The following is a 60,948-nucleotide window of genomic DNA, read 5'->3' as shown; positions in this document are numbered from 1 at the left end:
AAACAAATTTTGCATAGGATGCTCCTTACACCAATTGGCAGTGCGCACACATTGCTCCGAGGACGACGTCAATTTGAATCTTCAAAATGTCATTACACCTCTTTAAAGTTGCCTATTTCAGCAAAATTTTGATTTGAAAGTTTTGTTTTCTTCTTTTAATATATGTGTATATATAAACTTGGTCCTTATTGCAACATATAATCGGAAGCCCTCTTCACAGCTCATGAGTAGAAAGTCAATAGTGAAGCCCCTTTTTCAACAACAAAAACTTCGATACAAAAACACTACTATAAGCTCCCACGCAAGGGGAGTGCAATTTCGACATTACTTCTGTAATTTCCTCCAGCGGGGCAGTCGTAACAACAATAATAAAAAGAAGCCGTTAGTACAAATTGTAGGTACCAGATTCTGTATGCCTCTTCTCCCCACAACATTTGAGTAATTTGCACTTGCCGAATACCAGCTTTTCAGTCTCCCAGGCCAAAGGTCCACTGGATCTTCTACCTGAAAGCATAGCATGCTGGAGGGAATTAGTGTCCTTGATTTCACAACAAATTGCTCAAGAACACTTCATCCAGAGAATGGGAGACAGAGAAATACATGTATCAGCCGAACCAACCTTGCATGGGTGCATTAAATTAATCTTCTGTCCCATGCTTCAGGTCTGACCCTTTTGGTCGTGCACTTTTTAATCCGATCCTGTATATGTAGAATAATAGCATCACACCGCTGCACAAAAGAACCAAATTATCAGACAATCGAACTTCAATTGATGGAAAACGAGAAGATTATAAAATTGGAGCTTGTGTAGGAAAGAAATCACAAAGCAGAAGCTTATGCACAATAATTATAAATTATGCATGTCAAGTGTGCCAAAATTCATCACAAAGGTGAGACAACAGATGAAAACCAACCATACATCTCTCTCTCTCTCTCTCTCTCTCTCTCTCTCTCACACACACACACACACAACAGACACACCACACCACACCACACACGCACAGATAGAGGGGGAGAGAACCATAGATAAATACTAATGAAGATTTTGGATTGGGGATTCTTTGGGGACTTTCTCCTTAAAAAGTATTTCTTTATTCATCTAATAATCTTTTTACCCCAATCCTTCCCATTTGAAGCTGTTTGGATAGCAAAAGTCCCTTTCAAAATCCGGGCTTTCAAGACTCTTGTTCTCAATATGATTAATACAAATGGCTTGGTATAGATAAGGAGACCTCATAAAGCTAGAAGTCCAGATGTTTGTAGACTAATGATCATCTTTCCCTTCATTAACAAGTACCAAGGTATCTGAGGAACACTTTGCTTGTTTTGGTGAGGATTGGGAGGCTTCGCAGAATTTATTTATGGTGATTTTGTAATGTAGGGCAAAAGACACTCATCTCTCCTGAGGTTTGACAAAAAGGCAAGGACCTCCCCTGAGGTTTTTCCATTGACCTTCCTTGAGATTTCAAAAATATCACAGACCTTCCCTGAGATTTGCCAAAAAGACACAAGCCTCCCCTCAACATAAGGCAAGGTTTGTGTTTTTCTGGCAAACCTCAAAGGAGGTCCCTAGGATTCTTGAAACCTCAAGGGAGGTCTCTGGAAATTTTAAAACCTCAGAGGAGGTCACTGCCTTCTTGCCAAACCTCAGGGAAGGTCAGTGTCTTTTGCCCAAGAATGTAAGAGGGAAGATCTTTTGGAATTGCATAGTATTCACTACTTTGTGTTTTCGTTGGCTCAAAAGGAAGGCAATAATAATTAAAGATAACAAGACTTGTCTGATTTTGCTCTGAGAGAATTGCTTTTTTGCCTCTTTTTAGGCACATCACTTTGGGATTTTGAGGGCCCAACATCTTCAAAGGGATTGGAAGCAGCACTGATGTGATACCGTCTTTTTGCCCCCATTTATGGAGAATGTCTTATCATTCTTCTTGAAATTATTCATTTTGTTAATGGATTGATTTTTGCTTATACAAAAATAAATGAGATATTCAAAATTGTAATAACTATCGTAGAATTAAAGTCATACGATGAAACTATGGGAAAGGGTAATTGAACAAAGATTAAGGTTAGAAACGAAGGTTTCAGAAAATCAATTTGGTTTTATACCTGGGAGATCTACCACAGAAGCTATTTAAGAAGATTAATGGAAAAGTTTAGGAAAAAGAAGAGACTTGCATATGATATTTATTGACCTTGAGAAAGCATATGATAGGATATCTAGGGAAGTTCTATGGTGGTCTTAGAAAAAAAGGGTGTATGTAGTAGGTATACCGATGTCATTAAGGATATGTATGATGGTGTAATGACTAGTGTAAGGACTATAGATGGAGAAACTAGAAAATTTCCAATCACCATAGGTGTACATCAAGGATTTACTTTGAGTCCTTAACATTTTGCTTTAGTGAGGGACCATTGACTAAGAGTATTCAAAAGGAGGTTCTATAGTGTATGTTGTTTGCATATGATATTGTATTAATTGACAAAACTAGGGACGGAGTAGAGGCTAAGTTAGAATTATGGAGAGAAGCTTTGGAATTTAGAGGCTTTAGGATAAGTAGAAATAAGACAGAATATATAAAATGTAATTTTAGTAATGATAGGAGGAATATTGGAGACAAAGTTAAACTTGATGATGAAGAAATAAATAGCACTTGTAGATTTCGATACCATGAATCTATTATGCAAGCTGAAAGAGAAATTGAAGATGATATAATGCATAGAGTTAAAGCAGGTTGGGTAAAATGGAGAAGTGCTTCAAGTGCGCTCTGTGATCGTAGATTACTCTTAAAATTGAAAGGGGAGTTTTATAGGACAGCTATAAGACCAGCTATGCTATATAGATCGGAATATTGAGCGACGAAGAACATAATATCTAAAAAGTAAAAGTTTCCGAAATGAGAATGCTTAGATGGATGAGTGGTATTAATATTGAAAGATAAATTAAGGAACAAACATATTCGTGGTAAGTTAGGTGTAGCTCCTATAAAAGATAAGATAAGGGAGGGACGACTCAGATGGTATGGACACTTGTAAAGTAGGCCACATAGTGCACCTGTGAGGAAGAGTGACTTAGTTACTGTGGACGGCAATAGAAAGGGTAGGGGTAGACCTAAAATAACTTGGGAGGAGATAGTGAGTAAGGATTTAATATCCTTGAATCTATCAATAGAAATGGTCCATGATCGCATAAATTGGCGGAAAAGGATTCATATAGCTGACCCCACCTAGTGGGACTAAGGCTTGGTTTTGTTGTTGTTGTTGTATTGATTTTATGAAAATAAAAAAATTCAATAAATACTGATACTGAGTTCTTTTCATTTTTGTAAACCACGCTTGTCAAAAAAAGTTTTATTCTGTGAAGCTGTAATAATCTGGCATTATCTTTTTGTTCTCCTCAAGGTTTCATTAGCTTAGTTTTAATGATAACAAACTCATTTAGGGTTAATGGATTTGTTTTAAAGTTGTAATTTTAGATGGATGAGTGGTATAACATTGAAAGATAAATTAAAACATATTTATGGTAAGTTAGGTAAAGCTCCTATAGAAGATAAGATAAGGGAGAGACGACTCAGATAGTATGGACACTTGCAACATAGGTCACATAGTGCACCTATGAGGAAGAGTGGCTTAGTTACTATTGGGGGCAGTAGAAGGGGTAGGGATACACCTAAAATAAATTGAGAGGAGATAGTAAGTAAGGATTTAATATCCTTGAATCTATTAATAGAAATGGTCTATGATTGCATAAATTGGTGGAAAAAGATTCATATAGCCGACCTCATCTAGTGGGACTAAGGTTTGGTTTTGTTGTTGTTGTTGTTGTTGTTTTGTTGTATTGATTTTGCTAAAATAAAAAAAAAAAACCACGCTGGTCAAAAAAAGTTATATTTTTTGAAGTTGTAATAATCTGGCATTATCTTTTTGTTCTCCTCAAGGTTTCATTAGCTTAGTTTTAATGATAACAAACTCATTTAGGGTCAATGGATTTGTTTTAAAGTTGTAATTTTATAGGATTTTAAGCCATGAGATGGAAGAATAAGAGAGCTTTAGATCTTTTGTATTGTTCTTGTACTCATGCTCTTTCAATTTGCAATTTGTTGTGCTTAAACTCCATGTTTTTTATCACCTTAAGACACGAAGAAACCTCATTTCAAAACTCAAATAGTAAAATTTATTGAAAAATTATTTACATTTAAAAATGAAAAATTATTTACCTTTAAAAGAAATTCAAAATGAGATTAGAAAAGGTTATTTCATGCAAAGTGTTGAGGGATAAGTCGACCGGTCCTAGGGATAGGTCCTGACCTGGCAGAAAGCTTGAGCGGTTACGTCTGGCTATGTAACAACTAGTGATAGGTCGATAGACCAAAAGAGATAAGTCAACTGGACTGCCTGCATAATCTAATGAACAAAAATGACATTTGACCCCCCCCCCCCCCTTCTAAGCCCAAAGAACATATTAGAGAATATTGCAATTACTATTATATTTTCCAATTTTATTATTTTCAATCTCTCTCAATAATTTATTCATCTCCCTTTAAAGACGAAAAAAAAAAACTCAAGACCTCTTCAGTATAACTTGACACTCTTTTCTTGAGTCTTTGTATCCGTAATTGATCTTTCAATTGTAAGTCAATGAGGATATTTTCTTTGGTATTCAATGCATTAGTGCCCTTGTCTCCATCAAAGTATGTTGAAGTAGGTGTTTCAGTTGTCCTTGCCTCCACCAGAGCAATGGGACTGTAAATTTTACTCGGTGATAGTGGAACATGTGGTTGATGCCTACAAAAGAATTTGGACCTCTTCCCTACTCTCTTTACTTGCTTATTTTGTGTTCTATTGGTCGGGTTTATTTGATGTGATTTAACTTATGAAGCATGATATTTTTAGTTAGACCTAATTCACAAACAACTGCCCCTCTTTGGGTAGCATTTGGGTAACACTTTGTGTTACAATGAGCGATCTCTTCAAGGTATACCACTTAGGAAGATCCCTAGTTTGCTCAATACAAAACTAGTTTTTGGGAGGTGAACAAGGTGATTGGGGCTAAATATTGGGATTTCGGAGAATTAGGGTGGTTGGATGAGGGGGAGAGCACGAATCTGCATGAGGTAGGTTTTTCAAAACAAATTAGGAATTGATGAAAGGATCTTCTATTATTTTTTCCCTTTTGATTAGAAAATTAGATTTCATTAATAGGGAAAGAATTTGCAAAGAGAATGAGACATCTCCCAAGAAAATTCTGGAACAAACCAGAAGTAATGAACTAAAAACAACAAAGAGAAAAGAAGCATCAAGCCAGCATGTTGATCCAATCTCTTTGTAAATCCAGAAAGCTAGCAGCCCAGAAAAGTCCAAACCCGACACACCACAAAGAGGCCATATACTGAATCTTATCCCACACCAATACCCAATTTAACTTTTTCCCAGAAAATATCTGTGAATAGGCTCCAACTATAATCCCCACCCACAATGGTGCCCTATCCTTCCTCCTTCCAAACCTGTGAAAGACGTAGATAACAAATCTTCCACCAAATTAGGAGACCAAACTCTTACCCATAATACCAAATAGCTTATTCTGAATCCTCCAAGCAAATTCAGCAAGAAAATTCAGTGGAAAAGAAGATGATAAGCTGTCTCAGAGGACGGAAAGGTTTTTTCTTAGGTTTAACTTTTTTGAAATTGGATACGAGACACATTTTCCTGGAAGGGTATCTAGCGTGGCACAACCCCTCTAAAAATCAGTTCCCAAGATCGTTTTAGCAGCCAACTAACAAGGAAGAATTAGTTTGCCAATTTCTTGGGAGAAAAAAGGGAGCAAGCTAGTTGGGGTCTATACCTTGTAAGAATTGGGCTGAGAGAAAAATGTAGGAGCCTAACGAAGGTTCTCGTGAGAAGAGATTAAAAGGAGGGCCTATGGCAGGTGCTTATGGGTCCATCTGAATACCGGTAGGTGTTCAGTTACTTCTGTAGAGTCATTTTATTCTTCAGACATCCCTTGGAATGCTATTTGGAAATCCAAAACTCCAAAGTTGCTTTTATCACTCAAGGAGCTACTTTGGAAAGATTCATACCAGATGCTTCTCATGCAAGGAACAAGGACAAACAGTCAACCACCCACTTTCATATTGCAGATGGATGAGTGTATGACGAAGTATAATTTATGAAACCTTGGATATCAAATGGGTTATACCTGAAAGTTTGATATCAGATTTGAGAGGCCTAGCGGGGATCCAAGTGCCAAAACATCATACAAATTCTTCGGACACAGTCCATTTTGTTTCGGGTCTTAGGGAGAAGAGAATGTTGGAGCATTTTAAAGGAGTAAGTGCGGCCTTGTAAAAGTGAAAGAAAAGTGGTCTTTTGTTTAAGTACTTGGGAGACTTTTTGGAGTCCTTATACTAATATTTACCCCTTATACAAATATAATAAAAATAAATAAATGAATAAATAATTTTCTAGTCTTTGTTCACTTCCTTTCATAGTTTCAAAATACTACTTGTATGTCATATATATTAACAACTCCATTTGTTTCAATGTCCTAATCTTTTCCCACACAGCCTGTCCCAAGCCCAGGTAAAGGAGGAGGGTTGCATTAGGTAGCTAACAGTTAGTGTAAGACTTGTCAAATTTTTATGATATAAATCCTGAAGAATTATTTTTCGGGGCATGCCCTACAAGTAAGCATTGCACTTATACCACCCAAGTGTAGCAAAAAATGAGCAAGGGTGGGTTAGGTCATCACCTTGAAGCGATGCGATGTGTCAACACCCCAGTATGGTGTCAAATAAGCAAAGGTTCCCACATCACTCTGGATGTGGTCCAATAAGATTAGTTTAGGACATTAGGGTTAGATTAGCAACTTGGAATATAGGGATGCTTACAGATAAAAATATGGAAATTGTGGGTACAATCATTAAAAAAAAATTAATGTAATTTGCCTTGAAGAAATTAAGGTGGGTAGGGAAAAAAGCTAGAGAAATTGAAAAATCAGGGTTGGAACTTTGGTACATTAGAAAAGAAAAACATAAGAATGGGGTAGGATTGTAGGAATCATTGTAGACAAAGACTTGAAAGATAAGTGTCATAGATATTAAAAGAGTGGGGGATAGAATCATAAAAATCAAGATAGTCTTATGCCAAAAGATAATAAATGTCATTCGTGTTTATACCCCCCAAATAGGCCTAGTAGAAAACCTTAAAAAGACAATTTTGGGAAAATATGGATAGAATCATACAATTAAAAGAAATATTTTTACGGATAGTATTAGAGACTAAGAAAATATTCATAGGAGCTTATTTGAATGGAAACACTAGAAAGGATAATAAAGGTTACGAGAGGTTACATGAAGGACATGGATATGGAGATAAAAATGAGTTTGGGGATATGAAGTTAGACTTCGGTCATTTCGCCATGTCATATGATATTATTGCAATGAATACTTGCTTTAAGAAAAGTTAACACTTAATAACCTTCAAGAGTAGAAAAAATAAAAGTTAGTTTTATTTTTTCCTTAACTAGGAGGGTGGATTGTTTATCATGTAAGGATCGTAAAGCTATCTCAGGTGAAAAATAGACTACACAACATAGAGTTTTAGTGTTAGATATATGTATTAAAAAATTGAAAGGATAATATAAATTAGTGCAAGAGAACTAAAAGATGGAACCTAGAGGGAGAAAATATAATAAAATTTAAAGAAAAAATAATCAAATGTGGTGGTTTGACAATAGGGGATAGTAGAGACGTAAACACTCTTTGGAGTAAGATAGCTAGCTCCATTAAAAAGATAACAAAAGAGATTTTAGGTGATCAAGAGAAAAATTCTAGGATAGTAAAGAGAGTTGGTGGTGGGATTAAGGTGCCCAAAAATTCATAAAGACAAAATTTGTATAAAACATCGCAAAAACGTAGAAACATGGAGAACTTTGAAAAGTATAATAGGCAAGAAAAGATGCAAAAAAAGGTCTACTGAGGCTAAACATAGATCATAAAATAATTTGTATGCTAGATTAGATATAAATAAAACGGAAAGAGGCATATTTAAAATTGCTAGGGCTAGAGAATGAAAGACCAAGGACTTACGTAATGTAAAATGTATAAAAAGTGAAGATGATAATGTCTTGATTAAGGAAGAAGACATAAAAGAAAGATGGCGAAGTTACTTTAATAAGCTATTTAATGAAAACCAAGTAGAAAGCTTCAAATTAGAATTGAGAAATGAAGAAAAGGCCAAAATATGAGATGTATTCGCAAAGTTAAGAGTCAACGAGGTTAAGTATGCATTAAAAAAAGATGAAAAATGGAAAAGCCATAGGACTGGATAACATCCCAATTGAAGTTTGAAAATGTCGAGGTGAAAATGGAATTATATGGTCAACTAATTTATTTAATTAAATTATAAAACTAAGAAAATGCCACAGGGAATAGGGAGAAAAGAATTTTAGTACTATACCTAAAAGTGAAAAAGATGTTGTAATAACTATCGTGGATTTAAATTCATGAATCATACAATGAAACTGCAGGAAAACGTAATTGAACAAAGATTAAGGTAAGAAACGAAGGTCTTAGAAAATCAATTTAGTTTCATGTTTGGGAGATCTACTACAAGAGCTATATATCTTTTAAGAAGATTAATGAAAAAGTTTAGGGAGAAGAAAAGGGATTTGCATATGATTTTTATTGACTTAAAGAAAGCATATGATAGGGTACCTATGAAAATTCTATGGTGAGTTTTCAAAAAGAAAAGGGTGCATGTAAGAGGTGCATAATATCATTAAGAAAATGTACGATGAAGTAATGACTGGTGTTAGGACTACAAGTGGAAAGTCTAGGAAATTTCCAATCATAATAGGTGTACATGAAGGATATACTTTGTTTGCACTAGTGATGGATGAACTTACTACTAGTATCCAAAATGAGGTTTCATGGTGTATGTTGTTTGCTGATGATATTGTCTTGATTGATGGAAACATGGGAAGGAGTAGAATCTAAGTTAGAATTATGGAGTGAACTAAGAAGCTTTAGAATCTAGATGTTTTAGGATAAGTACAAACAAGACAAAATATATGAAATGTAATTTCAAATAATAATAGGAAGAATTTGGGAGAAAAGATTAAACTTGATGCTAAAGAGTAGATTTCCAAAATGAGGTTCCATGGTGTACGTTGTTTGCAAATGATAATGTCCCGACTGATGGAAACTAGGGCTGGAGTAGAATCTAAGTTTGAATTATGGAGAGAACTAAGAAGCTTCATAATCTAGATGTTTTAGGTTAAGTAGAAACAAGACATAATATATGAAATGTAATTTTAGTCATAATCGGAGGAAGGAGAAAAGATCAAACTTGATGAGGAAAATTGGTTCCCATACCTTGAATCTATTATGTAAGTTGAAGAAGAGTTGCAGTAAGTTGGGTAAAATGAAGAAGTGTCTCAAGTGTACCGTGTGATCGTAGAATACCCATAAAATTAAAAGGAAAGTTCTGAGGATAGCTGTACGGCCAACAATGCTTTATGGATCAAAATGTTGGGCAACCAAGAAATGACATATCCAAAAAGAAATAGTAGTCGAATGAGAATGCTAAGGTGGATGGATGGTATAACATTAAAATATACCCATGGATTCGCTGTTTGCTTACTGGCTTCATATAATTTAGAAAATACCCCATTTTCCATATATTTTCATGTATACATTTTCTTTTCTTACATAAATTGAGAAATGAACAAATTCGCAGTAAGTTAAGTGTAGCTCCTGTAGAAGATAAGAGGCAGCCTAAATGGTTTGAGCATCTACAACGTAAGCCAAATACTGCACCAGTGAGAAGTGAGCTAGTTACTATGAGCGGCAATAGGAAAAGTAGGGATAGACTTAAAATAACTTCAATGAGATAGTGAATAAAGGTTTAATAGTCCTAAATTTGCCAGAGGAAATTGCCCACAATTGCATAAATTGGTGGAAAAGAATTCATGTAGCCGACCTTACCTAGTGGAACTTAAGGCTTGGTTTGTTATTGTTGTTTGCATCGTGCATATTAATAGATGGTGCAGTTACAAATAACACCTCACTAACCTCAGTCCACGCATTCACACATTTGTGCAAATACAGATTTTGCTCCATCTGGGCTGTTTTTTTTATTATTAAGGAAAAAAAAAAAAAGACCATCTACTAAACATTCTTAAGTTAATAGCTAGGGCAAGATGCACTAATGAGCAGATTTGAAGGTGCATTGTTGTTCCCCTATATCCTATGCACTGATGAACTAGATGATACAATTGATGGAATCCATGAACAGCACTGACACAACATACCTTCAAGACTTGTTTGATTTCATAAATCAGTACTACACTCAAGCAGCAGAAACAAAGCCAGGAAAGCACATGTACAGTTTCCAGATATTGGCAAGAGTATAATGTAAGAGAAACCTTTTATTAGTAGTGTGTAAATATCTGGGAAGAGAAACAGACCACTGACCCCCTGATAGTTCTAGCAATATAAGAAGGATAACTGTCATCCCAATGTTGACCCATACCAAGTGGTTCAGTCATTCGCAACTGAAACACGCTTACACACTTCCACTCAGCAAATTCCAAATCTTAGAACGAATAATCCTCCAAAAGTAACCTATGATGTTTGTGCTGCCACACTAACTAGGAGCTTGTTGGAATACCATAAAAGGGAAAGACATGTTTTATGTTAGTTCTCCTTGACATAAAAAAGAATCACTGCTTAGTAAAACAATATTAAAAATTTCCTATTCATACCTAGCAGCAAAAAATATTCGTAAAATCTGACATGTTCTGTCGCTATGCTCTAGTGTGCGTAAAACACAAAGAGGCATTCATAAGTGTGTATTGACTATTCATGCATTTTCAACCATGCCATTTTGTATTATCAGAAGTAAAATACATATATATATTATAAATTAATACATGTGTATATGACAACATAAATTTAGGCAAAATTTGATTTAGCACCTGATTAAGGTCGCCAAATAACTGGAAAATGATGGTTTCTGCAAGAAACAAAGTAAACATCACAGGCTTCTTCATTGCGTCAATTTTCATCAGGTATAATAAGAGATTAGGACAAATGGATGAACCTCTTACCTGAGACAGCAATCGTATCTCCCTCAGGAATAGTATACCAGCTATTGCTGCAGATCCAGCAATGCAGATAATACAAAATTATAAGTATATCATTTAATATAGAATAAATAGCTCCAAGCGATAGGCAGTAAACAAACTGCCATTTCAGATACAATTTTTAATTCACACAGCAAAGCAAAATGGAATTGAACAATCAAGTACCAAATAGACATAGACTTCATTCACAAACATGTAACATGCAATTACAAAATAACACTAACTACCATGTATTATTTTGTGAACCTTCACATTCAGGTAAGAACATAAACAAGTTCCAAGCAGACATGAGATAAACTTAATCGCAGATATTAGTTTGTAAACCTTCATGTAAAGCTATAAAGAAGATATAATAAATCCAGACTCCAGAGATTATCAGCTGGATTTACAATTAAAACCAAGAAGTAGCATTCCTGGTCAGTTATTGTTCACATCCTAAATGCAGTACCAGCACTGCCAGGATACAGGTGGATGGGCTCAACCAACCAGGGCTTAGTTTGGCCTCCTTGTAGCTTTTTAAGAAGAACCATTTAAAAGGAGCTGTTAGAAAGGAAAGGAAAATTTTGAATGTTCGTAAAAAATTTGTATGGTGCATATTTAAAATGACAAAAATGGATACATATTTTAAGGCAATGTAATTAAGGCATTGATAACTTTGTAATATTTGGAAAAACAAATCAAGGAGAACAATGGAATAAAATCAATAGATTGGAAAAAAGCTAACGTTTAGCTCTAAAAAGCTTCAAATCCATAACTTCTAAAAATTCCCCACAAAAGGTAAAAGCTGGCTTTTTAAAAGCTGAAAATGTTCATCTAATGCATCATGCCAAGATTTTACTTTTAAAAAGGAGAAATTGAACCAAAAAGGGGAGGCCAAACTCACCCTAGCTTCAAAGAATTCGAATGAACGAAGTCTTATCAATCAGCTGGATTTACTACTAAAACCGCAGTAGTAGAGACTGTTTTCTCACTTATCATTCATGTCCTAAGCACAATACCAAAATTGCCACAATAGTGGGATACATATGATTGAGTTCAACCATCTATATTTTAACAATTCTAATGAACAAAGCCGTATGCCAAATGATTTTGTAGTTTCACTTAATCTAGAATGTTCAATATAGGCCACAGATCATTCTTCATGAGTTACCAACCACTTCCTTTATTTTCCTTTTTCGTGTAAGGCCTTCAAGCTATCAATCCATTGATACATTCAATTGAAAAAAGCAATGTTTTAAGACGCTCAATTGAGAGCCGCCTCAAGGCAAGGCATGCCTAAAACACCTAAAGGCTCAATCTAAAATACCAAGGAAAAAGCTTAACACGGCCCATGTGACAAAAGCTGATAGGATGAAATAGTACAGGTATTTCATCCAGGCCGCACCTGCTTCATCAACTTAATTCCTGCCATGTGAGCCCATGACCATATGTCACAAGCCAAGCTTGTTAAAAGCATTATACCTGTTTGTGTTCGCTTGTCTTGTGTGCATGGGATGGGTTACCATCATGTAAATAATAGTATAGGTTTTATGCATCGAGTATGCGTAAACCCTAAAGTAGAAATATGACCCCATAGACATTTTGATGTTTCCTAGTGCCAAAGCTAAGATAGCATATAAATCTCTTTAGGGGATGGTGAATGTTCATCAGTCTTGTAAAACTCACTAGCTTTTGTAAGCATGTTTCACCCACTTGCATCCCTTGCTACACACGCGCTATTTACGAAGGTTTTTTAAATGAATTATGTTACTTCAACATTTACTATTTGCTTATCATTTGGTTTCATGAGTTGCTTGCTACTTCCACTTACTATGAATGTGTTTTTATTTTAATGCAGTAATCTTTGGTTGACTAGGTAACCAAGAGTGCTTTAGCGAGTGTCGCATGGTCCTTTAGAAGGTGTGAAGTGTTTGGCCTATGACAACTAGTATCCGATATTGGTTAATGGCTACACGAATTCAATTACCTTGGTATTGTGGGATTGTGTTAAGCATTAGTAAGAGACCATGCCAACTAATACAGAGAGAATTAAAACGCTAGAAGTGCAGGCTGAGACAGCCAACAATGTGATCGTGGAGATGACCAAACTTGCTGAACATGTTGATGCATTGGAGAGATCACAAAAGCTTCAACAGGGTTCTATGGTGGAGATATCAGAGGACCTCCACGCAATGGTAAAAACTTTACATGCTATGGCAGATATAAATGCCAAGATGAACTTGATGGTTTTTTCTATGGAAAACTCCAATACTATGGAGTATGGAAGAACAAAGGTGCTAGAACCCATAACGTATGAGGGTGTTAATGACACTAAGGGTAAGATGACATACTTCTTATGCTGAGGCCCTCACAAAGTTGTTGAATCAATCGTTCAACATACCTAGTGATAAGGGTAAGATAACATACTTCTTATGTTAAGGCCCTCACAAAATTGTCGATTGCCCTCACAAGTCATCACTTAATGCTTTACAAGTTTCCATTGCGAAGAGGGCTCTAGAAGATGACAAGGATAAGGAGAAAACCCCGAGGATGGGTGCAATGCGGTTACTAAATGCATTGGAGAGGCAGATGAAAGAAAGAAAAGTTGCCCAAGCTAAAGGGTTAATGTTTGCAGGTCCATGGATCGATGGGAAAAGCACTCATGCTATGGTTGATACCAAGGTTATTATAACTGTCTCATAGGCAAAAGCGTAGAGACTCGACTTGCCATTAAAAAAGAATTTAGTACATTTGAAAATGGTCAACTCCACAACTCAATCTACTATAGAAGTAGCCAAGCGAGTGTAAATCTAGGACAATCGGTAGGACATGCGAATTTCACAACAGTGTTGCTTGATGATTTCCAAGTGATTTTTGAAATGGAATTCTTGAGGGAAAGTAAAGCGGCACCAATGTCATTTTGCTAGTTCCCTTTGTCTAATGGGAGACCACCTTTACATGGTGCAAGTTGTTGCAAAGAAAGAGCATGATGAGAAGTTTCTCTTAACCATGCAACTCAAGAAAGGTTTGAGAAAGGGTGAACAGACATGCCTTGTCACACTAGTGAAAAATGAAGAGGTAGGCCAACAACAGGTTCATAGGCCCTAGTATCATCCAAGTTGTGTTAGATGAGTATAAAGTTGTGATGCTAGACAAACCACCTCATAACTTACTTCCATGATGGGGTGTGGAGCATGAAATCGAGTTGCTACTAGGAGTAAAATCACCTGCTAAAGGGTCATATCACATGGCGCCTCCACAGTTAGCAAAATTGAGGAAACAACTTGATGAGTCATTGGAAGTGGGTTATATACGTCTTTCCAAAGCATCGTTCAGAGCATCATTGTTGTTTCAAAGGAAACATGATGGGAACATGCAAATGTGTGTGAACTACTACGCACTCAACAAGGTGGTGCGCAACAAGTATCTTATTCCATTGATTGCTGATTTGTTTGATCATCTAAGTCATGAAAAGTACTTCATCAAACTTGACTTGTGGCCAACCTACTATTAGGTAAGAATAGTAGATGCCGATGAATCAAAGATGACACGCAGTATAGGGCATATGAATTCTTAGTGATGCCATTCAGGTTGATAATGCGCCAGTGACATTTTGCACCTTAATGAACTAGGCATTTCTTGAGTACCTCGACAAGTTTGTCGTGGAATACGTGGATGACAGTATTATAGTTCCACACTAGAGAAATAAAGAATATCTACAAAAGGTGTTCAACAGACTAAAGAACATTCTTTATATGAAGAGAGAGAAAGTGTTCTATCACTCAACGGAGCATCAAACTCCTCGGTCATGTGATCGAGCAAAATCATATCCATGTGGATATGGAGAAGGTGAGAGCTATTCAAGATTGGAAGATCCCAAAAACAATGAAGGAGTGTGTGGAGGGGTACTTGAGGAGAACTGACCCATTAATAGAATTACTAAAGAAGGGTCATAGGTGAAACTAGACAGAGAAGTACCAAGGAACCTTTGAAAACTTTAAGGAAGCTACAATGCGAGATCTTATACTTCTATTCCGCACATCATAAAATCCTTCAAGGTACAAACAGATGCATCTGACTATGCTCTTAGGGGACTATAAGATGGGCATCTTATTGCTTATGAGAGTTGTAAGCTCAGTGAAGAGGAACGGAGATAAGCAACTCAAGAGAAGGAGATGCTAGTGGTGATACATTGTCTTCCTGTGTGGAGGCATTACTTACTAGGGTTGAAGTTTGTAGTGAAAACAGATAACTCGGTTGTTAGTCACTTCTTTTACACTACCACTATTATAGCCCAAGCAAGCCCATTGGCTAGAATTCCAAGCAGTGTTTGATTTCTTATTTGAGCACAAGGCACACGCAAATGAATCAAGTCGCCGATGCACTAAGCAGGAAAGCCAAGCTTGCAGCCTTTACAAATGGTAACCACAACAAAAGCACATTCAAAAGAATCTTGCCAAAGATCCAGTTGTCCAAAACCTCATGAAGGTGGTAGAAGAGTACAAAGCTAGCCAGTTCTAATTAGAAGATGTATTGCTGATGATGCATGATAACCGGTTCTTTGTGCCTCAAGTTAGAGACCTAAGGAAAACACTGCTACGAGAGTTTCATGGCACCATGTGGGCAGGTCATAATGCATGATGAGGTGGCCGAGTACATCCGAACTTGTCTCACTTACCACTAAGACAACGTGAAGCAAAAGAAGATTGCGGGGTTGCTAGAGCCTCATCAAGTACCAACAAAACCCTAAGAGAGAGTCTCATTTGACTCATCACAAGCTTGCCCAGAGTGGAAGACACAAGGTCTATAATTATGGTTCTAAATAGGTTTACGAAGTACAATACTATCATACTAATACTATTCAACAAAGGAGACAATACAATTGTTCCTTAAACATATTATAGGGTATTAGGGTGTTCCCCAAGACATTATCAGTGATCAAGACTCAAGATTCATCAGCAACTTATGGACAAAAGTTTTCAGAATCGTCAATTTACAGTTTGACATCTCTTCGAGCTACCACCCATAGACATATGGATAGACGAAGAGATTCAACGGGCTATTAGAAGAGTACTTACACCATTTCATCACTGCCAATTAGAAAAATCAGGTGCAGCTACTCAACGTGGCTTAATTTTGTTTCAATGCTCAAAAGAGCTCCGCAACCAATGAGAGACATTTTGAGCTTGTTACAGGCCAGCCGCCATTGTTATCTCACATGGTGGATAAGTCACACAAAAGGAAAGAGTCCAAAAGTGTACATCTCCACCAAAGAATGGAGACAAAATGCAAAGATTGCCCAAGCTTACCTAGAGAAAGCTTCCAAGAGGATGAAAAAGTAGACAAATCAAGGGAGAAGACCAATGCACTTCAATGTGGGTGACTTTATGCTTGTTAAGCTATATCCTGAACAGATCAAGTTACTATAGGATCAAGATAGGAGAATACTTTGCAAATATAAAGGACCAATACCCATCTTGGCCAAATTTGGGAAGGCCTCTTACAAGTATAATCCTTCGACTTGGATGAAAGTGCATCCTATGTTTCACGTTAGCTACCTCAAGCCATTCAACGCCAACACTGAAGATCCAAATAGAAGTCAGTCAACCAGAACACAGCTGAAGACAATACAACCTAATAGACCAAAAGTTGAAGTCATCCTTGCAAATAGAGAATTCACATCATCAAGGAAGGAGTGACACGAGTTCTTAGTGAAGTGGAAAGGTCTTGGAGACGAAAAAATCAACTGGATTTTAGCAAAAGACTTGCAACCGTTCGTGGACAAAATTTAAGAGTACCTAGCATCAAAATCTATGAGGGCATCGATGGCATAAGTGGGGGAGAATGTCACGAACCAAGCTTGTTCAAGGCATTATGCTTGCCTGTGACCACTCTTGTGTGCATGAGATGGGTTACCTCAAGTAAATAATAGTATAAGTTTCATGCTTTGAGTATGTGAAAGTTGTAGTGTAAAATGGGAGTATGACTCCTCAGATAGTTTGATGTTTCCGTGTGTCAAAATTAAATAGCATATAAAGTTTTTTAAGAAAGGGTGAATGTTCATCAATCTTGTAAAGTCACTAGCTTTGTAAGCGTGTTTAGCCTACCTGTCACCCTTGCGAAACACACGTTGCTTATGAAGGTGATATTAATGAATTATGTTGCTGCAATGTTTACTGCTTACTTGCCATTTGCTTCCATGAATTGCTTACTGCTTCCGGTTACTTTTCATTCAACTTTTGTGAATGTGTTCTTGTTCTTGTGGTAAATTGCAATAATCTTTAACAAGAATACTTTAGTCCTTCACAAGGTGTGAAATGTTCGGCCCGTGACACCATCACAGGCCCATGTGGTTTAGCATTACTCATCCTGAAAAGGCTAATGCATACACACTAAGGCAATGTTACCTAGAACATGGAATGTTTTGATTCATGTAATGAGAAAAAGACCACGGTATGGCACATGCTCTTAAACATGGAACATTAGGGGTATATTTCTATGGGATATATTGGTGAAAAATGTTAATGGCGCTTGTATATTTTTGGAGAAGATGTTGAGATGTTTATAAATATAAAAGGAGTATTTTTTTACTTTTATTGTGAAATAGATTAAGAATGACCAAAGTAGAATTACAATGTGATGGTTCCCTAATTTAACTAATAAAACAATATGTTATGGGAAAAATATTGAATTAAAACTTTGGACGGTCAAATTTAGCATTTTGTAACAAAAATGTGTCACATTTTAAAACATTCATACCAAATCATGGTTCACTAGGGTGTCAGCGATTTATGGTAACTATGCACCACAAAAGGCATGCCTTTTTTGCACCTTCTTAATAAAGGCTTACACATTTTGGGTGTGTGATTAGCAAGTTGGATTTGGCTATAAAATTTTTACTCCATGTTTATATAAAAGAAATGTCATAATATGGTTGATTTCTTTTCTCTTTCCAGAAATAGGCAGGCATATATTAGCACAAAGGAGGGATAAAAAAAAACAAAGCAAAGAATACAATACAGAAGGAGAAACCAAACTTAAACTCTATGGAGAATCTCCATGGAGTTTACAGTTTACATCAATCAAAAAAAAAATTTGTTTACTACCACATCTAAATTTGTGGTGGATCCTTCAAATAAAAGATTTTTCTGATCCAAATGTTATTCTGAGCCCTCCAAATGTGATATATGACAACATTCCAAAGTAGCTTTAAATTTTTTCTTTTGGCATAAAGTGAAGAAATTGAAGAGAGATCCCCATCCTAGCTAGAACATCTTCTTGGCATTTTCATTGAAGAGGAAGCCTTGAAACAAACAGCTTTTGAAAACTCAAATCTGAGTTGATTTCTATAACTCGTGAACCTCAACCTTCCCCAAATAATTGAGCGATGTATCTAAGATCTTGAAAACAATTTGAACTTTGTAATATTATAGCTATCTCTTATAATTTGCATAATAAATTCAAGTCACCCATTTTTGAATGGCCAACAAGTAAATTACAAATTATATTTGATTTTTTTTTTTTTTAACAATATAATTGTGACTGCCTTAATCTTTGCTTTATTTTTAAAATATATGTAATTTGTTTACATATTTTCATTTAAATATAAAATTCTCAAAGACTTACAGGAGATCAAACGAAGGACCTATGGAAGTCGGGGCTCGCCTTAGGGAACAGTAATCAGACATAGACCAGCGCCCCAAAGCCTTAGGGCTTAGGCCTCACCTCTTAAAGGTTAAAATGCCTCGCCTTATGCCTTTGCCTTTTAAAACATTGGACAGAAACTTAAAAAAAAAAAGGAATCCAAAGGCATTGTGAATTAGGGGCGGTGTCTATGAATATCAACAGAACAGCTATAGAAGGGGATCATCTTCATTCAAACCTATAACGACTCAATGCAACTTTATCCCACAGCCAAGCTTGGAATACACAACTACAAGCCAAATTCTGGACATTATCATTTCTGCTTCTGCCACTTAATGTCATTTCCAATACTAGGTTCCCCTTCACAAATTGTATCATGTACAATTTTTTTTAAAAACAACCAACAGCAAAATTCTCAGGCTTGGTTAGGTAGTTCTTCACACACCAAAAAACTCCATTTACAAAGCCAAATCAAGAGCCCAGGCCCAACAGTTTTGTTTCGGGAAGGGTTTTCCTTGGTAGTAGTTTAAGGTTATCTAATATCTAGGGTTCATGCTTTGTCACTTTCATTATGTAATTGGGTTTAGCTCCATAAATGTGGTCTGATGTAGTGGGGCTTATTATGCAATTATTTTCAGTCACAAAACATTATGTTTCATATCCCCCCTTGGCATCTCTTTGTCTTTATTCTCCCCCTTCTGAAATCTCACTTTCACCCTCTAGTATGTCAAGAAGTTTTAAACTCAGATATGAAATGTAACCATTTCAATAACCCAAATGATTCCTGTTTCCCTCTCTTTATCATGCTTTGCATCTCACACATAAAACAACACTCAAAGGAGGTGCACTAGGGAGGGGAGGATGGGAGAGGAAGGAGGTGGGGTGACTGACGCATACAGCAATAAATCTAAACAATGTTTTAAAAGGCGAAGGCGTAAAGCACTAAGGCGAGGGATTTTAACCCTCAAAAGGCGAGGCGTAAGCCGTAAGGTGTTGGGGCAGTAAGCCTTTTGAGAATTTGTTTTTTAAGATAAAAATACGTTAAATAAATTTTATATATATATATAAATATTTAAAATAAATTAAAAATTAAGAAAATCATAAATATAATGTAAAAAAGAAAAACTAGATTCACTTTGCAAAATACTTGTTGGCCATTCAAAAATTACTAACTTGAATACATGACATAAATCATGATAAGAGATAGTTATACCATTACAAAGTTCAAACCATTTTCATGATGTACAATACAATTCTTAGATATTTTGGAAAGGTTAAGGTTCAAGAGTTTTAGAAATAAACTCATATTTTGACATTCCTTTTATACAAATATGTAGAAATTTTCTAACCAATTCTAACTTGAGAATAACACACCCAAAATGCGTAAGCCTCAACTAAAAAGGCGTGCTTTCCGTACAAATGCGTAGGCCTTTTTGGAAGGTATTTTAGATTGAGCTTCAAGGCAGGCTTGCCTCAATTGAGCCTTTTAAAACACTGAATCTAAATACCAAAAAGGAAATGTCAGCTATTGACAACCAATTGTGGCTTATGCAAAAGTAAAAACAAAAAACAAAATACAAAATAAGGAAAAAAAAAAACGAAATTAAAAAAAAAAAAAAAAGAGGAAAACTCCGGCATGAAAAGAACATTAAAGCACCAAAATTACAACTGAAAAAATGCATTTTAACATAAAGATGGCAATATCAGTTCCAACTATAATAAAATATACTTTCTCCCAAAATAATAATCAAAATACCCTTGTCAGAAGAAATAAAGGGTCATTTCTATGACACCAAAGGTCCAAGGATGCACCACTGTCACAAGATCAAGCAATAGAAGAAAATTTTCAATGAACCCTGCGCACTCTGCTTGTGCTCCATTTTACATGAATGCCAAGAATACCCACAAATTATAGACAAAACTCCACATATATCATTGCTCAATCAAAACAAATATTTAAAAAAAAATCCAGTTTTGAATGAGGAAAGCTTATGAGTGATGCAAGTGCACAAGCATCATGCATTCTTCTAGTGCCCTATCAAAAACTATCCATATAAAAGCAGTCTAGATGCCATAGAAACTCACCCAAGGCTTGCCTAAAATATTATCTCAGATCAACACCAATAACATGAGGCAAATTCAAGATAAGAACCAAAAAATCTTAACTTGGCAATTGGCATGATCTCTAAAAAATAATATAAATGAATCAAAAGCTAAGTGTGAGTAAACTGGACTTGCTTTACAAGCTTGTGATTTCAAATATCAGTAAAATGCCACCATTTTCTCTTTTCCATGTATGAATCCTGATTATAGAAATCAAATGTTTGGGAGATACTAACCTGCTTGCCCTTTTATTGCAAGAGCAAATGATTCTCCTCTTCTCCATGATCTTAAACTTGATACGCTTAATGCCAAGAGAGTACCGCCTAGGATAACGCCAAACCTAATGGCAGAAATGCTTCCCGTTACCATGAAGGAAAGAAAGCCACCAAGAAAGAGAAGCAGACCTGTAAAATACCATGACAAAATTGAACTTTAAAACAAAGACATACACCTTTGCACATATACAAATGTATCAACCATGACCCCCTACTTAATCCGAGTGCAAACCAAACAATGTCATCAAAGCAAAAAATCAATAAGAAAAAACAACAAATGCATGCTCAAATTATCAGTCGCTATACTTTTGCAACCCACAAGCTAACTCTCCAATTCACTTGTGGAACTCTAATAAAATATCCAACAGTTTTCTTGGTCATATTTATTATACAAAATACATACCATATGGTATCCCAAGGTAAAAGTCATAGACTTTCGAAATTTCATTCACATCATCAGTTGAAGAAGCAAATGTTTCGATCACATCCTTCAGTGTGTCGGGGGAATTCTCCGCTGCTGCACTGAGATATTCTTTACCTTCCACAGTGGTTTCTTTTGCAATCACACTCAAATCATGCCCTGCCTTATCTGCTTGAATTTTCAACTGCACTGCAGTTTCTTTCAAGACGACCATTGCTTTCTTAGAATACAACTCATATGCTTCTTGTGACACACTCTGAATCTTTAAGGCTTGTTCTTTGAAGGATGCTAGCACTTGTTTCCATTCTTCTTCCGATTCTTTAGCTTCCAAATCTAGATCACTCTTCCTCTCCACTTCAATTTCTGAAGGCTTCTAAAAGATATAATAGAAAAAATATGCAACTGTCAAGGGAAGTGAGAAGATAAAATTTCTATAACTAACACGCCTTGTCAAACCTCTTACATCTTTAAAAAAGAAAATATATTCCTATCTATTTTTATGACTTTCTTGCATCAACATAACAAAAATATAATATTTGGAGGCATAAACAAATGACAAATGCAATTTGTTGTCAAATTTCAATTGGAAGGAGGGGAAAACTGAGACATATGCCTTCAAGTAAGCTTCTGCAATGAATTATAAATCATCACAAGTTACAACTGATTGAATGTAATGCTACACGAGACTGGAAAAAAAAAATGACTTGAACTATAATACTTCCATATAACATTAATATCAGGAGGCCCCTAATTCATATGATTGTTGACTAAAGGTACCCTATATTTCTGCTAACCTCCTTCAACTGGCTCACAAAGAACCCATCTATAGAAACTACACTTTCTGCTAATGATAATTGAAATGGAAAAAAATAGGCAGGAGGGTAAAGTCACCCAAATTACATACCGCATTTATTAATAAATCGTGAATAATATTGTTTTATGGCTTGAAAAAAAAAACTTAAAATACATACCAACTAAGTTGCCAGAGAAATATTATTATGGCTAACAAATATGACACATTTCCACAGAAATAAGCATCCTTTGGGTCTGGACCCATTCATAAAATGCAGATGAACTAAGTTGAAAATTAGGAAATAGTTCCAACTCAAACCCCCCACCCCCACAAAAAAAACCCCCCTTAAGAAAGTGCAAATACTCTCTTTAGCAAATGCTTGTTCACAATTAAAAAGGTAATACCACCAGATAATCACACAGACTGCTTTCATTCCTAGGCTAACAACTACAGCCTTGTAATTTTTAATTCTCAATAGCCCTTGGTATCATTTATTTTTTCCTATTTTTGTTGCAATAGGGTGAAGAAACAAGTTATGACACAAATTTGCCTACATAAATGCTGAAAAAACTGAACTTTTCATTTGTACAGGTCAGAATTGAGAACCTCTTCAGGTGTTAAGGCAAACCTAGTGTCAAATGTAGTTTAATATCTAGAATTCAAATTTTGCAAATTAAAGCATTGCATGCACAAATTTTTTTAATAAATATATAGAATAAAATTGCAAACATAAAATTATACAATTTCAAAATAAAATTGAGAAAAAATGAAAAATCATGGAAAAAATATTTTCACCATTTTTAACCTTTATATACAAAAGAATCGTCCCTGAAATACTAAAGAATGAGTCTTGTTGTAATATGTGGCTCATATGTTGAGTGAAAAGCATGTACAAAGAGAAAACATGGAAGAAAACAAGAATGCTGACTTGCAGGAGGAAACCGTCGACGGTTTGGTCCAGGTGCAGAGAAACAGTCGACTATTTTGTCCTGTTACATCAACTGTTTGCTCTCGGTATTAAACCGTCAATGGTATGTCTGAAACCATCGACGGTTTGGCTCGCGAACTCAGCGTTGGTTTTCAAATTTTGAATTGGGAAGTTGGATAGGTTGGGTTTTGGAGGGAAAGCCTCCAGGAAAGTTATATATACATGTTTTATGATGTAACTCAGTGTCTTTGGACAAGATAGTGAAAATTTCATTGTCGTTTGCTCCCATGAATGTAGGCATTGCCGAACCGCGTAATTCTTCATGTCATTGTTTTATTGCTTTCATTATAATCTGTGTAATTGAGTTTTCTGTATATTTCATTGTTAAGTGCTGCATTGTGAGATTGTTTGTTTCCGCTGCGCATTAATTTGCACAACAAATTGGTATCAGAGCATTATTGTAATGGCCTCTGGGATTTCTTTTGCAAAGTTTGATGTTGTTAAGTTCGATGAAACAGAAAACTTCGGACTATGGCAGAGAAAGGTTAAAGATCTGTTAGTGCAGCCTCGGTATGATGACGGCATTATACGAAGGTCAACCGGAAGGCATGAATGAAACAAGTTGGAAGGAATTGGAAGCGAAGGTTGTGGCGACTATAAGAATTTATCTGGCCGATGACGTGTTGTATCACGTCATGGATGAGGAATCTCCTGCAGCTGTTTGGTAGAAACTTGAAAATCGATATATTTCTAAGTTTCTAACAAACAAATTGTATCTTAAGCAGAAGTTGTATTGACTTAAGATGGCAGAAGGTTGATATTTGAACCAACACATCAATGCATTCAATCAGATTGTAAGTAATTTGATGCAGGTTGATGTGAAGTTCGAGGAAGAAGACAAGGCGTTGATGCTACTAAATTCCCTACAGGTGTCTCATACGCATAAAAATCTGGTCACGACTCTAACATAGGGCAAAGAAACCCTGAATTTGAAAAAACGTAACAAGCATACTACTGGATTTTCATCAAAGAAAGAAGACCAGCAATGAAATTTCACATGTTAAAAGGATTGTGGTAAAGGGTAACAAGTAACGTGGGAGAAGCAAATTCCGGAGCGGATCAAGTTATAAAAAGTCTCGATCGTAGTCCAAGAAGAAGAAGAATATTCGATGTTTTAAGTGCGAGAAAAAGGGGCATATAAAACCAAAGTGTCCGAAAGGAAGAAAGAGGATGCAAGAAATCAAAAAGGTTCTTCAAAATCGGCGAATGTAGTTAAAGAAGGGAACTCTAAGAACGGTGATGGTAATATGCTATATATTATATTTGGGTCAGAACGCCTTATGGATTCTTGGATCCTAGATTTGGCGTGTTTTTATTACATGACACCAAATAAAGAATGGTTCAGCACCTATAGGTTAGTTAATTCTGGTTCTGTTCTAATGGGAAATTATGTTTCATGCAAAATAGTTGGAATAGGAAACGTCAGAATTAAAATGCATGATTGTGTTGTAAGAACATTATGTGATGTAAGGCACATACCGGATCTACGGAAAAATTAAATTTCATTAGCCACTTTGGATTATAACGGATTTAGTTACAAGTCTAAAAGTGAGGTTATGAAGATATGTAAAGGCGCTCTAACGGTGATGAAGGGGCAGAAGTTAGCGGGAAATATCCATGCACTGCTGGGTACTACAGTTGTAGGTGGAGCTGCAGCCATAGATTCTAAGTTAGATAATACTGTTCTATGGCACATGCGGTTAGGGCATATAAGTGAGCATGGGATGAAGGAACTTCATAAGAAGAATCTTTTGAAGGGTACTAAAACATGCAGGATGAATTTCTGCAAGTATTGTATTCTTGCAAAACAGAACATGGTGCAGTTCAAAACAACCACTCACAAGACTGAGGGTATTCTTGACTACATTCATTCAGATGTTTGGGGACCGGTGAGAGTAGCATCATGAAGTGGACATGTGTACTTCGTGAGTTTCATTAATGATTACTCAAGAAAGGTCTGTGCGACACAAGTCAGAAACATTTGCCAAGTTTAAATTGTGAAAAATTGAGATGGAAAATCAGATCGAGAGGAGAATTAAATACCTCAGGTCGGATAATGGAACCGAGTACGCTGATTCGAGATTCATGGAATTTTGTGCGCAGCATGGCATAAGGAGACATTTCACAATTTGTTGGAAACCACAATAGAATGGTATGGCAAAAAGGATTAACCGAACTCTAACTAAAAGAGCTCGGTGTCTCAGGTTAAATGCAGGGCTTGTGAAGAACTTCAGGACCGAGGCAGTGAGTACGGCGTGTATCTTGGTTAACCGATCGCCAAGGGTATCACTAGAGAGGAAAGTTGCAGAGGAGGTATAGACAGGTAATGCGGTAGACTACTCCAATTTGAGAGTTATTTGGTTGTCCAGCATACGTGCACATTTCTAGAGAGGAGAGATCAAAACTTGATGCAAATTCTAGACGTTGCATTTTTCTGGGATATCAGAAAGGTGTGAAAGGGTTCAAGTTGTGAAATCCAATGGCAAACAAGGTGGTGATCAGTAGAGATGTGGTTTTCGATGAGAAAGTCATGGTGAAGGTGAAGCATACTCAGGAGGAAGATGAAGAGAAACAGGAGCCAAAAAATTGGAGTAAAGATGAGCATGTCGTGCAGGTGGAGTTAAGAGACTCGGGGCAATGATGCCAGTATTCAGAATGCAAGGAGTTCTAACTCGGGAAACCAGCAGGATAACAGTATCGCTATACATAGATCTAGATGCACTATCAGGGCCACCGCCCGGGTATGGGTTTGATGATCTGGTGTCTTATGCACTCATGACCAGTTGCAAGGATCCAACTACTTTTCAAGAGACGGTGCACAGTCAGGAGAAAAGTAGATGGATGGGTGGTATGGTGGAAAAGATTGAGTCATTGCATAAGAACCAGACGTGGGATTTGATGGAACTTCTAGAAGAGAAGAGGGCGATAAGTTGCAAGTGGGTGTATAGAAAGAAGGAAGCAATATTAGAAAAGGGATGAGAGAAGTTCAAGGCACAGTTAGTAGCAAAGGGATACTCACAAAAGAAAGGGGTTGATTATGATGAAATCTTCTCCCCAATGGTCAGACACACTTCCATCAGGGTAGTGTTGGGATTGGTGGTACATTATGATATGCAATTGGAGCAAATGGACAAAAAAACAGCGTTTCTCCATGATGATTTGAATGAGCATATTTATATGGTACAGCTAGAAGGGTTCAATCAACTCGGATAGGAGCAATTGGTTTGTAAACTAAAGAAGTCACTTTACAGGCTGAAACAATCTCCAAGACAATGGTACAAACGTTTTGACTCCTATATGATTCGGATAAGCTATAGAAGGTGTGAGTATAATTGTTGCGTATATGTTAAGAGTCTTGATGATGGTTCTCTAATTTTTCTGTTGCTTTATATTGATGACATGCTAATTGCAGCGAAGGATATGACTGGGGTAAATCAGTTGAAGATTCTATTGACTAAAAAGTTTGACATGAAAGATCTTGATGCAGCCAAGAAAATTCTTGGGATGAAGATTCGCAGGGACAGAACTGCAGGGAGATTGTGGTTATCTCAGGGTGGTTATGTGGAGAAGATTTTGGAGAGGTTTAGCATGACTAATGCAAAATCGATAAGTACACCTTTAGTGAATCACTTTAAATTGTCTACTGCTAAATGTCCAAGGATAGATGGTGATATCCATGACATGTCAAAGGTACCCTATGCTAGTGTAGTGGAGTGTTTAATGTATACTATGATATGTACAAGACCAGACCTGGCACAAGCTGTCAGTGTGGTAAGTAAGTTTCTTTCAAATCCGGGTCAAATAGCATTACGATACAGTCAAGTGGATTTTTAGATACTTGCAAGGTACTTATCACTATGGCATCATGTTTGGTAGGCAACAGAGTGATCCGTCAGTTGTAGGATATGTGGATGCAGAGTATGCAAGGGATCTGGATGACAAGAAGTCTACAACATGGTATGTGTTCACCCTTGTGGGAGGGCCTATTTGTTGAAGGTCCATGGTACAATCTCTAGTTGCATTATCAACAACTGAGTCGAAGTATATGACAGTCGCCAAAACTGCTAAGGAAGCATTGTGGCTTACTGATTTAGTCAAGGAGCTGGACATACAACAAGGTGGAGGTCAGTTGCGCTGTGACAGTCAGAGTGTCATTTATTTGGCGAAGAACTAAGTATATCATGCAAGAACCAAACATATAGATGTGAGGTTCCACAGGATCCGGGAATTGGTTTCTTCAGGTGAATTTGTGCTTGAGAAATTTCACACTTCAGAGAATGCAGCAGATATCTTGACAAAGTGGTTACCACGGATAAGTTCAAGCATTGCTTGAACTTGTTGAATGTCTCTAGTTGCTAGACGGAGGGCGGTCACAACCTATTGTCCCAAGGTGGAGCAGCGGGTTTATGTCTTCAGTTTTCTCCTAAGGAACGTATATTCGCCAAGGTGGAGATTGTTGTAAACTTGTAAAATGTGGCTCATATGTAGTGAAATGCATGTACAAAGAGTGTTGTATTTGTGTGTGGCTCTTATACTTGGTGGGAATCACAAACAAAGGAAGGAAAACATGAGATAGAGGTCTTCTTGTGCTAGCAGCAGAAAACTCGTCAATAAGTGCCCTGTGCTTGTCGACGAGTACATACCGAGAGTCCGAAAATCTCAGAGTTAAAGACTCGTCGACGATAGGATAGACTCGTCGACAAGTGGACCTCTTTGACTCGTCGACAAATCCTCTGTTCTCGTCGACGATTGCACATGAGTTGCGAAAAGAAATTCAAATTTTGAATTTGAACGTTGGGTTGGTTGGGTAATTGGAGGGAAACCTCCGAAGGAAAGTCTATTTATTCCTATTTGAGGATATTGTGAGATATGAGAGAGATCTTAGAGAAGTGCATTGTATACTTTGACATTTTCTTAGTGAAATTTGTGTGTCATTGCTTCCGTGGATGTAGGCTTTACCGAACCACGTAAATCTTGTTGTCGTTCTTGTTACTCATCATTTTCAGGTTGCGTTTCATTTGCTTCTTGTATTTTATTCCGATGTGCATCCTATTTATCCTATCGATATCACAACAAAGAGAAAACATGGAAGAAAACAGGAGTGCTGATTTGCACAAGGAAACCGTTGACAGTTTGGTCCAGGTGCAGAGAAACAATCGATTGTTTTGTCCTGTTACATCGAATGTTTGCTCTCGGTATTAAACCGCCAACGGTATATCTGAAATCGTCGACGGTTTGGCTCGGGAACTCAGCATTGGTTTTCAAATTTTGAATTAGGAAATTGGATAGATTGGGTTTTGGAGGGAAAGCTTCCAAGAAAGTTATATATACATGTTGTATGATATAACTCAGTATCTTTGGATATAAGATAATGAAAATTTCATTGCCATTTGATCCCGTGGATGTAGGCATTGCCGAACCACGTAATTTTTCAAATCATTATTGTATTGCTTTCATTATAATCTGTGTGACTAAGTGCTGCATTGTGAGATTGTTTGTTTCCGCTAAGCATTAATTTGCACAACAAGTCTAAAATAATTATTCAGTTATTTTTTTTATTTATTATAGTATCAGTTAACCTGTATTCTTTCGTATTTTTCATTGTTCTAATTATATTTGAATTGACTCAAATTTTAAATTTATTTCTAATATTTAATCTATTAAAGTTTAACAGTGGTATCATGAAATTGCTTGGTAGATGAATATGATGGTGAAAAAATTTATCATGATTAAAGAATGATATGATAAATGGTATTTGATCTAAGAACAGAGACTAGAACATGTTCAATCAGGTTCTAAATTTGTTTCAGTTTCACAATATAACCAGACAGGCAGTCACTTTTCAGGATTTCAGTTTTTTCTTCAGTTTTTAATTTTTATTTTATAAATTTTGACTGTGATACCAAACAACATCTAACCCAGAACACAACCAAAAGTATCGAGCTTACCGAATCTTCATGAGAAGCTGCAAATGAAGCGAAGGATCGGTTCGGCGAATAACAACGATCGAGTGGAAGGAAGCGAAGGCCGAGCCCTCCAGGAGGTAAGGAGCGAGCTGCGATAGAGACTCTGCATGTGTGATTTCTGGAAAGGGATTCGAACCGCAGAGATGATGAGAATGCAGAAGGGCGCAGATTCATGGAAGCTTTCTTCAGTGGCGAGCTTGAGACAGGGTTAGGATTAGGGATTGCCAGCGAAAATGTTTCCACCGCAACACTCATGGCTTCCTCTGTAAGAGAGAGAGAGAGAGAGAGAGAGAGGCGAACTCCACGAGGGGAAGGAGGGGACAAAGCTCAAGGGTTTTAGGGAGGGAAATCACGGACAGGGAAAGCAGTGTCCAAGAACGGGGCCTGCTGATTCTAACCTGCGCCCTACGTGTACTGTGCCCACACCTTTGCACATTTGGCAGTGTGGTAGCTCAACACGTAACGAACATGTCAATAAATAAATAAATAAATAAGGAAAGATATTTTTTAATATAATAATAATAAATATATCATTTATGCAATCATTGATCAAAGTATCAAAACAGCTAATAATTCAAAATTTACAATTATATATATTTTAAATACGAAATTATAATCATTTTTAATTTCAAAAAATACACCGCTATCCAGAGCTTTCAAATAATTCTAAATTACTTTTTAAATTAATCACCATAAAAAATTATTCTTAAAATTTAAAATCATATATTTTAAATTTAGCATAATTCTCGCCAATGGCTAAACGAATGACATGATAAAATAAGCACGCCACTAATAATCAAAAAACCTCTCCCATTTAGTTAGATTAATGAAAATTAAAAAAAAATAAAGGAGGCACGAAATCAAAATAATAATAAAATTGTTGTTTAAATGCAAATATTATATTTAGTTACTAACATAAATGGAAATTTTGATTTCTTTATTGTATTTGATATTTGTTTGGTAGAAAAAGTTTTAATAATATTCATAACACAAAATTATTTAAATTTGTAATATTTCAAATATATGACTTTAATTCAACATATTTATTTATTAGATATGTTGATATTTTTTTAATCATAATATATTTCTATTTTCTAATAATTATAAAAAATGAAATTTTTATTTATATTTTCATGTTATCTTTCATTGTTAGAACGATAATATTGTTGTTAATTTTTTATAATTATTATTTATTTTTATTGTGACAACTATAATAATTATTGTAGTATTGTTGTTATCTTATTGTTATTATATTTTAATATTGTTAATGATATTGATGGTGATGGGATTATTATTATTATTATTATTATTATTATTATTATTATATTCTTGTTGTTAATGATGATGTTTTCTTGTTGATATTATTATTTAATACCACTTTATTTTTCATTATTGATATCATGATTAAGAAAAAAATGACTTGTGTTTTTTTAAAATTTATTATTTAAATAGAGTTGTCATTGTCTTTCCTAGAAGGGGAAAAAATTGCAAAAAAAAAAAATTGTAATTCCTATTCCGTTGTTCAATCATCATTAGAAATATAGGACCAAGAGTGAAATTCCAAATTTCGATTTCATTTTAACCCTAATTTTAGAAGCATCTCTATTACACTATAGATGACGATCGAAATACATTTTTTTTTTTAGTCATTTTATTAATTTGAAACCTACATAGAATTTAGGCTACACAATAAGACATAGATCATCTTTCATGATCCTTTCTCTCTTTTCACAATTTTCAAAATTGAAAATTGAAACCTATAACATGAAAGTTTCAAGTTTTAGCAGCCAATGCAAATTATGTCAAATGTCTATTATCATAATTGTATAGATATTGAAATCAAACAAACACAAAAAAAATAAAAATTAAATTGCAACTGTTAGCATCGGAGGAGTCCATAAGTGTGCTTGATACACATGAGTGAAGTGCCAATTTGATCCAAAAGTTCAAGCCGATTGGGTCTTGAATTAAACCATGTATATAAGCAACCATCAAATACTCACTTTTTCTAATGTGAGACAAACTTCAAGAGTGGAATTCTGAACAACAACTGATTTAATGTTAAGCTCATGATCAACTTTATAAAATAAGTCATCATCTTGTAGTTGAGCCAGTAGTTCAGGTACAAAAGACTTGTTGCATCATTACGATTGAAATAATTAGGCATCGAGTTCATAGTTGCAATGCTCCAATAGCAACTGCGATATTACTAATGACAAGCAAGAAATAGTAATAAATAAATAAATAACAACAACAAATAAATAATAATAAAAATTTAAATTTTGTCCTTTTACTCTTAAAACAAATTGCTAGCATTTGAATTATGAATCATAATTGAAAAGGTAATGGTTTCCATTCTTTTTTTTTAAATCTTGAAAAATAGTAAGAGGACTAGTAGAACAAGCAAGGCATAAGATGCAATCATGCTTTTACAACTCTCCTTTCTTTTCTTTTCTTTTTGTGATTTAATTTTAGACTTGTATTGGCAGCCAAAACTAGATAGCATTTCAATCTACATGAGAATAAATAACAAAAGAGAATGCAAATGCATAGTTTGTAAGGAAAAATTATTAGGTAAATTGGGTTTACCCCCTCGTTCACGAGCTAATACAATAAATTAATAATAACTAATTAATTTTTTTGACTTGTTTTGAAAAGAAAGTTAGTTATGATTTACTTATAAGGTCTAATGTATGAGTATTCACTGTTTTATTATATTAGTTTATGAATTACGTCGTAAAACCGATTTATCTAATAATTTCTCTCCATATAAAGTACATTAAAGTTTTTATTTTTTAATTTACTTGTAGTGGCGTTGCAATTCAGCTCTCTTTTCTAGTTCTCTCTTAGAACTAGTGGCAACGGTCTAAAATAGTCTGTTGTGATCTTAAGTACATCCATGTCCTCCTTTGAATTTGAAATTATATAAAAATATTTTTAAAAACTTAACATATTTTTATGCTATATTTTATATAATTTTATATATATGTACATATGTATATATTATCTATTAAAAAAATTTTGATTGATATATATAGTGGCTTATAACCTTACTCACTACACCCCCAAAGTTGGAATTGGAGAATTATATTATGTGTTTGATGTCCTCTAGGAGTGTAAAGACACACAAACACACACACACACACACACACACACACACACACATTAATTAGTCTTGCTTTTTGGGGTATAAAATTTTGAACACAAATTTATATGTGTGTAAATTTGAACAAGGCGTAATGTTAAATTATACTAAATTTCTTTGAACCCATATAAATTTAAAGTTAAGTCCGAAAATACATGCTCCCAAATACTACCTAAGGAATTTGAGATTGTTTTCAACCTACGTTTTCCCCTTATTATTCATAAAATGCACTTATTCTTCCACAAGTTTAAAATTAAAATAAAATTCTCAATTAATAGATAAATTAGTGAATTAATATTGTTTAAGATAAATTTGAATTTGTTCAATTTGCACAATCACATGATATAAAATTATTTTTGGGTTTCTCCAAAGTCTGCACAAATTTAAATTCAAACTTTGAAATTTACGTTCTTAAAAACTACTAGATTAGATTTGGGAGTATGAATTTCTAGCCATGGATATGAATTTATAAGTATTTTAATAAAATAATATATTTTTATATTGCATTTTTCCTAAAACCGCCCATATTTAACGCAATTTCTAAAAGTCTATTCTCCTGAACACATAATTATTATTTTCTAGATATAATTATTATTTTCTAAATATAGGGTTGTAGAACACACATACTTTATGATTAGTGACTTAAAATTTTCGGGGGTATTTGGTATCACTGTCAAAATTTAATGTAAACACCCCATTTTGTCCGGAGTTCTATATAACAAAAAATTGACTTATTATTTCACCATTCAATTCAACATTATCTTGTAAATATTTAATAGTAATTTCAAATAAAAACCAAAAATACATGGAAAAATAAAAAAAAATTACGAATAATAATAATAATAAGAAAATCTGGTGGGCCGACCCCTTCAGGCTTGTTCTTGCACGCACAAGAAGAGATTTCAGTTAAAGATTAGTAATTGCAAATCAAAATTAAAAAAAAAAATCAATCTATCTATTTTGATTTGATTGATCAATCAAATTTGATTAATTAATTTTACTTTCCTTTGAGCATATAAACAATGACCTTCAAAAGATAGGAGGAAAAGAAAAGTTGAAGAAAGAAAAAGAGTGAGCCAAAGATTGAGAGGTTGATATTGAATAGAGAAGGGATTGAGAAGGCAAGACGGAAAGGAGCTAAAACTTGATACACTATGAGACTTTAAAGTTCAGATTTTAGAAGGCCAAAAAAATTGAGTGAGATAGGCTAAAGATCTAAGAAATTGAGAGAGGATTTTAGGGAGTAGAGCAAAATAGGAGGAGTTACAAGGTTTAAAAGGTTAGTACTATTTTTTCTTTTTTTCTAATTTCATAGAATTTGAATTGTTGATGCAATTTGAAAATGAGAAGGGTTTAACCAAAAGATGTCATATGATTTGATTTGATTGGAATTGGAGTAATCTAGAATTCAAAACTTTAAATGTAGCATAAAAAATATCAAACAGATCCCTTAAAATTTTAAACTCAATAAATAATTCCAAAAATTTTGACTCAAAAACTCAAATTCCTGAATTTGAAAAACCATACCGAATACTTGTATCCATAAAACCCTAGATCAGACCTAGGACCTTGGTCAACTTAACCCGGGTCCAATTCAATTGACCTGTTGACTCGGTTTAGATCGATTGAACCAGCCTAACTTCCTTAACCGTTCTTTTTATTTTTGAATTTAAAAATAAAATTTTAATTTATTTTCAATTTAAAAAATTGAAAAAAAAGGGTAAAAAAATTAGGATAAAATTAGAAAAAAATAAAATAAATTTATTTGAGTCATTTTTTATTCAAGGAACCAAAAAAATTAAAAAATAAAATACCAAAAATAAATAAAATGAAAAAATCTTTAAAAAAACCATAAAATTGTAGGAAAAAATTTAGAAAATTCTTGCAAAAAATTCTAAAATCTGGAAATATTTTAAAGATCCATTTTACTTAAATTTGATAAATTCTATATGATCATCTTATGTATTTACTATCTGTATATATCTTATTTTGTATGTGCACGTGTCCTAATGATAAAATAAATGGTAAAAAGATGTTTAGACTTCACTAATATTAATTATGAGGAGGGGGTTTATCTAATAGGATCTCTTCATTTGGAGTTCTTGTTAGAAATTCTTAAATTGTACTTAATTTCGCACTTATTTGAGTTAGGTCTATTGTGATGACTCAAAAATATATATACGATTAAAGCACAATAATAATAAAATAATAAAAATGGTCATTAAGTTAATATCAATATAAAAGTGTTTTTATGTAAGATCCTTGATTTCATATTTGATACCTAAGAAAGACCTTATCTTAACGAGTGTTCATAGACCATTGCGGCTCAGTCGCTCCCTGGAGGTCGACCTGGTTAAAATGGAATTTCATAGGATAAACAGGATAGACACTGTTTGTATACGTAAATAATTACATATACATAAAATAGTATTTTGACAGATATAATTTGTAGAAATACATAATAAGATAATAATAATATAAGTATCATATGTGGGGCCCACAAGACTATGTGAGGCTCACATGAGTCCCGAAGTCGTGTAAGATTCACATGAGTCTCGGAGTTATGTAGGGCTCATAAAATCGTATAAGGACTATTTGAGTTACATAGGACCCACTTGGGTCTCGAAATTGTGTGGGGCCCACAAGACCATGTACATGAGTTTTCAAAATTTAAATTTAATTTTTTTAAAAAAAATTAATAATTAAATACTAAAACATAGCTTAAAAGTAATAATAATGATAATAATGATTTAAAAAAATAAAATAATAAAATAATTAATTAACTAATTAATAAATAAGAAATTAATTAAAAATTTATTTAATGGGAATGGTTGCAAGCACTACCACATGACCTCTATCTCCATCCCATACTCAACACATACCTAGCCCATCTCATGCCCATTCTTTAATATTAAAAAAAATTATAATTTCACCCCTCACCCCTCTCCCCACACTTTTACAAATTCCACTTCTTTTCCAAAATTTTCCTATAAATAGAAAGCTCACAACCTTCATTTTTCATAAAAAATTTTCAAATGAAGAGAATGATTAATAAGTAAAAGAATTAGTGGTGGAGAGAGAATTTTTGAGTAAGTTCTCACTCACCCACTTTTTTCGATCTCATTTCTTAAATATAGTTATTGTGTTTGTAACACAAGGTAAAAGAAGAGGTAAGTAAATTTGATTATGTTAGTTTTTTTTTATTTAAAATTTATATCCGTATGTATTTTGTAAATAAATTTCAATTATATTAGTTAGTTCTATAAAATTTCAATGAGTTTATTTTTTTTACGCATACTTAATTATATCCATTCAATCTTTAATATACTTAAATTTATTTTTGAATTAAAAAATGTTCTAATCCCCTCAAGTAAATTTTCAGCATTTCTTTCTATTCAAAACAAAAATTATATATATTTTTAACTCAAAAATTGTGTGATATGATTTTATTTTTACGTTACATTTTTTTCATGAAAATATGAGTAAAGATGAGATTTTCACGAGATTATTTTAAATTGCATAAATTATAATAAGATGATTTTAAAACTTCTTATGGCAAAGCAAGTTCAAAGTTACAGATACTCGGTATCGCAGTTTAAAATTTAAACAGATTAGAGTACACCCACACTATTTACAGAGTGGTTATTTATGTTAGTGGATTTCTTTTGAGTGCACACCTGGTTCGGTACCAAAACTAAATAAAGAAAATCTCACTTAATGTTTACGTACGTTGATTTAGTTTGGTCGGCCAACTAGTTAAGTCCTGTCTTCGGACCACACAACCCAATCATGGAAGTAAACATGACTTACGACAAATAGGTCTAAGGGTGGTTTTTACAATATATGTTTATACATATTTAATTACGTGTATAGAGTTATTAATGATTTGAAAGAAAAGTATAAGATTATATGAAAATGGTCATTCTTGTGTCTAAATGACGATTTAAATGAAATGTATAAGGAGAAGTATATGTATGTATATAATTAGATATTTTTATAGTTTTAAAGTTAAAAGTTTAATATAACGGTCACAGTATATGGTTATTAAATTTTACTATTATAGTTGATGGTAAAAGTTTTATACATAAATTTTTAGATTTATATTTATTTTATAAGCAGTTTTGAAGTTATAGTATTAAATATTGATTTACGACATTTTTAAAAAGCTCATTTTGGTTACACACTAATAATAATCTTATATACTTACTGAACGTCGTCTCACCCCAATCATTATTTTATATTTTAGATCATTTTGAAGAGTGTACCAAGAATCTAACGTAACAAGTGCATGAGCGGGAATAGAAAGAGTAGAATAGAAATAAAAAAAATAATATAATACAATTTAGAATATGTCTGTATATTTTAGAATTTTAGAAATTTGCATTTTAATAGTTGAGATATATATTTGTAATAAAACTAATTAGTGCTCTGGTAATAAAAATAATTTAAATTTATTTGCGTCCGCTAAAAAATTTATATATAGGAACCCACTCAGGTTCGACTCCTTACATCTGTTCTGAAAAAGCTCAATGTATTTTGAATTATTTGCACTTGATTATATACTTTCTTTTAAAATTACAATATTTATTGGATCATATTATATACTTTCTTTTAAAAGTTAATTGAGGATCATATTAATCAAATTGGGATAATTCATAGTTAATTAGGTACTATTTGTAGAACAAGTGTGCAGAAGGTGGTAATACCTTCCTCTGACATAGCTGTATTCCCAACCTAGCCTTGATAGAAATAGACCGAGACTACTAGTTCCTTAACCTTATAATTAGTTTAAAGAATAATTAATGAGTAGTAATTAAGTAAACTAACCGCATCTAGGCAAACAACAGGTTAGTGACGACTCTATCGAACCATCAATAATATTATCACCACTTGCTATTTCGGAATCTTTTGCGAGACGTTACAATAATTTCGGAAACAAAAACTAGAAATGAAAATTGAAAATTAGAAACAGAAAGTAAGAACCAAAAACCAAAAACCTGTTTTGTTAATATTTATAATACCAAAACAAATTAAAAACTTAGTTTAAAAAATTATTTTTAAATCAAATAATATTCTAAAAATATGATTAAAATAATAAATTTGCATAATAATACACATTTAAAAATAATATAAGAAAAATAAAAATAAAAATAGTATAATTATTTTTACTTAATTGTTATACTTAAAAAATTTTTTAAAATAAAAATTTATTTAATTGATTTTATTATTATTTTTTTGAAATTTATGAATATTTTTTTATTTTAATTGTACTTAAATTTATATTCCATTTTTTTAATGTTAAAGTGTATAAAATGAATGGTTTAATTAAAGAGAAATATTTTTGGATTATAATTTTTGGCAACAAATTATTAAAATAAATGAAAACTATAAAATCTTACTTTCAATTTTGTTGCAAACAATTGAAAATCGACAACAGAAACAAAAAAACTGACAACATAGTAAATGTGTTTTATAATATGTTTCTTCATTGTACAAAAACAAAAACAAAAAATAGAAAATAATAACAATAACAAACATACCCTAAATTTTTAGACTTAAATTTATGTGAACATGTGTAGAATATAACATAAAAAAAATGTTAAAATTTATTTAAATTCAGATAAACTTAATTACAAGACTCGGATATGCACTCATTAATATGACCTTATTGTTCTTTTTGTTTGTAAAATAGTTATTCTTTAGAATAAGAGAAAATATAATGAAAATAACTATTGTATAGAATAGGATAGAATATATAGCTATTCCTTTTTTATATATTCCTTATTATTTTATTTGACATAAGATTATTATGTGTATGTGCAGCCCATTAACAAAGTGGGTCATATTTAGGTGGGCTGAGGGTTAAAACAGCTGCCCATGAAAGCTTTATATTTGGTTGGTAGAGCCCATGGACCAGCTAAATGGGCCTAGACCTCCATCCTAACTGAAGTCTCTTCCACTTTTTTTGTTTTTTTTTGACATAGAGTTTGAGGTGGTATTTGATAATTGAGAATCAACTATAGGAACCACAATGAGAATGATTGATCTTCATTCTTAATATTTGTTTTACGGTATTTTTATTCCAATTCCCATTTTATGCAGGAATGAGATTTCTCTTTTTACTTACATTTTGATTCCTGACTTTTAGTCTGAAATCAAATCCTAATTCCTATAAACACAATATTTATTATAGTATGATAATTTATAAAATATAATATAATATATTACATAAATTTAAAAAATAATATTGATATTATGATATCATTATTAATATTTAAAATATTATATATATTATTAATCCATCATTATTAATATTTTTATTATATAAAATAAAAATGATAACATATAAAAATTAATACAATAATATTAGATGTTAAAATTTTAAGATAAACTTATGGCATGATTATTGATTTTATTATGCTATTATTTATAATCTTAAAAATAAAATAAGGTATTTATTATTGTAGACACCCTAATTTTAATCGGGCCGCCCCAAGGAAACCCGGTGTGATAAAGGTTGACTTCAAGTCCTGAATGATCCCGAGCTTCAAAATTGAGTCATTTGAATCTTGAGTTTTAAATTGAGTCCTAGTAGGGGTCCTTTTATTTTAAAATTAATTTTCTTTAATTTTCAAAATGAGTGCAAATAGTGGGAATTTGAGTGAGCTTTCACAACTCTAGTAGGGTTGTCTTTGGTTGCAAAATTAATCTTTTTCTTAGACCAAGGATTGTGAAATAGGTCACGAGTTTTAAAATTTAATCCTGGTACCAATCACCTTGAATCGGACCCTTTAATTTCAATATTGATTTTATATGTCAAAGTGAGTCTCGAAGTATGGAATTAAGTCCATCATTTTCAAAGAATTGAGTCTTTTTAAACTTAAGTTCTCTAACTTGGTTGATTTCAAAATTAGTATTCTTTTACTAGGGTTTCAAAGTTGAGTTATCGTAGTTGAAGTCTTAAAACTTTTAGCCAAGTTCTTTAAGTTTTAAAATGTTGTCCTCTTATTTTGAAAACTCAGTTTTCTGTTTGTTTAATTTAAGTTTAGGAACTTTTAAGCGAGTCATTTTTAAGTGAGTCATTCAGACTTCTAAATTGAGTTTATAGAATTTTATATTGAGTTTTTCAATTTTTGAATTAAGTCTAACAAATTTTAGAGTAAGTCCTCCAAATTTTGGAAATCGGGTTTTAGGCGAGTCTCAAAGTCATGTTTCTTATTACCAGGTTTTTCTTTTGAAAAAGATCGGTCAACTATGATATGGGTCTCGTTGGTCAAAATTGAAAAAAAGTTAAATTGGGTCACATTTTATTACAATAAAGGGAGGGGGAGCACGTGCTCTGGGTGTGGTAGATACACAGTGAAAAAATACAAAAATGCATATTTAGAAAGTTACAAACAACATACAAACCAGTGCAAATACATGTTGCAGGAGAACGAACTGGAAGGTACATCAAAAAGCAGAAAATACATGAAAAAAGAAAATTACATAAATAAATAAACGCAAGGCCCTCCAATCCCCAATCGCCAGCTGGAAGCATCTTCCAGTTCACCTGGGCACCAAAGAGAAGTTGCACTTCAGATTAGCAAATGAAATTCATAACAAACAGAAATGACATGTGCAAAGGAGTTGGTTAAAAATTATTCTCTGCCAGCTCAAGGGAAATCTGTTAAGAGGGGACGAATTTGGCGCCAATCAGACCCCCAAGCCTCCCTATAAATAGGGAGGCTCGCATTGTAGCATAGATGGACAGAGCAGTAGAGAAACTCAGTAGAAATTGAGAAGAGAAAGAAAGAAGCATTAGTGAAACCCCTGCAGAAATTGAGAGGGAAAAGAGAGGCAGAGAGCTAGAAACACTCTGCAGAAATTGAGAGAAACCAGGGAAAAAAAAACTATGCAGAAAATTGTGAGCATTACAGTGCATGTGTAAGCAGAAGCAAAGCAACAATTTGTAGAGCACAATATACATTTAGAGCACAGAACAACAATTCAGAAGCAAAGGTGGAAAAATTCAGAAGCAGAGGCGGAGCAATCCAGAAACAGAATATCCAGAGTACACAGCACAAACCAGATAGGCACAGACATACACAAAAGAAATGAGAAAGAAAGGAGGAGAGAAGAAGAGGAGGGTAAAATTCAAATCTCTCACCCCTGTTTTGTTGTACATAATAAATTGTATATGAGTATGAATGCAGGGTTTTGAATGCAGGATCACCCCTTTAAGCCTCAAGTTCAAACGTGAACTTGAGCTGACCTTGATTCAGCTCAAATCCGAACCCTAGACCCGAACTTGGGTCAGTTTTCTTTGATAACCCACCGGACTCAAACTTAAGATCGGGTTCATACTCAGTTTAAACCGCTGAAACCAGATCCTGAGCTCAGACCTGCAACCCATTTTCATTTTTTTTTAAAACCAAGCCCAATTCCATTTTTTTTTTTTGAAAGCCAAGCCCAATTGTTTTTAAAACCCCCGAACCAAGTCATTTAAAACAGCCAAGCCCAAATCATTTTAATCACCCGAGCCCAAACTCTTTCTTAAAAATCCCTTTAGCCTACTTATTTTTGAAACCGTTAGCCTTAGAGGCCATGTGAGTTTAATTGCGTTGTTTTGATGATAACAACCCATTAGTGGTTCTAGGTTAGCTTATCTTTGCATAATAAGCTATGGTAAGTCAAACTCAAATGCAAAGATTAAGTAAATTAGTAATATGTTAGACATCATCAAAAAGGGGGAGAATGTTAGCCTTGTTGGCTACAATATCATATTTAATGTGTTTTGATGATATTAACATATTTGTGTGTTCCTAGTGTTTTCCTATCTTTGCAGTTATGGTTAGTAGTGGTACAAGTGGCAAATGCTTGAAGTACCGAGTGAGAGGCAAAGATCGGACCGAGTAGGCGTCAAGAAGGAAAGATCAAATGGACACATACGCGGAAGGACCCAAGCACAACTGAAAGCTTAAATTGCAGAATTATTTGTAATAAGGGTTGTGTGTGGTACGAACTTTTTGTAACTCTTGCGTTTTGTTTCTGTATGATTTCTGAGTAAGAGTTGAGCAATGCACATGCATATTAGGACACATGAGTTCATTAGATTACACTAAAAGTCACAAACTCAATTCATAATTTTCAAAATTAAAATCAAAGAGTTTGTTAAAAGAATCCTAAACTCAAGATATATTTTCAAAGGGACAAGTTTTCAAACAACTTGGTATTTTGAACATCTTCATACTTAGTCTCGGTTTTATCAAAACAAATCTTATGTTCTAAGGGTGCAAAGAAAGTAAAATATATTTTCAATAAAGGACATTCTAAGCATATAAAATATCGAAACGAATTTTCAAATATGTTTTCATAAAACAAGATATCTTATATTCATGGAAAACTCACTTAGACAAGTTTTAATCTTCATTAGACTTAATATATTTCATATACTTTTGTTTAAGAATGTTTTGAGTCATTAAAAGACTTTTTGACAAGGAAAAACAAAGCAATCGTCACTAACATAGTACAGCCTTGAGTCTTGAGTACCTTTCGGTATTTGAGGCATAAGGTTTACTAGAAAAGGTCAAAAATGACGATTTTGGTGTCCCTAGAAAGTTATGACAAAATTCCGCAACTTTCATGTTGATAACTTTTTCTGATTTAGGGCACTTATCGATGAACACAGGGGATTCGTCAACGAGTGGCAGTGTGTGACTTGTTGACGAGGGTAGGGGACACGTCGACGAGTCCAACGGGCAGAAAATGATTAGTTTACCAAATAAAAAATACCTTTTCTTCCCCCCAACGACTAGTTAGCGACTCCTTTGGCTCTTGGGTTATAAATACAAGATATTAGGCTTGTTTAGACATAGTTTTGATTGGTTTTACACAAGTTAGTCTTAAATATCATTTTATACCAAAAACCTAAGCTCCAAGCACTTTGCATCATTGTTTTTCTTATTCAAGTGCTCAACTCTCTTTTGCTCATTTATTGTGTTTGATTCACTCCTCGAGAGAGTAGCATGAGATTGTGTTGTAATTCATATTAGCTCATTTGAAAAGCAATTTCTTTGTATCCATCATCTCTTGTAAAAGGTTCTTTGTGAACTGTTTGGTGAAAGTTCGTTGTGAACCAAAGTGAAGACTCTTGGTGAGTGCGGTAGGGATTTGTTCCCGGGTATAAGGTTTGGTACTCGAGTTGTAAGGCTTCTCCACCGGTGAAAGAAATCATAGTGGATTGTGGAATCCTTGACTTGATGCTAAGACGCAGACGTAAGCTTGGTGCCAAACCACGTAAAAATATCGGTGTTGATATTTCTCTTCCTATACTCTTTATTATTTGTTTTGTGCACGATTTAAATTTCATATATTGTGATATAATTGCTTGAATCTTGTCAAGGGATTTTATTTTGTAGAAAAATACGTATTTCGTAAAAAGAGTCTATTCACCCCCCCTCTAGACTATATACTCCTAGCTGGGATGATTATTAGAAACCCCTAGGTCCGATTTGAGTTTTAAAATAAAAGCCCACTTGCTTTTTCAAAAGACCCAACCCATTTGTTTTTGAAAACCCCCCTAGGCCTGATTTGAGTTTTAAAATAAAAGCCCGTTTTGAAAATCCCCCCATGTCTGTAAAGCACTTGGGACTTGTTTTAAATTTTAACCCCAAGCCCGTTTTAAAAAATTTATTTCGAGCCCATTTAACCCAAAAACCTCAAACCATTTTCAAAAAACCCCAAGGCCCATAACCATCTTTTTTGGAACACCCCCGCATATGACTCACCCCCACACGTGCCATAGAACATGTAACTCACTCGGGTCCACCTGAGCCAGCTCACACACCCTCACGAGTTGACTCATACGAATCAACCCCGGTATTCATTCACCAGGACCTGGAGATGATTTCACTCGTCTCCCATCCTGAACCCTAACCCCATGAACATGAAAGCCTTAACTACCCCAGCAAAACAACAACAATCATCAAGACATCACAAAATCCGAATCTTGATATTCGGATAATATACCAACAAACCACAAGTAGAAATGAAAATAAAGATAAAAAAAATAAAAAAGCTTATCTTTTCTACGGACATCGAATTGATCATTTCTCTTGAAGTCCCCAGGGTCTTGCCGCCATGCTCACCATTTTGAGTACCTCCAATTTTCCTGTGTTTCTCCATTGTTAGGGCAAGTGAAGCTGAAAGCTTTGGTCTCTCATAAGGTGAGAGCGTTTTAGGTTGGCTTAAGGGGAGAACTAAAAATCGAAGAGGGCAAACAAAGGTCGTGGTTTTAGATTCAGGCTGGCAGGAAGAGAGAGAGAGAGAGAGTTCAGTGAGTTTACGAGAAAGGTTTTGCTTGAAAGATCAGAGCGAAGAGAGGAGATACGGAGAGAAGGAAGAAGAGGGGAACCTTAGGGTTCCTACTCACAGAGGACAGAGGAGGAAGAAGAAAGAGAGAAAGAGAGAGAGAGAGAGAGAGAGAGAGAGAGAGAGAGAGAGAGAGAGAGAGAGAGAGAGAGAGAGAGAGTTGTAGGTGAGGCTCGGGATTGCAGAGGAAACCCTAGGGTTTCACTCGTGATGAAGAATAGAGAAGGGGACAAGAGAAAGAAAGAGAGAAAAGAAAGGGTCTCGAGAGAGAAGGTATGAAAATGAGAAAAACCAAAAATTTTTTTAGCTTAAGTATGCTTTGCCTGGGGACCGCAGGATCCGAACACGCGGCACGTGCTTGCCCATCCGATTAAAAGGTTGTGTAGCCCTCTAATCACCACTGGATATGTGCTTTATGCCAACGCCCCAGATCGATGCCACGAAAGCGATCTGTGTGCTATCTATCCCCCACCGTTTGATTTGAACGACAAATGGGGATCAACATGCCTTATGTATCCCTTTCACTAATATGATGACACATGGACAACCTCCTGATGTTCACTCCTTTGCTGACATGGTGACACGTGGACGACCTCCAGATGTCCACTATTGTTTATATCTGTTTTGCACGAACATTTGGGATCAATTGAAGATCTTCTACTTCTTTGATGGAAGACTTTTTTTATGTGAAGACTTTGTTATCATATTGACTTTATATTTTACTTTGATATGTTATTTCAAGATTATTAGGTGCTCGAAGACCATATTTGAAGACCCAAGTGAAGTATTGAATCAAAGTCCAACTCAAGACCCATGTGGGCCCCACACGACTTGTGGGCCCCACATGGTTCCAAGGGGCCCCACATGGTTTTGGCCTTCCTTTTGGAATATGTTTAAATTTCAAATTTGAATTGTAATAATGCAAGACAACTAAGCTTGACTTGTGTGCTTATAAGTTAGAGTTCCTTATTTTTTAGTAAGTATTAATTGTGTTAGGTTAATAGTTGTTGAGAGTTGTTGTTGAAAATTGTTGAAAGTTGTTGAGTGTTTAATGCTTTGTCTCTCAGACCATGCCTATAAATAGTCTTCTTATTGTAAGAACAAGATATGAAGTTGAAGTTGAATATATAAGAAACATTTCTTTGCTTGAGCTTGTAAAACTTGTTCCTCTCCTTGTGAGTGAGTAGTGTGAGGCTACGGCGTTCTCTCCGGGGTTCAAGTGGTGAGGGACCACTAAACTATCCAATGACTCCATCAACCCCTCCTCCATCTAATACTCTCATGGCCCCTATCAACACCACACGGCCAGCACCTTTATATACCCACACGATGATCATCATCTACACTTCATTGCTATGTTCATCTTGTGATTCAAAGCTTGTACGAAGGACCTAAGGTGTGACCTAACTACGTGTGGAACAACGTCAAGTCATCCAAATCAATCCCTTGGTAACTTCAGTACTTGTATTTGAATCCTTTGCTATATCTTGTGAACCCTTGCTAGTAGATTAAAATCACATTTTGAATAACCCATTTGATCCATAGATTGCAATATTGGTACTTGCTAGTTAAAATCAATTGTATGAATATTAGTTTGCTAACATAGAACTTTTATTCTTAAATCTTTGAAATAACAACTTTTAAGCATATAGCTTGATTCCTTTGTGAAAGAACCAATTGGGACTTAATTTTTGGACAAGTCATTTCAAAATCCTTGAACACGTGAAATAAAGCATGATTTATTGTGTTTATGTTCGGATAATTAAATTCTTAAGTTAAAGTGTTTAAGTGTATGTGCTTGTGTGAGGGTAAAACTGTAGGACATAGGTCGACCATTCCTGTCCTACATCAACGACTCCGCACGGTCCAAATTTGTCTATCTTAACAATCTGTGCACGCCTCACCCTGGTCATTGGATCGCCATTCCTTAGCAACGGTTGTGATCACCTCGTGTCAGATGCCCCTCGAGGACCACTCCCCCCATTTGCTCATCGACACGTGGTTACCTGCCCCCTGGGCAGTTAATGCCTGAATCGCCCTGCTCCCTACCATTGGATCTTTGCCCTTATCAATGGACAGGATGGTGCCGCGTAGCCGATCTAACCCGTACGCTCCCAGCCGTTTAGATGCAGACACATGGCCATGGCCTTGCCCAGACCTTAACTCGATTGACCTCTCCTTTTGATCGGTTCCTTTCCGAACCCGTTTGAGTCCCCTTGTAATAACCCGAAAAAAAAATTAAAATTAATTAATAAATTAAAATTATTAATCAATTAATTAGTTAAACATTATTAAATTAATGTATTAAATAAACAAATAAAAGAAATAGTATGAAAAATAAAAAAAAATAGTAAAATTAAATTATTATTGATTACTTAAATATTATTTAATTGAATTAATAAATTAAATAAATTTTATTTAATTAAATTAATTAAGTAAATTATATGATGGGTATATATATATATACAAGGATAGGGTATATATATATATGATTAAAGTAATAAGTGTAAGAACCTGAACCGTGATAACTGGATTTAAATATTAAGAGAGGGGAAAAATTGAAATTTACCAGGCTTTGTCGACAAAGCCAGATTTCGTCGATGAAGTGTGTGCTTTTCTCGTCGACGAAATTTAAAGACTTGTCGACGAGGAGAAGCCGAGGAGTTTCGGAAAACGGGAATATCAGGATTCGTCGACAAGGCCACCGATTCGTCGACGAATTCAGTGAAAGATTCGTCGACGAAGGTACCATTTCGTTGATGAAATTGCTCGGGTTAAGGGGCTATAAAAGGAAATTCTCTTTCTTCTTCATTAAGTTTCTTAAATATCTCTCTCTCTCTCTCTCTCTCTCTCTCTAAACCTCTCCCTACTCTCTCTCTCTAGATTTCTTCGCTGATCGTTGATAGAATCTGGAAACGAAAGTTACCACGAGGATTGTGGAAGGATTCTCTACAACTTCAACAGATCGGAATCTCGTTTTAGAGGTTTTCGGGTTTTGGCGAAAAATCGAGGTAAGGCTCGATTTCATTTCTAATCTGGTAGTTTTGTAGAGGATGGTCTTGTGAGTATATTTTGTACTGTGATTTGTAGGTTTTGGAACTCAGTTCGCTGTTTAGGAGCCTTGGAGTTTGGGTTTTGTTATACGGGGTTAAGGTAAAGGGAAACTGTGTTATATTGGTTATTTTTAAAATCGAACTTGGTGGAACTATGGTCCACGGTCCTGTGTGTGTTTTGGTTACTCATTTAGGGGGATCTAACGGGGAAAACTATGGGTTTTTCATTATTGCAGTTTTGGGAAAAAGGGGCGACGGGCTGAATCCCGGGTTTTGTTGAAAATCGATTATATATGTGATTTATACTGTGATATTGGGATAGCAGTGCCTTGACTTTGTTTAAACTATATTTGTTTGGAAAATCATGATTTAGATTACCAAATGAGTGTGGTTTGTTTGGTTATATGAGCATGCATGTGTGTGTGATATGCAGAATTGCTGATGGGACTGCGATTCCAATGATTCCAGGGACTGAGAATGACCGACTCTATATCCGAGGGCATGTGTTTATTGCCTGCCATGTAGGCAAGAGTGGCCAGCTCTATATCCAAGGGTGTGAGCCTATCCCGGCGGATCAGGCCGAAGGGTGTGGATCCACCAGTTAGCGCTGGTACGATGCCATGGGAGTCGAGGACTAGCCATATGCCGGTGGTGCCGTGCTTCGTGGGTTGGCTACGGGCCAACGCCGGAATGCCGAACTGGCTTCAGGCCAAAGGGTGTGACGACACCAGGATTGCTGATCATGTGTTGTGTGTGCGTGTATGCACTGTGTAAATTAGTACTGGATTTGCATTTAACTGCGTGTATGTTGCATCATGATAACACTCAAATGCCACACACCGATATAACTTGTGTTCTTCCTTATTGAGAGGTGTCTTACCCTTGCTGTACGTACATTTTTACAGGTCCTTCGAGTAACCGGAACTAGCGTCTTGGTGTAGGGAGCTTAGTGGCCGGTGTACTGCGTTAGCGCTTAGGTAAGTGCTAGGACTGTAGTTTTGTTGGTTGCCATTTTGGGTTGTATTTGGGCACCCAATTTGTAAGTTTTGTTAGAGCCATGCTCAGCTCGTGTATAGACTCTGGTATTGTACTGCATATGTTGATATAGAATGACTTTTTTCGTTGCGTATATGATTGTGGTTTGATGTGTTTAGGGTGCCTGGGAACCCCACGGGGTTGGACCCTCATCCATTGTACTGTATCTGTGATGATTTGTATGACACAGGGACTAGTTAGGTTACATTTTCACCCCTGGGTCCCATTTCGGGGTTTGGGGCTTGACAACTTGGTATTAGAGCTAACCAGGTTACTAGATCTTGTAGACTTGGTTAGGCTTAGTTATGAGTACATACCAGAGTATAGGATGTGGATATGGGTAGAGTTGGTTGAGGGTTGTTCGGTTGCTAGATTGGGATTTGTTGATGGTATTCCGTGTTTTTTTTCCTGGGATGACAATTCTAGTAAAAGCAGGGCAGATTATTGATGACTTTCGTGTTGGTGTGATAGGACAGACCTAGACCTGATAGGGAGTAGTTAACACGATTAGTGTAGATCATTGTGTTAACTGTATGTGTCATAGGGATACTGATAGATTCCTATTGTGCTTCAGCATGGAGCCCAAGGATAATGACCTAGGAAGTGGCTCTGAGGAGACTAAGAGTGATGAGTCTCCTTCTGTGTCTCGAGGTTTGACGAGGCAGGTATTACGGGAGATCAGGTGGAGTGTGAGGAGACGCGAGTGCTCTTCTACTGCTGCGGGGTGTACCATTGAGAGGTTCACATGCATGCATCCTCCGACGTTCTTTGGAGGACCTAACTCGACGATAGCAAAGGATTGGGTGGAGAAGACTGAGAGGATCTTGAGTGTCTTGCACTGCACGGATACGCAGAGAGTTCTCTATGCCACCTTCCAACTATCTGGGGAGGCGGGTTGATGGTGGACTGTGGTGAGTCTGCTAGAGAAGCAGAGAGCCGGTTCAGAGGAGATTACGTGGAGCCGTTTAAAGGAGATGTTCTTTGACAGATACTTCCCGGCTTCAGTACGTGATGCGAAGGTAGATGAGTTTTCTGCGTTGGTTCAGGGGAGTTTGACGGTACAAGGGTATGTGGCTCGATATATAGAGCTGTCCTGCTTTACACCATGTATGATCTCGAGCGAGTATGAGAAGACTCGGAGGTTCAAAAAGGGTTTGAGGAAGGATATTTGCAGACTGATGGGTATGCTTCAGATCCGCGAGTTCTTGGTGTTGGTGGATAAGGCCACGGTGATCGAGACTGGTATTCGAGAGGATGAGGTGGATCAGGAATTGAGGAAGAGGACAGTACCTTCTGGTTCTCAAACAGGATCTCGTCAGGGATCGTGGAAGAAGAGGAGCAAGGGCTCGGGTTACCGCCAGAATACCGAGCCCCAGGATTCTTAGGGGAGCCAGATTGTGGTCGTTGCATCAGATGTCATAGGCGGCACGAGGGTGAGTGCCGGTCATTTGGAGGTAGTTGCTACAGCTGCGGCCAGCCAGGCCACAAGTCTCGTGATTGTCGAGCACCGAGGCAAAATGTGCCTGTAGTTAGTGGGGACCGAGGGAGCAATCAGATATCTCGAGGAACCGCTCAAACGAATACAGCCCTGGCCAGAGTATACTCCCTTACTCCAGCGGATGCTGAGCATGCAGGTAACGTGGTGACAGATACCTTATTATTGCTTTCGAATAAAGCTTCTGTTTTGTTTGATTCAGGTGCAACCCATTCCTTTGTGTCTGTAAATTTTGTGGGACGGTGTGGGGTTGAGACCCAAGATATGAATGAGGTGTTATCTATTACTACACCATCTGGGAGAGTATTTTTTTATAGGAGGATATTGGTAGACTGCCCAGTGGAAATTTAGGAGAAGCTGCTACCGGCGAATCTTGTGGTATACGATATTTCAGGGTTCAATATCATTCTGGGGATAGATTGGTTGTTCTCCAGTTATGTTGTGATCGACTTTCGTAGGAAGGTGGTAGTGTTCAAACCTCATGGGGAGCGGGAGTACGAATTCGTGGGATCGTGTGTGCGTTCAGCGCTACAGATTCTGTCAGCACTACAGGCGAGGAGGCTACTCTTGGACGGATGTCGGGAGTACCTAACTTGTATAAAGGAATCACAGCGGGATGAGTTGAGACTCGAGGACATTCGGGTAGTCAGCGAGTTCTCGGATGTGTTTCTAGATGATTTACCCGGTTTACCTCCAGATTGTGAGGTGGAGTTTGCGATAGAGTCGCTGCCTGGTAAGACACCGATCTCTAAAGCTCCGTACCGGATGGCTCTAGCAGAACTTTAGGAGTTGAAGGAGCAGTTGCAGGAACTACTGGACAAGGAATTCATTCGACCTAGTGTTTCACCCTGGGGAGCTCCAGTGTTGTTTGTGAAGAAGAAGGATGGGTCGATGCGGATGTGCATTGATTACCATGAAATTAACAAGATAACTGTGAAAAATCTTTACCTCATATAGATGATCTTTTTGACTAGTTGCAGGGAACACAGGTCTTTTCGAAGATCGACTTGCGGTCAGGATATCATCAGGTGAGGGTTAGAGTGGAGGATGTAGTGAAGACAGCTTTTCGAACCAGATATGGCCACTACGAGTTCTTAGTCATGCCTTTTGGGTTGACGAATGCTCCGACGGTGTTCATGGATCTGATGAACAGGGTTTTCCATGAGTACCTGGATCGGTTCATGGTGGTATTTATTGATGACATTCTGGTATACTCAAGGAGTATGGAAGAGCACGTAGAACATTTGAGGTTAGTGTTACAAATTCTGAGGTAAAAGAAGTTGTATACTAAGCTGAAGAAGTGTGAATTCTGGTTGAATCAGATTGCGTTCTTAGGCCATGTAGTTACTGGGGATGGTATATCAGTTGATCCTAACAAGATTGAAGTTGTGGTCGACTGGGTAAAGCCGAAGAATGTGCAGGAGGTTCAAAATTTTCAAGGACTGGCGGGTTACTATCGTCGGTTTGTAGAGGGTTTCTCTAAACTGTCTGGACCTCTGACACGATTGACCAGGAAGGGAGTTCAGTTTGGGTGGACTAGTGATTGTGAGCAGTGCTTTCAGGAGTTGAAGTACCGGTTGGTTACTGCTCTAGTGTTGACCATTCCTTCGGGGGATGGTGGGTTTGTGATTTATAACGACGCGTCTCTGAAAGGCTTGGGATGTGTGCTTATGCAGCTGTAGACACCCCATTTTTACCCAGACCCAATATGATTATTATTATTATTATTATTATTGTTATTTTGCTATTATTATTATTTTTATTACTATTATTATTGTTATTATTATTATTTTTTTTATTAGTATTTTTTATCTTTATTTTATTGATTATTACTCTACCATTATTAGTATTACTATTATTATTTTTATTCTTATTTATCTATCTATCTATTATTATTATTATTATTATTATTATTATTATTATTATTTTCTCTATTATTAATATTACTTTTAGATATTAGTTTGCTATTATTATTATTATTATTATTCTACCACTATTTTTTATTATTATATTTAATTCATTATTATTATTATTATTATGGAATGTTGGTATTAGGGTTTTAAGTGGGAGAGCCTATTTATAGGCTGGCTTCATTCACACAATTGGAGGGGGGGGGGGGGGGGGAGAGCCACACACCAAAAAAAAAAAAAAACCCTCTCCTTCTCTAGCCCCGCTCTCCATCACACAGTAGCCCTCACCTCCCCCTCCTTCAACTCCATCTCGCCACCGTTCCCACAGACCAGAATAGGCAAGCCACCACCACTCCTCTGCTCTCGGCAACAGCCCCAACCGAGAGCCACCAACCGACCTCGTCTGCAACACTCCACGGCCAGAACCCCACCAGCACAGCCACGCTCCAGCAGAGCCTCACGGCTCTCTGCAACACTCCACGGCCAGAACCCCACCAGCACAACCACGCTCCGGCAGAGCCTCACGGCTCTCTGCAACACTTCACGGCCACGACCCCACGACGCCAGCTTCTGCAACCGCTGGAGGTTCTCAACACTAGCACGGGTAGAACCCTCCGAACACAGTCTCGAGAGTTCCCTCCGGCGAGCACCACTGGTCCGAGACCCCAACATCATCCTTGCGGCCAACCATCTCCCAGACAGTCCAGGATCTCCGACCACCTCCAGTATCTCCGGCGACCTCCAGCATCACCCACAACGGTAAGCCCCTGGTAAGCACGCACACACTCCTGCATACGCACACACCCACTTGCATGTAATCCTCTGTATTGCATTTATTTTAAGTTACTGTGTTGTATATATATATATATATATATATATATATATATATATATATATATATATATATATTTTATAGCTGGTTTGGTTTGCTTCGGTTTTAAAATTTAAAGTTTAATCCTTTATTATGTATGTGTAGAGATTAAATGATTAACTGATTTTTATTAGTTGTGTTTTTTTAAATATGCAGGATTAAGCTCTTGATTGTATATATTAAATATTCAGTTTATGATACTTGTTCATGCTTATTTGTTTATTTATTTATCTCTAGATATTAAATATAGTTGTAGAAACTTCATTGTAGAAATTCATTTTAATATTTAAAGTGTGCTTTTTGCTGCGTTTATTATATATATAAGATATTAATACTATTGTTGTCAGTTACATTTTTTGTTTTAATGTTTAATATCCATGATATATTTTTCTTGTTATTATTATTGTATACTTTAATATTGTTGTCATATTATCATTGTGTATTTATTTTGCATATTATTATTATTATGTTGCATATTTGTTTTATATATATTTTTTACATACTTATGTGATTGTTATTATTATAACCTTATATATTTATATTTATGTTATTATTGATTGCATATTTTAATTGTATATCTAATTTGCATGCATAGGTATTATTGTCATTGCCTTAATTATTTATTGGCATATTTATATTATTATTTAATTGTATGGTTTACATCTTATTATTGTGATCACCTCATATGTTTAGGTCAATATTTATATTACCTTTACCTATACCTCTTATTGTATATTTGATTACATATTTATTTTCGTATTATTACTGTATTTCCATGTTAGATTTTGGTATATTTCCTAATTATCACATGTTTATATATTATACCCATATATATATATATATATATATATATATATATATATATATTCGCATAATAGATTATAATTTGAATTGTTCCCATAATTTTACTTGATATGTTTCCAAATTGTACATGTTTTTATTAAGGCAAGTTTAGTATTATTAATATATGCTTATTACCACTAATAGTATTATTGCCATAATTATTATATATACATACATATGTATATTTTTAGAGGTCGGCTGATATTGTAAATCTTGGAACGCGGTATTATTCTTACTATCCTTTTTGCGCAAGTATATATGTATGTTAGCATGTGTATAGTCACATATTATTTCCATATATTAGGGTACATACTATTCATTATTATCAAACGTATATATACATGTGTCGAGTTATTATTATTATTATTATTATTATTATTATTATTATTATTGTAGATCATTACTATTACTATCATTATAATTATTTTATGATCATTTATTATTATTATTATTATTATTATTATTATTATTATTATATTTTTGTCATTAAGTATTTTTGAGTTTTTCATTCCTATGATTTTAATGTCGGGGCGTATGAGCCTTCGGGCTTCACGTACCTTAAGCTCTGAGGGAATATATATGTATATATTTATTTATTTATTTTTCATATGTATTTATAAATTCATAAAAAGGAGTAATTTAAAGACTTATTAGATTAACTTAGGGATAATTTCAAATTAATTAAGCACCGATCGTAAGAACGGGCGCGTAGGGGGTGCTCATACCTTCCCCTCGCGTAACCGAACTCTCGAGCCTAACTCTAGTAATGTAGACCTATTTTACCCCTAATGGGATAATCATCACGTGTTCTAACCACACTAAAGGTTAGTGGCGACTCCGACATTCCCTATTTTTCCTTGAAAATTAAAATTCATTTTTATTTCGACGCCCGGGGCACACGCGCTCCCGGGACGTCGCGACAGCAGTAAGGTAAGGTAGTAGGGAATGCTTCTCGGCAACTGAAAGAATATGATAAAAACTACCCTACACACGATTTGGAGTTGGCTGCCGTTGTGTATGCACTGAAGATCTGGCGACATTATCTGTACAGGGTGCAGTGTGAGATCTTCACAGATCATAAGAGCCTCAGGTATTTCTTCACACAGAAGGAGTTGAACATGAGGCAGAGGCGATGACTAGAGTTGATTAAGGACTATGATTGCACGATCAGTTATCACCCGGGGAAGGCTAATGTGGTAGCTGATGCATTGAGTCGGAAGTCAGGGCCTATGGCTGTATCTGCGGTTGTAACTCAGTGTCACATAAGACGGGATATGGAAAGCTCAGGTATAGAGTTGGTGGTTGGTGATCATCAGGCTTATCTTGCTGGGTTGGTGGTCCAACCGACTTTGTTTAAGCGTATAAAAGCCGCGCAGGTTAGTGTTGCAGAGTTGGCAGAGGTTAGTGAAAAGGTACAGTAGGGACTGACTATGGAGTTTAACATCTCTGAGAGAGGTGTACTGAGGTTTGGGACCAGATTGTGCATTCCGAATGATGATGAGATCAGAAGGATAATTCTGGAGGAAGCGCATTGTTCTATGTATACGGTACATCCTGGTAGTATGAAGATGTATCGGGACTTGCGCGAGACCTTCTGGTGGTATGGTATGAAGAAGCAGATTGCTCAGTTCATGGAGCAGTGTCTGACGTGTCAATAGGTGAAAGCTGAACATTAGAGGCCGGTAGGGCTGTTGCAGCCTTTGCCTATTCCGGTGTGGAAATGAGAGCATATTTCCATGGATTTTGTGACCGGATTGCCGCCAGCGCTTCACGGACAAAATGCTATTTGGGTGATCGTAGATAGATTAACAAAGTCTGCTCATTTCATACCAATGAGAGTTAGCTATCCTTTGAGTAGGCTAGTAGAGTTGTATGTGCATGAGATTGTGAGAACGCACGGAGTACCGGTGTCCATAGTATCGAATCGAGATCCGGGGTTTATTTCTCGATTCTGGATGAGCTTGCAGGAGGCATTAGGGACGAAGCTTACTTTCAGTACAATGTTCCACCCCTAGACTGAAGGACAGTCAGAGAGGACGATTTAGATATTGGAAGATATGTTGCGAGCTTGTGTTAGACTTTGGTGGTAGTTGGATACAGTTTATGCCATTTGTGGAGTTCGCTTATAATAACAGCTTCCAATCTAGTATCGAGATGGCACCGTTCAAGGCCTTGTATGGTCGGAGGTGTCGATCTCCTTTGTGTTGGGATGAGGTTGGTGAACGTCAGGTGTTAGGACCCAAACTTGTGCAGTAGGCGTCTGAGAAGGTGGGTTTGATCCAGGAGAGGATTAGATCAGCTCAGAGTCGGCAGAAGAGTTATACAGATGTTCGCCGCCATGATTTAGAGTTCGAAGTGGGGGGGTAAGGTATTTCTGCGAATTCCTCCGATGAAAGGGGTGATGAGATTCGGCAGAAAGGGCAAACTAAGCCCGAGGTATATCGGACCATTCAAGGTACTTGAGTAAGTGGGTCCAGTAGCCTACAAAGTTGCATTACCTCCAGCACTTTCAAGGGTCCACAATGTGTTTTACGTATCCATGTTGAGGAGGTACGTGTTGGATCATTCACATGTTATTTGTTATGATGAGTTGGAAATTGGGGATACTTTAGCATATAAGGAGATACCTGTTCAGGTTCTGGACCGTAAAGTTCAGAAGCTTCGTACCAGAGAAATATTGTTAGTGAAGGTATGTGGCAAAACCACGAGGTCGAGGAAGCTTCTTGGGAACTAGAAACGGAAATACGCCGGAAGTCTCCACAGTTGTTTTGAGCACTTGTACATGATCCCACTGTGGGTTGGGATAGGTAGTTAGTCGTCGGGACTGTGTGTGTATTGTGAACTCCTGAGACCGTTGTATATGTAACCACAGTATTTCTCTATCATAAGTGAGGGTATATATGTGTATGTGTATGATGGGACTGCTCTGTAGTGGTCACCAGTTTTCTCTAGAGTGGTAGATATGTGACAGCATGGTATCGATTGTATGTATGACTTTATGAATGAGAGATGGCAAATTTTGAGGACAAAATTTTTGTAAGGAGGGGAGAATGTAAGAACCCGAATCGTGATAACTGGATTTAAATATTAAGAGAGTGGAAAAATTGGAATTTACCAAGCTTCGTCGACGAAGCCAGATTTCGTTGACGAAGTGTGTGCTTTTCTCGTCGACGAAATTCAGAGACTCGTCGACGAGGAGAAGCCGAGGAGTTTCGGAAAACGGGAATATTAGGATTCGTCAATGAGGCCACTGATTCGTCAACGAATTCAGTGAAAGATTCGTTGATGAAGGTACCATTTCTTCGATAAAATTGCCCGGGTCAAGGGGCTAAAAAAAAAAAATTCTCTTTCTTCTTCATTAAATTTCTCAAATATCTCTCTCTTTCTCTAAACCTCTCCCTACTTTCTCTCTCTCTAGATTTCTCGCCAATCGTTGATAGAATCGGGAAACGGAAGTTACCACGAGGATCGTGGAAGGATTCTCTACAACTTCTATAGATCGGAATCTCGTTTCAGAGGTTTTCGGGTTTTGGCGAAAAATCGAGGTAAGGCTTGGTTTCATTTCTGATCTGGTAGTTTTGTAGAGGATGGTCTTGTGAGTATATTCTGTACTATGATTTATAGGTTTTGGAACTCGGTTCGCTGTTTAGGAGCCTTGGAGTTCGGGTTTTGTTATACGGGGTTAAGGTAAGGGGAAACTATGTTATATTGGTTATTTTTGAAATCGAACTCGGTGGAACTGTGGTTCATAGTCCGGTGTGTGTTTTGGCTACTCATTTGAGGGGATCTAACGGGGAAAATTATGGGTTTTTCATTATTACAGTTTTGGGAAAAAAGGGACGACGGGCTGAATCCCGGGCTTTGTTGAAAACTGAGTATATGTGTGATTTATACAGTGATATTGGGATAGTTGTGCCTTGACTTTGTTTAAACCGTATTTGTTTAGAAAACCATGATTTAGATTACCAAATGAGTGTGATTTGTTTGGTTATATGAGAATGCATGTGTGTGTGATATGCGGAATTGCTGATGGGACCGTGATTCCAATGATTCCAGGGACTGAGAGTGACCGGCTCTATATCTGAGAGCGTGTGTTTATCGCCTACCACGTAGGCAAGAGTGGCCGGCTCTATATCCGAGGGCATGAGCCTATCTCGACGGATTAGGATGAAGGGTGTGGATCCACCAGTTAGCGTCGGTACGATGCCATGGGAGTTAAGGACTAGCCATGTGCCAATGGTGCCGTGCTTCGTAGGTTGGCTACGAGCCAACGTCGGAATGCTGGACCGACTTCGGGTCGAAGTGTGTGATGACACCACGATTGTTGATCATGTGTTGTGTGTGCGTGTATGCACTGTGTAAATTAGTACTAGATTTGCATTTAACTGCGTGTATGTTGCATCATGATAACACTCAAATGCCACACACCGATATAACCTGTGTTCTTCCTTACTGATAGGTGTCTCACCCCTACTATAGGTACATTTTTACAGGTCCTTCGAGTAATCGGAACTAGCTTACTGGTGTAGGGAGCGTAGTGGCTGGTGTACTACGTTAGCGTTTGGGTAAGTGCTAGGACTGTAATTTTGTTGGTTGCCATTTTGGGTTGTATTTGGGCACCCAGTTTGTACGTTTTGTTAGAGCTATGTTTGGCTCATGTATAGATTCTGGTATGGTACCGCATATGTTGATATAGAATGACTTTTTTCGCTGCGTATATGATTGTGGTTTGATGTGTTTAGGGTGCTTGGGAACCCCACGGGGTCGGATCCTCATCCATTGTACTGTATCTGTGATAATTTGTATGATACAGGGACATGTTAGGTTACATTTTCACCCCTGGGTCCCATTTCGGGGTTTGGGGCGTGACAATAAGTATATATATATATATATATATAGAAAGTATAAAATAATGTAAAGATAGAATTAAATGAATTGAATTTCAATTTGAAATCCAATTCAATCTTACCAGAGTTCACGCCTCTCAGGATTTTTCAGCCTTCTCTCCTGCGCCTATCTCAATCTCCTTCTCTCTCTCCGTCATCTCCTTCTGTCTCCTCCTCTCTTTCCTCAATTTCGTCGGCCTAACGAGTGCCGATCAAAAAATAAAGGTGTCGTTGGATTCCTAACTCCGCCACCGACATTTTTGCTGGAACGGAATTGTTGTGGGAGCGTAGGCACCATTCCTAGGGTAAGGTAATTTTTCCCTAATTTCTCAATTTGTCGTTAAATCTGCTGTTGAATCGACAATCAGACACCACCATGGGGTCCTAGACGTGATCGTTGTCATTTTGACATAAGTAAATTTCCAATTGAGGTTTTCTAGGCCCTACTTCAAAGCAAAAGTGAGATTTGGGAAATTTGGTAATTTGACTATATTTAAAGGTATATTTATTTATTTAAAATTTTTGGGTTTAGGAAATATTAAAATAATATTTTATTCAGGATTAATTACATGGAATTAAGATTTTTGATTTAGGGTCCGGGTGAGCGCCGCATGTATTTTTCGGGGTCCCTGTTGGCGTAATTCAAGAAATCAGATAAGGGAAAAAATATATATTAAACCAAAATTTTTATGAATTTAATGAAAAATAAATTGTGTTATATTATAACGTGTATATGTCTCAATATGGGTTTAAAATGCCAGCCATTTAAATTATGTTTTTCTCAGTTTAGGGCTGTTTGTTAGGTATGTATATGCGAAAATGAACTAATGAAAGTAGAAAAATATTCTCAGGATAATTATATAAGAAATGAAAGGTATTTTTAGTATATAAACGTTAAATGTTGGTTGATATATTTTACAGGCAATGTATGAATTTTATTACTAAATTGTGTGGCATGAGATTTTGTGCAAATATATGTTATATGTATGAGATGCAGGTTAAGTAAGTAATGCATTATGAATAAAACATGATATGAACTATGTTGCTTGTGTGTGTTAATGCAACCATGTAAACACCTGAAAAATGTTGGGTAAATAACTGAAAAATGTTGGGTAAAACAACTGAAAGATGTTGGGTAAAATAGCTAAAAGATGTTGGGTAAATGTGTAACAGCTGAAAAATATTAGGTAAAACAGCTGAAAGATGTTAGGTAAAACAGCTAAAAGATGTTGAGTATGAAATGGAATGAAATGAAAATGGAAATGAATGAAATAGAAATGAAATATGAAATGTGAACAATGTAAAATGAGAAAGAGTTACGTAAAGTGAAATGAAATGAAAAGTAAAAGATGAAAACATGAACACTTGAGAGATGCAGAATAATGACAAACAAAATAATGTATTATGGTATTAGCAGTACGTATGCGAGTAGAACATGTTACGATTGGGGTGAGGCGTACTCTTCTCCCGATGGCTTGCTGAAAAAAGCGAGTGCCTTAGTTATATTAGGTATAGCAGTAGGCTGCATAATGTGTTAGGGTAGAGGGAAACTACTTGTATGGGTGGGTAGATTTCCCTATTCTTGGGAGCCTTTGCCGGTAAGCTATTATTGAACGGTATGAGTACGAGATCAATCTAACACTTAAGGGCTTACTGAGTAAGGTGAGTGCCCTGATATGCTTTATTAGTGACCTTAAGGTTACCTAAATATCAGAGCAGAGGGGTGCTACTTATATGGGCAAGTAATCACCCCTATCTTCGGGTAATCTCGTATGTTAAATATTTGCATGTGATTGATTATGTTCAGGGAATGATTTCAGAAATTATGTTAACTATTTTCAAATGTTAATAAAATGATATTTATAAACTCATGTGAGTCACACACTGTTTTAATATATTATTTATTCCCTTACTGAGATGTTTCTCACCCGAATATGAATTTATCTTTTTCAAGATTTCCTCGAGAATGAGTTTAGAAAGTTCGAGGTTTTTATAGCATTATTGGGAAATAGAAAAAGAAAAGGGTATATTTCTATATTAAGTTTGGGGAATGTAAATATTTATGTTTTATGTCTTTATATTTTAAGGTTATTGAGTAAGGAATGATTGTGAAAATACTGAAATGTTTTGGGAGTTATGTAGATTTATGGAAATGCAGGTGATGGATGATTTATTATGGATTATGAATTATCAAGATTTTATCAGGTATAACGTGCCGGACCCGGGTTTAAGGGTTCGGGGCGTTACACCCCTGAACTGGTATGGAACCGATTTAATTATTTCATTTATTATATTATTATTTAAACATTTAATAACTCAGAAAAATTCACAAAAAATTCATAAAAATCATAAAATGCTAAAAATTCAGAAAACTATTGGGAAAATTCTAAAAAATATTTTTAAAAATTTTCATTATTTTTCTTTAATTATATTTTGGGTTATTTCAAATTTTGGAAAAATATGAAAAAATTATGAAAATTCAAAAAAATTCCTAAAAATTCAGAAAAAAATCACAAAAAATAGTGTTGAGACCAAAAATTGTTTTTGCACTAAAACAACACAGAAAATTCAGAAAACTCAAGAGAAAATTCAAAAAAAATAAATTTGGACTTCATTTTCATTATTTTTCTTTAATTATTTTTTTGTTTGGTAAAATATGACAAATTACAAAAAATTCAAAAAAATAGAGAAAAAAATCAGGAAAAATATTTTGAGGCTTGAAAATCATTTTTGCACTCTTTTCTATCCCAAATAAATCTTAAAACCTCCCGGAATATTATTTTCAGACTTAGAAAAACCATACGAAATTTCAAAATACCGGGAGTTTATTTTGTACCATTTTTTTTATTTTCCATTCCAATGATTTTAAAGGGAGGCATGAGTTCTTTGCAGTACGATATGCCCCATTTCTGAGAGAATACTTATATAGTATTTATATTGTGCATTTTTTTGCAAATTTTGAAAAGGAGTGACTTCAAAGGCTCATTAAATTTAATTTATGAGATAATTTTGAATTAATTAGGTACTGTCTGATGGGACAAGC

At 35.6% G+C, this 60,948-nt stretch overlaps 1 protein-coding gene across 2 annotated transcripts; it reads right to left on the bottom strand.

Annotated features, from left to right (window-relative positions):
• Positions 1 to 230: 230 nt before the first annotated feature.
• Positions 231 to 29,769, bottom strand: LOC131159874 (protein FATTY ACID EXPORT 3, chloroplastic). Of its 2 annotated transcripts, none has more exons than XM_058115070.1 (7): positions 29,298 to 29,769; positions 21,551 to 21,941; positions 21,109 to 21,276; positions 11,111 to 11,157; positions 10,979 to 11,016; positions 620 to 729; positions 231 to 504 (listed from the first exon to the last, which is right to left on the bottom strand). In XM_058115070.1, exons 1-6 carry the CDS (start codon positions 29,568 to 29,570, stop codon positions 639 to 641), a joined length of 1,008 nt encoding a protein of 335 aa, XP_057971053.1. In that variant the 5' UTR covers positions 29,571 to 29,769; the 3' UTR covers positions 231 to 504; positions 620 to 638. The 2 variants fall into 2 exon arrangements, with proteins under 2 accessions (XP_057971053.1, XP_057971052.1); XM_058115069.1 differs by having other exon boundaries at positions 601 to 729; positions 29,298 to 29,715.
• Between the last annotated feature and the right edge of the window lie 31,179 nt (positions 29,770 to 60,948).

Source organism: Malania oleifera, chromosome 7 (genome assembly GCF_029873635.1).
Source record: "Malania oleifera isolate guangnan ecotype guangnan chromosome 7, ASM2987363v1, whole genome shotgun sequence".
Lineage (NCBI taxonomy): Eukaryota > Viridiplantae > Streptophyta > Magnoliopsida > Santalales > Ximeniaceae > Malania > Malania oleifera.
This window is presented reverse-complemented; position numbering and strand designations above follow the sequence as displayed.

Bases quoted from the DNA above. Each gene is read 5' to 3' on its own strand.
- LOC131159874 (XM_058115070.1), bottom strand. From the start codon at position 29,570: ATGAGTGTTGCGGTGGAAACATTTTCGCTGGCAATCCCTAATCCTAAC. The intron at 21,277-21,550 runs GTATGTATTTTG...GGTATTTTACAG, and splicing joins TTACCTTGGGATACCATATG to GTCTGCTTCTCTTTCTTGGT. The intron at 730-10,978 runs GTGCTAAATCAA...TCTTTTGTGCAG, and splicing joins TATTTGGCGACCTTAATCAG to CGGTGTGATGCTATTATTCT.